The sequence below is a fragment of the Pseudorasbora parva genome, chromosome 3 (genome assembly GCF_024679245.1).
Source record: "Pseudorasbora parva isolate DD20220531a chromosome 3, ASM2467924v1, whole genome shotgun sequence".
Classification (NCBI taxonomy): domain Eukaryota; kingdom Metazoa; phylum Chordata; class Actinopteri; order Cypriniformes; family Gobionidae; genus Pseudorasbora; species Pseudorasbora parva.
The window spans coordinates 50,890,204-50,962,292 of record NC_090174.1 but is presented as its reverse complement, the minus strand read 5'-3'; the positions used below and the strand labels follow the sequence as shown (position 1 = coordinate 50,962,292).

Below are 72,089 nucleotides of genomic sequence, written 5' to 3'. Positions count from 1 at the left end.
TATAGTGTCTTACTATTCTAATTACATTTAGTCATTAAATAGAAGTGATTTCTCAGATAGTAGATATGGATCTTTTAGATGAATTTAACGAGTGCTGGTCTGGTCTTGACTCGGTCTTACCCTACCTTGGTCTCGACTCTCGACTTGGTCTTGGTTTAGGTGGTCTTGAATACAACCCTATCTGCCTGACTGTTATACCCTGTGCTTTATATCATACAACACAAAAATGGGTAGGTTTAGGGATGGGATGGGGTTGGGTTGCATGTTAAAACGTGTCTAACTAGCATAAATAAAATTAAATGTAAATAAATATACTCCAACATGTCATAATGGCAAAATTATAACCCAATATATAATGTCATTATGATGATATGCCCAACGCGTCTGTGTATGACGCCAAAGGTTTCTCATTGAAATGAATAAAGCACCCTGCTCGTTGAAAAAATTACGCTAAAGGGGTACCCTGTGCGCTAAAATGTGATGCAGAGGACTCTTGATCAAGCGTCAATAAGTGACGAGTTGGGAGTGAGACCGTGTTGTCTGAGATTGAGTGTTTTCTGGGCTTGGTATAAAAGCTTCTCTTTGACTAACAAGGACGTTTTTAGCTCTGCAACTTGCAGGATATTCTTATATTACGAGGAACTTGTATATATCAAAGGCTCAAGGGAAAGTTGATATCTCAATTCATCACCCCTTTAAACTACGTTTGAAAACCGTCTACGCCTTCCTGCCTGCACACCAGTGACAGCAATATGCATGTGAATAATCAAAAGAATCCCTTCAACATCGATTTTAATTATTTTAATTGTGTGATACATAATTTGTCTTCTTTATGATTTATTGAACAAGATCCCAAGAAAAGGATGTGACCAACAAATTACTTTTTTTGAGTGTGTGATTCATTTGCAATTGTATCTAATGTGTTTTGTGTTTTTTGTTTGGTTTGTTTTTCTATTGCATAATACTGTGCTTACTCATTGTTGAACTTGTTATTGGTTAATTACAGAATGAGCTCACAATTCTTTAGAAAATGTACCAAAAAAAAAACGAGTTCTGTATATATTTCTGTCACGGTGTGGACACTATAAATGAGCTCACAACAAAGGACAATTTAGAATCACAGTCTTTAATCAATTCACAAGGGAAACACATCTACTAACATTGACAAGACAGGACGACCTGAACCAAACAAGGAGTATATATACAAGACAAAGTGAGGAACTAATGAGCTAATTAACGAACAACAGGTGAATTACACAGACAGAGACTAGAAACTAGCCCTGCGTCCCAATTCGCATATCTATCCATACTAAATAGCAGGGGTGGTAAGTAATCAAGTAAAATACTTTGATACTTTACTTAAGTATTTTTTTCGGGGATCTGTACTTTACTTGAGTATATTTTATTTGCATCTACTTTTACTCTTACTCCACTACAATATTAAAGGCAAAGTTTACTTTTTACTCCAATACATTTCCCCATGCCCGCTCCAAGTATTAAGTATTTATTACACTTGATCTCCAAACCGGTCTGGTCGGTCATGGATGATCCAGTCGGGTATAGACTTGGAAAAGCTGACAAGTCAGGTTTGCCACACTAACGTTAGCTCAGTGTTTCCCAAACGTTTTTTTATTTTGCGGCACACTATTTACTATGAAAACATCGGTAACATTTTATAATACAGGTGCACTATTATAATTCATGCCTAACTAATGCACAGATAACCATGAGTTAATGTATTACTAATGAAGAACTAAACCATGTATTAATGATTACTGCATCAGCAACTAATGCACATTCTCTATGATTAATAGATTAAGTAATATATGAATTGCTATTAATTAAATATGACATCAATAATTCCCTAATAACATATTACATTAACTAATAATGTAAATTCATGTATTCAAAGCCATGCATTCCGACTCTCAGTTGTCTGTTTAATTAATCATTAATCATAACAATTGGCAAAATTATAGTATGACTTTACTTGTTGAGGCACATGACTATTAACTAATTGTTATGTAATATGTCATTGTGGTTATGGCTTTTGAATTGATTTTGAATTAGTTAATAGTATCTTGCTCCTCATCTGTTTGATGGAGCTAATGTTATGGAACATGTCTATTTTAAGTTTAACCCCTTTACTGCCTTAAGGTGCTTCATTGTCTCCTATTAATTGCAAATCTAACAAATTCTTAATTGCAGGATCTAATCTTATCATTTGTTCAATTAAAGCATTGCATATCAGTCCCAAAAGATTTTATCTGCTTAATTATTGATATTTACAGTTAATTTGAATATTTACTTTTTACTTTCGGTACTTGAGTACGTTTTAAATCTGATGCTTTTGTACTTTTACTCAAGTGATGTTTGAATGGAGGACTTTCTACTTTTACTGGAGTATTTTTTTATTTAGGTATATATACTTTCACTCGAGTATAACTTTTGAGTACTTTTACCACCTCTGCTAAATAGTGCTTGAAAATAGAATTAGTATGTCCCAAATTGTAGTATGTTGAAAAAAGCATTCCAAAGATGTCCGGATGGTTTACTATTTCCGGTCCGAATTCGAAATGCGGATCAATGCGCACTCTTAACGGCTCTTGCCCACAACCCATTGCAAGTTGGACGAGGATTCGATTAGAACTACAAATGCGGATAAAAAGCGTTAAAAAACTACAAACATGATGGATGTGCAGGTCCGACAGTTAAGTAGAGAGGTTCATATAAAGGGGTTTGAGTGACCAACTATCATTATTTCACCTGACAAAAATATGTTTATTTATTCAGTGTTGTCCACATTATATTTCACCTGAAGCAGCAATGTGAACTTTTGTAATGACACGTGTAGCCATTAAGTTTTAAATGCATCATTTTATTTAAACTGCAAACACATGAGGAGAGTCTCTGCATTAAAGACACACAAATGGCAGATCAACGAGCGGCTACATTTCTCACCGATATGGTAGGAAATTAAACTGAATGTGGAGGATTTGAACGCTGACGAATCTGACGATGATTGACAGGGCAGTTAAACGGTGATGGGATGCACGTAACTAAGTGACAGAGTCCGCGAAGTAGTATGTCCCGAAGCTGGCATACTTTTTTGCTACACACTCAAAAGTATGTACTTTTTCTTCACAAAAAGAGGACATACTTTTAGGACGTAGTATAAGTAGGCGAATTGGGACGCAGCATATGACACACAGGCAAGCAGGGATAAACACAATGAAACATAGCATACATGTTACAATATCTTCTATATATGAGTAAATAAGTTCATACACTACTTTTAGTCTATATCTAAATAATTATTAAAAAAATTAAAATAACTATTCTTAAAAAGCATCTTCTTCAATCCGACTGAAATCACGGCAGTCCACTTTTTAATGTTTGCTCCAAAAGACAGAAGTGAAGCACAACACTGAAATAATACTTTACATAGTCTATAAGTCTCCTCTGCTTCTCTCCATTTCTTATTACAAGCAGTATAATAAGATTAATTGTTAATTAGCTCATTAGTTCCTCATTTGGTCTTGTATATAGGCTACTCTACTCCCCGTGGGTTCAGTCTCAATGTACTGTGAGTACGTTTTTCTCATTTATACCCATAAGGTTTGACGCATTTAATCACGTATACATGGTCAAACAAATGAAAGCTGTAGCACATGTAAACATACTTATTGATTGTCATACAACAGGTAGGGGGTAGCTACTTGGAATATTTCGATTTTACTTTGGTAAAGCTGGATCAATACAATTCCTGGTGGGACATTTTCGAGAACATTTCTCTAATTCCACATAAATGTTTAACATTAAAGGAAGTGTATGTAAGATTGTGGCCAAAACTGGTACTGCAATCACTTTCCCCTCTCCCCCCTGACTCGAGGTTGCCAGATAGACTGCAGGATCAACAGAAACGTTTGCAGCTGTGGTAACTAGAGCAGATCTGGCAACCCAGATGCCGAAATACTACTGACTTTGTGATTGGTCGATAGGTGGAGGGTGGCGCTTCAGGCCAAAACACAACATGTCAACATCAACATCAGTTGAGGGCTGCAACAACAATTTTAAATGACAACATCCTGCCCAGACTACTGTTGTCAGTGATATAAGTATTTGAAATTATCATGATTTCATAATGTCTATAGTGACATCTCAGGGCTATTTTATGATTAATTGAAATACATTTCTTACAAACAGTTCCTTTAAATGGAGAACCTGCTTGGTGGGTGTTTATTATATTATTTATAGTTTTTTTTTGGACGGAAAAAAAAAGAAAAGAAAAAAGCTACTTAAAGCTAATAGGTGAAAATTCTAAAGTATAATAAAGGGAGCCTAACGTGCTGTAGTATAACGTTTCTAGTGCTGTAACCGCCATAGGCATTGAGGGGGGAGTCACCCCCAATAATTGGAAATACAAAAAAATTTGACATTTTTTAATGCTTCTCTCCATTTTGCACTGCTCTGTTTGTTGTTAGGTTTTTACATTTTTTAGGCTGGTCCGTCTAAGTAGTCTAACTGCACTCATCAATGAGTGTGTTTACATGCACTTTTTTTAAGCATATAAATAAATTATGTCCTTAAGCATAAACCGGTCGGGCCAGGTCATTTTTTGTCTCTTACTCCGATTTCACACGGCATTAACCTGCTTTCTGTCAGCTTTTTGAGGAGCGCATGTGTGATAGGTGGCAAAAAACACAAACTTAGAGCAGATATAACTGCATTCAGACAGAGCGAGCTTGCGTTTTGCATGAAATAAGGACATATATCACAAACGCAGACCCTTTTAAGATCCAGAAAAGTGTAAAGATGTGTTCTCATCTCAAGCAGCAAAAGTAGATGAGGTTTAGTCAAAACGCTGCATCTCTAACTGCATGAGGGATAATATGAGCCGTAAATCTCCCGCTGAAATGTTGCGAGCTTTATTTAACATCACAACTGACGTCACCTTTGGAATACTCCACGTCAGATACGAAAAGAAGGATTTTTTGACATCACTGCTTGAAAATAACCCGGTTTATTAATAAAGTCATGTAAACATGGTTTTCTTACAGTGTCAGTTTACTGGTGTGCATGTAAATGGGGAAAACTGGTTATTTCAATAAGATGACATTTGTGAGTTATCAGCTTACTGGTGAGCATGTAAACGCGCTCAATTGACAAAATAATGGCCAATTAGATCAAAGATGGTGGGGCTTAATGTTCAGTTTGAATCCCAATGTGACTCTTTTAGTATTTCCAGTGAAAGTGTGTTTGTGTGTGTGGTAAGATAAGGGTGCATTCACACATGTCATGTTTGGTTCGATTAAAACGAACTCTGGTGCGATTACTAGGTTAGTGCGTTTCATTTGAACATATGTGAACGCTGCCATCCGAACCCTTGTGCGCACCAAACAAATGACCAATCAGGTTGTGACCTTCTCCCTGTGCCTTTGTTTCAGTAACTTAAGGTTCGCTGTTAAAAATGCCGGTTTGAACGCAAAGCAGACCAAAACATGTGTTTTGTTTTTGTTTTTTGGTCTGGACCAAACGAACCAAACTACAAGTGTGAACGCACCCTAAGTCTCTAAACATTTAATCCCTATGAGTCCCTAGGTGGCATTGAGGGGATCCCCAACCTGTAGGAAAGCATGATGTCATCAGGGATATCAGACAAAGGGTCGTTGTCAGCGTCATGGCGTTCTCTCGTCTTCTCTGGTCATGGCCCATTGTCACCATGGCGGCCGCTCTCACTTCGCCTGTTTGGAACGTTTGTCATTATTAGATGAGCAGAGGCCCGGAAGATTCACTTGTCTTTGCGTAGGCAGGCGTTCTCTGTTATTTGAGCTACCCTACCAGTTTACTGTTTTGTATTTTTGTTTGTGTTTTCATTACAGTTAGTAGGTGTGTGTTAAGTATTTGTGAGTGTATAAAGTGTCCAATTCGGATGTATAAAAGAAGGCGTACATGACGTCTCAAAATGTTATCCATGTGTGTGTGTGTGTGTGTGTGTGTGATTAACAGTATTAGCGGGTTAGGGCCATAACAGATACGTTTAATGACCCACAGTAGCCTAACATACAGTAATGCAAAATACTTAACGTTTTTATGTAATTTCGCCATTTTTAATTGAAAATATGCAATAATTTAAATAATGTCTGTTATTTTTATTTTTTTTGTTTTAACATTTTCTACCTATTAGACAGAGGAAACAAGAGTGAATTGATGCATATTTTTAAATAAAATATTATTTGCAAAGAGTTTAAATAGTTTACTTCAAAACTATGGGCTATAATTAGACCCCAAACATCTTTATTCCGTTAAATTTCTTCAAACGAAAAGACCCCACCCCACCCCACCCCGCCTCTCCTCTCCTTAAAAAAATTAAATAAATAACGTTTGTCCCCCTAAATGTTAAAGGCATGGTTACAGCCTTCCCTGATGGTTATCAAGATAAAATATAAAATGTTGGAAAACACAGTGATGAATTGTAATATTTACTTATTTTCAGATCACACACATTTTTTTCCTCACTTGTAATTTTGAAACAACCTACATTAAAAAGGATTAAAAAACAAGGAGTGCTGCATGGGGCATTACTGAAATACAAATAGCTTAAAGAGCTGTTGTGGGTGAAACCTTTGAACTCCTTAAGCATGATTTGCATGATGCAGAGCTCTAGGTCTGAGTATTCCAGTTTCAAATGCATGCACTGAAATATATATGGCAACGGGCAAGTGATAAAACGTGTAAAAGCGCAGTTTTCTGTGACCCACTTAAGTAGTTTCACCTTTAAATGACAGGGCAGACTTGAGTGTGTGATGGGTTCTTATAACAAGAGATGGAGAGAAGCAGAGGACACACAGACACACACACAGCCCGGAGGAGAGAGAGCTGAAGCTCTGAGAGGGTCACAGCAGGACAGGAATTCAGTGTATATACTGGTGTTTAAAGATGAAAGTGGAAAAGTGCAGAAGAGGGTTAATTCTATTTTTAACATATCTAAACCGGAATTGAGACTCTTAGTTAGTCTCAGAGCCAGCATGCAGTTCCACACAGACTACAGGTCCTTCTTAAAAAATTAGCATATTGTGAAGTTCATTATTTTTCATAATGTAATGATAAAAATTTAACTTTCATATATTTTAGATTCATTGCACTCCAACTGAAATATTTCAGGTCTTTTATTGTTTTAATTCTGATGACTTTGATGATTTTTTTGATGATCTCAAAAAATTAGCATATCATGAAAAGGTTCTCTAAACGAGCTATTATCCTAATCATCTGAATCAACTAATTAACTCTAAACACCTGCAAAAGATTCCTGAGGCTTTTAAAAACTCCCAGCCTGGGTTATTACTCAAAACCGCAATCATGGGTAAGACTGCCGACCTGACTGCTGTCCAGAAGGCCATCATTGACACCCTCAAGCGAGAGGATAAGACACAGAAAGACATTTCTGAACGAATAGGCTGTTCCCAGAGTGCTGTATCAAGGCACCTCAGTGGGAAGTCTGGGGGAAGGAAAAAGTGTGGCAAAAAACACTGCACAATGAGAAGAGGTGACCGGACCCTGAGGAAGATAGTAGAGAAGGACCGATTCCAGACCTTGGGGGACCTGCGGAAGCAGTGGACTGAGTCTGGAGTAGAAACATCCAGAGCCACTGTGCACAGGCGTGTGAAGGAAATGGGCTACAGGTGCCGCATTCCCCAGGTCAAGCCACTTTGGGCTACAGAGAAGCAGCACTGGACTGTTGCTCAGTGGTCCAAAATACTTTTTTCGGATGAAAGCAAATTTTGCATGTCATTCGGAAATCAAGGTGCCAGAATCTGGAGGAAGATTGGGGAGAAGGAAATGCCAAAATGCCTGAAGTCCAGTGTCAAGTACCCACAGTCAGTGATGGTCTGGGGTGCCATGTCAGCTGCTGGTGTTGGTCCACTGTGTTTTATCAAGGGCAGGATCAACGCAGCTAGCTATCAGGAGATTTTGGAGCCCTTCATGCTTCCATCTGTTGAAAAGCTTTATGGAGATGAAGATTTCGTTGTTCAGCACGACCTGGCACCTGCTCACAGTGCCAAAACCACTGGTAAAATTGGCCTGCCAACTCTCCTGACCTGAACCCCATAGAGAATGGGATATTGTGAAGAGAAAGTTGAGAGACGCAAGACCCAACACTCTGGATGAGCTTAAGGCCGCTATCGAAGCATCCTGGGCCTCCACAACACCTCAGCAGTGCCACAGGCTGATCGCCTCCATGCCACGCCACATTGTCATTTCTGCAAAAGGATTCCCGACCAAGTATTGAGTGCATAACTGAACATAATTATTTGAAGGTTGACTTTTTTTGTATTAAAAACACTTTTCTTATATTGTTCGGATGAAATATGCTATTTTTTTGAGATTTTGGGTTTTCATGAGCTGTATGCCAAAATCATCAGTATTAAAACAATAAAAGACCTGAAATATTTCAGTTGGTTTGCAATGAATCTAAAATATATGAAAGTTTAATTTTTATCATTACATTATGGAAAATAATGAACTTTTATCACAATATGCTAATTTTTTTAGAAGGACCTGTACATGTGTTTGGTAGACATTAAAAGCTCAAGATACAAGTTATTTATCATTTGCAACGTAACAACCTACTTAAAATAAGAATCATATTCCAGTTAATTTTAAACACTGAAGTTTTACACTATTATCATGTTATAGATCTTATGAGAAAAGGTTATTGGCATATAAATATTCAGTTTGATCAAGGCAAATAAATAAACTAACTACTGTTAAAGAAGAGGATGCATTCAGCATTGACTACTCTGAAAGAGATCTCTTGTGGCTCATTGATCGTCCATGTGACCTCCATGCTGTGTCTGCCCACATGAGACCTTGTGGTACATCTATGTGTGCTGAAGCATAGAAAGATACATATATTTGTTTACTGAACACTACACATCACACTTTCATATCTGGGTTGACGACGCTGTCATTTGAGACTAGGGTCACTTATAGTGCAGTTATAAAAAGAGTTTGCACAGAAAAGCATTAGAATATAATTCATTTTCTTCTGGGAGGCAATCAGTATTAAAATGATTTTCTGGTCTCAAATAGTACTTAGTACAATACTCTTGGCTCTTCCAAGCACTATAATGGCAGTTAATGACAGCCTAAAATTTGAAGACCAAAAAAAGTGTTTCCATCTATTATCAAAAGTACTCCACACGACTCTTAATAAAGGCCTTTTGAAGTTAACCTTTTTGTAAGAAAAATATTCATATTTAACACATTATAAACGCTAAAATATCTAGCTCCCGGTGTACCGCCGTCTGTATTCAACTTACGAAAAGAGCGTAGCTGGCATGACAATGATGTTGGACATAGAGTAAGCATTTTGCAAGAACTACAAAAGGCCTTCTTCATAAGTTGAAAACAGAAGTCCAACCAGTTAAGAAACTGATTATGTTTTTTTTGTCCAGTATGACATTTTGCAATTAATGTGTTTTTTTGTTGTTGTTTTTTTGTTGCATTGTGACAATTTCACCCCAAGTCTGATTACTGTAACATGACTGATATTGTATTTTTAATTTTTTGGATCATAATGATGATAAAAATGATTTGCAACATTACAGTAAAGAAGCCTGTAAATTATTCATATTCATATTATTCAAACACTCAGTTTTAGTCAATCTCATGTCAATCTTGAGTACGTATAGAGTAGTACGGCATCCTTCTTATCTCAGGAAAGTCTTTAGTTTTATTATATTTATAAAAGAAAGATACGCTGTACTGAGTCTTTCCGAAAAAGAAAAAAAAAGAAAAAAAAGATTGGCTGCCGCTGGAGGCATATTGTGTGGGCGTAGCTAAAGAATCACGATCGCGTGCAGCTTGCGCTGAGAGCATCTGAAATCCTTAAACATGGAAAAGAAAACGGTGTCCTACATCAACCATGGAGATCAATCAGATTTAACCATAAAGTTACATAAATAAATAAATAAAAATAAATAGCACAGCGTTTGTCACTCTAAAATAATAGCTTCAGTCCTAGCAAAAAGATTAAAATATGTTTTGAACTCTATAATTGATGAAACAGTCTGGGTTTATGCAGAAAAGACATTTGATTTCTAATAATATCTGATTAGTAGATTAGTACTAGATATGTTAGACTATTCAGAATAAATTGACAGCGATGGCTTCATTTTCTTTTTAGATTACTACAAAGCCTTTGACACTCTGGAACACAATTTTTGTTTCAAGTTCTTCAAAAAATTGGCTTTGGCGACTCCTTTTGCAGGATGATCCAAACGCTATACATAAACGAAAACAGCTCAGTTAAATTAAGTAATGGTACGTCACCAAGATTCCTTTTAAAACAAGGAGCAAGACAAGGATGCCCAGTTTTCCCTTACCTAATTCTAACTGCAACACAGTTCCATAGCGCTCATATCAATAGTAGTCTCTTTAAGGGTATCACAATTGGCAACACTAAAATAAAAATGACTCAATTAGCAGACGATACAGATTTATTCTTGAATGATTCGACACAAATTCCAGTGGCTTTGGAAATTCTTTGGCCCTTTTCTAAAGCATCTGGATTCAATCTAAATCTGAATAAATGCGAATTGCAATTAAAACTTGCTCTCTTTCTTCAATTCAGAATATTACTATTAAAAATAGGGGTATTCAAATTACTAAAGACGAATGTAGGTATTCAACAAACTTCAAACCTATCATTACCAAAACACACACACACACAAAAACGTAACTGCTGGTTACAAAGAGATCTGTCTTTAAAAGGCAGAACACTGCTCTCTCTATGGCAGACGGTCTATCTCACTTGGCCTTGCAACTCAGTCTCTGTTTGTTGACAAGCCCACTTCTACATTAATTAATGAGATTTTAATAAAATTCTTATGGAAAAATAAGTCTCATTATGAGAAAATCAGTCATACTAAACTCTTATAATAATGGTGGTCTGAACTTTATTGATTTTGACTCCCTCAACAATACTTTTTAAAATTAATTGGCTGAATCAGTCCCTAACCAAACCATCTTCTATTTGGAATGTTTTTCCTCAACTTGTTTTTTCACTACTTGGTGGAATTCATTTTCTCTTAATGTGTAATTATGATATATCCAAACTCTCTATCAAACTATACAACTTCCATCGCCAGGTTCTCTTAGCTTGGGCTTTAATTTATAAACATAACTTTTCACCGCAGAAATGTTTTATCTGGAACAATAAGAACATTTTATTCAAGAATAAATCAGTATCGTATTTTAATTGTTTCAGTAATGGTTTATTTTTGGTGGAGCAGTTGTTTAATAAGCAAGGTCTTTTGTTCAGATACTCAGAATTTCTTTCCGAATACCAAATACAAATAACCCCAAAAGAATTTGCCACAGTTATGGGAGCTATTCCCTCTGGGTTATGTATGCTTTTTAAAAACTGTAATTACACCACCTCAGTATCTACTGCATCCCTTCCCAGACCTTGTGATACCCCTGTAGGTCAAATTTGTTTCTCTGAATGGAAAGCTAAAAACTATTTTAAAAAAAATAATTCCTTTAAGCTCATACACAGGTTCTATCCTGCTAAGAATTAACATGCTCTTTTTGTTTGAATTCTGATGAAACCGTGGTTCACTTATTTTGGTCATGTCATTATACCCAGAAGCTCTGGAACGATATTGCTGTATTTGTCAAGTGTAAAATTTTGCCAGGCTTCTCAATACATATGAGGAACATTATATTTGGGTATTTTGACTCAGACCCCACAAAAGAAAATATCTGTTTTGCTATTAATTTAATCTTTTTCCTGAGCAAATTTTACATTCACAAATGTAAATGTATAAACTGTAAGCCTGTCTTCTCTGTCTTCTTAAAGAAAATGGAAAATTATTTAAATGCGATTTTAGTATCTACCAATAAGAAAGCTATAACTGTTAGGACTGTTAGGATTTGCACTGCCTTTGATCTCTTCATGCGAACATTTGTATGTGATGTAATGACCTTTCCCTTCCTTTCCCTTTTTCATTTATTTATCCTTTCTATGGTTGCCTCAGTTATTGTCGTTGTGGTCGATGTTGTGTGTTGTATGCCTTCTTTTTTGTATGGTTCTATTATCAGCAATACAAATATATATATATATATATATATATATATATATATATATATATATATATATATATATATATATATATATATATATATATTTGTATTGCTGATAACGGAACCATACAAAAAAGAAGACGTAGTTTCTACGCCTATATATATATATATATAGATGTAGAATACAATCTTCATTTTAAATCATAAAAAAACAAAAAAAAAAACAAAAAAAACCTTTCCGAAACTGGAAGGAGTATTTTTGACACAGAAATACTCCATCAAACAACTCTTTTTTTTTTTTTTTTTTAACTTTGTCCATGACGTGTTTAGCATGGGTATCCAAGTCTTTAACACTGTAAACAAGTCAGTATGCATGAGCAGCCCCCCCCCCCCCCCCCCCAAATATTTTACAGATTTTTATTTATTTCTTATTTAACATTAAACGTGCACTATGGAACTTTCCGTCCACTGGAGGGCGCCTATTCAAAACAAATGCGTAGTTTGATGACGCAAAGTGGGAGCGCAGCATCTTGGGACATGTGGTCTTCTCATCACAGCCGGTGGAAAATAGGACTCGGGCAGAAATCACGTTCATGCATGCGGTTATTAACGTTACTGTAGTCTAAAGCAGAGCAGGACCGAGTGTTATGGACCTGAGCACAGCTGCTGGAGCGATTGTTAAACAAATATCCACCTCGCGAATACCGGGACTTTTATTATGACAGGACGGGACACAGTCGCCGGGCGCCTGCACTGATCCGCTCTTCCGGTTATGATTTTGAGGTAATGCTGCTCTGTTTATCATATTAGATACATTTAAGTGTGTTTAAAACGATGTTATGACGTTACTCCATGCGTTCACTTGTTCACACTGCTAAGAGTAAAGCGCTCCTGCCAAATAAAAGCCGAAACCCAGGGTAGCGCAGATATGACGCAATTGACAGGCGACTCCCTCAAATGCAATGCTGAAACGTCCCTGTCCTTAGTTAAAATAGCAATTTTCTCACAATTTACAAATAGTTGGAAACTTCTGGGATATTGTAGGTACTCAACTGAACAAAATATATAACACCGGCCTAGTGGTTTTTGGATATTTTACTGCAAAAATACTACATAGTTCACCTTTAAGTCAAAACAGTACAACACTACCTTGATGAACAAATAATTTAAATTTTTATATATTTTTTTCATACTACAGTAATAGGAATGAGACTCATTACTGAAGAAAAAATACAATGAGGGAAAAGCGTAAAGAAAAAAAGTATCAAGCATAGCAAGGGAGAAATGGGGGGAGGGGGGGTGACAGGACTTCAGATGAAAGCTCTGAATCAACATGCAGCAATGCTACATTTCTTTTTCTATATATCCTAATAATTTGCAATTTGTAAACAATATTAATTCTTAACTTCAATGAGCTCATTGTACATTGATAGCTAACTGTGTGTTTTGTACATGTACATTTCTGAAATCCATAACTAAGAAACGGTCACCTCTGATAACAAATCCCTCTGAATTATAATGCAGACGCATGCATTTTCAGCCCAGCGTAGTTATAATTTTTACATCCAGTGCCACGTTGTTTAAATAGTAAATGCACTTGCACCCATCTGCTCACCCATGATGGTCTGAAAACGAGGTGTGTTCAGGCACATTATTGGCGTGTTGCTATTTTAAAGCAACTGAAAACAACTGTGCTATATTGACCAACAAAAACCTGGTCTAAAGTCAATATTGCAGATTTTTTGTGTTATTTAAAAGGCGCGTTAGTAATATGCCGATACACAACGCAAGTACACTCTGCTTATTATACACACAGGGATGTGCAGCAGCAGCAGCACACAAAACATTTTAATTACTAAAAATAAAAGGATTCCTCATGGAGGAGCTTTCAGTCTTTCTGCTTGCAATTTCCGCCATGTAAACAAATGATTTTTAAAGGGAATGGGATATGAGACTCTGATTGGTTTATTGCACGTTAAAACACACCATTAAAGGACAACTCCGGTGAGAAATAAACCTACCGCCCCAGTGACAGAACTGTACCTTTTTTCTGAGAGTGTAGGGCACTGGGTAGTGAAATTAAATCGCTAGTTAATACCACTAACAAGGCTAAAAATAGCCTCACACTAACACGGTAGCATAATGAGGGTCCCTACATGCAAACCGAAGCATTGAGAACTTTGTACAAACAGTTTAATAAGAAGATACTTTATAAAGACAGTACATTACATGCTTACAGACAGGCGCCATCTTGGAAAACAGTCTCGACGAGTCGAGCCACGAGCGCTGTTCTAAGTGATGAACTGTGACGTGGAATATCATATGGTCCGTTGTTTCCGAAAGAAAACACTGAACGCGACAGAGAAAATAAATAAATAAAAATAAAAATGTCCATGTTATTACATTTCACAAACTTAATTCCTATCAACCAGCTCACTTAGAACAGCGCTCGTGGATCGATTCGTCGAGACTGTTTTCCAAGATGGCGCCTGCTGTGAACGCGTAATGCGCTCTGTTTATAAAGTATCTTCTTATTAAACTGTTTGTTCACTTATAAAGTTCTCAATGCTTCGGTTTGCATGTAGGGACCCTCATTATGCTACCGTGTTAGTGTGAGGCTATTTTGAGCCTTGTTAGTGGTATTTACTAGGGATTTAATTTTACTACCCTGTGTCTACCCTGTGCCCCATAGTCAAGTGTTATAAGCTCATCTGTTTTTAGAGATAAACCTCTTTACATTTGATTTTCATGAAAACGCATCCCAGAGAACGATGTACTCGGTAACCATCTTTTAATTACCCCTAGGTTCATTTCTCACCGGAGTTGTCCTTTAAGAGACTAGGTACAACCTATTGGACCATGAGCCTGGTGCACTGACAGTTTCTTCCATCGTTAAACTAGCAAAAGTGGATTCTGACCTAAGTGCACCTGCACCATACACTTCAGACCACGTGTTCAGATTGTTAAAATAGGGCTCTATAGGGTGCAGGCTGTTAGGTCCTTTTACATGCAATCTGCAAGTAGTCACAACATTCTGGTAACTTGTTTTATGTGAGCTACTCCTACAGCACGCTATTAGAGATCATCTGAAACCCTCCACCTCCCCCAGTTCCACCTGCCTACATCGGCATTACTTACATACTTACAACAGCGTGTCTGTGTATCTTAGCAATAGTGAGTCCAGCATTAATCTACAGCAGCAGCTTGTAGGAGATCTAGTCCGCCAAGACCAAATACATTAACATTGCCATATTCAATAACATGTTAAAAAACATTTTGAGGGTTGTCCTGAAAAAGTCCCCATGCAAAGAAAAAAAGGAAAAAAGCAAGCAAGTAATGCCACCTCTTGTAAAAGATTTGCACTAAGAGTGTAAATAACAATCATTTTACTGAATCCATTTAAAAATGGTAATGGTAAATGGTATTATAAAAATACAAACATGCCAGTACATTTGCTATTAAACCATCTGGTACACTTATCCCATATACTTTAATTTTAAGTGCATTATTATTATTATTATTATTATTATTATTATTATTATTATTATTATTGTACTGTATTTACAAACTAAGCAATGGGTCACAGGTAATCAACAGCATGCTACAGTTGCCAGTAGAGCTTAACGTGTATTGACCCTGGAATATTCTTATCAGCTACAGAGTGATTTTCATTAGTCCACATTATTATGACACATTGAAGCATCTGGCTTCCTATTCAATCTTGTTAAGTGAGCACAAAATTGATACAAATATATGAGACACATGACAGCGACTGTAATATCTCATGTACAATTTGATGGCACAGTGTATATACATGATTATATAATGTAATTGTCCATATACATATTCATGCCCAAAAGATTTATCATCTTGTCTTTATCGACATGCTTAAGTGTTGACAGCAGTCAATAAACAAATAAATCTTCCCACATGTTTTATCAGTTATTTTTTTTAACCGCAAGCATCGTACTCAGACATACACAGGATCATTTCTATAAATACAACCTTTGATTAGTATGGAATAATCCCATTTTCTCACTGCAACCTAAAATGTCAAGGTCCTCCCACCAGCACTGGTTTTGGCGCAGAAACAGTCTCCAGTCTCCAAACTGATATTGACGCCCGCTTGTGAGTCACAAGCTAAGTGCTACCAAATTCGGGCAAACTGGAGTCGATCATGGCCAATGACGTGATTCAGGTCACGTTTGAACAAAATAAATTCCTATTCACTTAAAATGTATAGGAGCTGAACTGTGGTATTTTGCTTGTACAGTGCACAGTGGTATGGATACCAAATGCATAGCCAAAAATAATAATAATTCAATACTCTGATAAACATCATGGTACTGAATGCAGTGGCGTAGCACCAAATTTTGGGCCCTGGGTACAAACCATCTTGCTGGGCCCCCGTACCATGTATGTGTATGTATAGAAAACGGACTTCCCTGCCTCGGGCCCTGGTTACTCAGTACCCTTTATCCCCCCCAGTCCCACGCCCCTGACGGAATGATTAATAAATTGATTAACGCAGCCTTGGTGAGTATAAGACTTTGCTGAAAAATGGAGAGAGATCTGGTTTTGATGCCATTTGGCTTAGCTCATGAATATTAATTAGATAATTTCTCAAATATTATTATTTTACTGTTTTGAAATAACAAAAAAGTCTATGTAATGTGCATAGGGCTAGTTTATTTCATGTATATTTCCAATTCTGTTCCATTTTTTTCATTTTCCATTTCCACTTAATTTCCAAGTCAAAACCATTTCCAATCCTTTTCATGCAATTTTCATGTAAATCATAGAAATAAAATAGGCTACACAAAATAATTTAATATATCTTAATAGCACACCGCCCGAGTGGCTATTTTTTGACATAAAAGGTCTCGTTAAAAAGTGATTTGAGGGAGCAATCACTGCCATCGACCACTTTTCACTTTACATATATGAATGGTTTGAAATTCAAATCCCCTAAAATACGTTTTTTGTTTTAATGAACCAAAAAATTGAATCTGCACATTTGCGGATGTATATCAGTAACAGAAAACACATTTTTTTTTTATATTTGTCATTTCACTGAAACAGAAAGCGAGTTCAAAGAAAAGCAGAGAAGTGGAGCACGTCTGACAGAGCTGTCTGCATGAGAGAACACTGCTGTTGTCGGCCTCCGTCACTGATGACAACTGCAACGACTACTCAGCAAAGCAATAAAAAAATAACACATTCCAGCGCAAGCCTCTCATTACACACACTTAATGGAAACTTGTGCTCAAGAAATGGGGGTGCTTTCTTTACTTCTCTTGTAAGCCGTTTCAACGACACAATCGTTCATAGGAAACGAGGCAGAAAAAAGTCCCCAGTTTTGACCATAAACTTTGTTAAACCAGTAGAGGAAAGGATCTTGTGCTCACGTTCTTTTCTCACATCAGTTTTATGGGCAGGATGGATCCACCTACTCTCATTGCTCTCTCTGTGTGTGAAGTATTCCAGATGGTGAGTTCTCAACACATCCATGAGATTTTGAAGCATAAATGCACCTACAGGCATAAATGACATCAGCCGCCTGTGACATTAAGATAAGTGTGAGAAATACTTAGCAGTGAAAAAAACATATACAAAGCACTGCACAGCAGAACATATCATTTAAATGTCCACAGGTTCAATGTATTTTTAAAGACGATTACCTGTTACCATATCCGTTAGTGTGTATACGTCATTGCTTGCGTTATATGATTGTCAGACAATAAAATGAGACACCTAAAAATGACTTGGGTAAATATATACTAAATAATAGCAACATGTGAGTGTAATTTCAGTTATACTGCATTGGATAATTTAAAGTTATATACTAAAAAAAACAAAAAAAAAACAAGATTAAAACCTTCAATAAACTGAACTACATCACATGATGATTAATCCATCAAATAATAAATTATAAATCTTTATAAAGCCTCTAAATGAGGATTATTCAGTTATGTATGCAATCACCGATGCACAAACTTGGAGACATCATCAGTGTTGTTTCCTATTCGGGGTCTTTCAACAGACACCCTCTTCTAGACGACCCAACCGAGGTTGATCAAGCCTCTGCCTGTATCCAAGTGGAATTTTGCGTTCCTGTCTTGATGCCCGCTTTGTAGCCTCCATGCTGTTGCTGATGACTCTTGACTCAGCTTGTACCCAACATTCCCTTGCTTAGGGGATAACCTGCAAATCTTCTGCAATCCACCTACACTGGCATGCACTTTGTTTTCCAGGTAGCTGTTCCAGGACAAGCTGTTTCGTAGAGTCTGAAACCAGGATGCTGTCCGCTCTAAGTGTGGACTGAAATTTTCAGCTGCTTATCCAGGTCAACTGTCATAACCCAGTCTCGTGCTGTGCAGAGCTAGCTAACAGGGTTGTTTTTCCTCATGAGTTGCCCTCCCTCCTTGTGAATGCAATCATCCTGGCTGTAGTTTTGGCTCTTCTGCTCTCGCTGATCCCTTTGCTGATTGCTTCAGCAACGGTCTTGTCTCCAGTGATAACGGCCATCGCCCAGTGCCTAGGAGCAGCTGCTCGAGAGAGCCTGTTTTGGAACAAAGGGAGCATGCTGGAGTTTCTACCTTGTCCCAAACAAACAGGTTGGCTGGGCTATGGAGGATGCTGTACACCTCTTTTGGTACCAGCCTCAACCTTCCCTCTTGCTGGCAGGCACTGTTGCAATGGGTTAGTGTGAACGTTTGGGTCCAGCCCTGTGCCACAGTCCAACCTTGTGCTTCAGCCTAGCTGCCAATTGAATTTTAGTCAGCTAACCTCCACTTCTTCCCTGTCCTCATGATACCTATACCAGATGCTTTAGCATCCTTTGTCCCTGAATACTGCAGATGTTCTCATGCCCGTACAACAAAAAATTTATCCCTAATGAAGCTGAATGGAAGCCTGAGCTTGTCGCTGTTTCCATACAACCCGATACTACTCAAGCTGTGTGGCACGCCCAACCATCTGTGCAGATAACTGCTCACTCTACACTCAAAGTCTTCCACTACCATCATAGCGAATTTGTAGATAAGTCGGGGTTCCTTGGGAAAACTCCATCCTGGTAGATCAAGGCCTTTCATTTCCCAGTAAGCCCAGACTTGTCCACAGTTCTGAGCCACCTCTCCAGATTGGATGAAGTGGGCTTGATGGAGTCTTTCAGGCTGCAGCTGAAGACCTTCCCGACTCCTTAGGCCGGCGACACACTGCAAGCATGGCGTGAGCGTGCCGTTTCTGTTGCGTGGCGTTTTATATGTCTTTGCACACCAGAAGCGTGTCTGACATGGCGCTGCTGCTAGTGACTCCAGGGAAGGCCTATACTTCATGTTTACTTCATGTACTGATACAGCAAAGACAACGTCTGCATTATTGACCATACATATCTATGGTATTGACGGCAAAATAGGCTGCATAATATTTCTGTATTGACGTGCAATATTTGAAAATCGATAATTATTATTATTAATTTAAATTACCACAAAAACCTACAGACTTTCAAACATCAAAATGTCATTTATTAATATGTATTTGTGTCAAAATGACATCTAAACATATTTTCCTATTCTATTTTGCCTGGAAATGCTTCCAACATGCTTGTGTGTCGTGTGAAAAAATAGCCGTCGGTTCTATTCCTAGCATGCACACGTTTTCGGCATGGCTCGAGGTGTGTGTCATCCAGGCAGTGTGCAACCTCTAACCTGTAACCTTGGAGGCGAAATAAAAAATGGACACGCCACGCAGCCGAGACGCTCATGCCATGCTTGCAGTGTGTCGCCGGCCTTACTGTTTTTTTCTGACAGACGGGATCAGGTCTTCCTCCATCCTGAAGTGGAACTTGTCCTTCACTACACCTTTCTTCAACACTAAAGACCAAGATTTTAGGGATTTAAAGCTAATATGCGCTCATGACATGAGCTTTTTCTAGAGGATTTACCTGGCTCTGGGCACTGTTGGCGTTGTAACCGTGAGGTCATCCATGAAGGCTCTAATAGGTGGCTGGCTCACTGCAGACTTGCTGAGGGCTTCAGACTTTACATTTATGACCAGCATATGTATTGGCAGCATGAAGGGGGTCACTGAGATAGCACACACAGTGATACTTCCCGCTGGTGCCAGTCAGAATACATCAGGCCAGCAGAGACTCTCAGAGTGTATTTGCTGTAGTAGTCCAGGATTAGATATTTCTCCTTCTGGGTTACATGGTGTCTCTCCAGCATCACTTAAACTAGCTTATGAGGTATTGTTGGTGAGATCCAACCAAATTCCCACCAGGCACACCAAATGTGCCTACCTTCTTTACAACAGATGTTTCTGTTGACCAGTAGGATGTTGGAGTCTCTTTGCCGCAACCCTGAAGATCTTTCTTCCACACTGAGTAAGGATATAACCTGAAACTGATCAATGTTTTCAGAGTTCTCCTTTTTAGGTATAAATATCCCCTCAGACTGTGCAACCTTTCCTCTCCTCTATGCCTTCAGAGACCTCCAAAGCCGTTGGAATAGCTTCAGGCAGTTCTTATAGACTCTTGTCAGACACTGGAACTGCTCCTGACAACTTTCTGACAATTTATCTCAGACTTGGATTTTCAGACTGAATATTCTATTCGAATTATCCTCATTTAGAGACTCATAATTTATTATGTGATGGCTTAATTGTAATGCAATGTAGTTAATTTTATTATTATAGAATAATTATTAGAATAATAATGTTACTTGTTAATGATTATATATATATATATATATATATATATATATATATATATATATATATATATATATATATATATATATATATATATAGTTATTACAAATGATAATTTAATTTAAATATGAGCATTGCTTCTTTAAAATGATCATATTTACATATAAAACATAAAAGTGAAGATTATCTCTCTCTATACAATTCATTATATAATTGTATACATTTAAAATAAAATGCACACAATTTAAATAAAATAAAATTTTAATAATATAATAAAGAATAAAACTTTTTTCAAAAGATTTTTCAGAATGTACATATGCCAACTGCATTTGCAAAAACAACATTTAATATGACAAAGGTGGCAGCTACTACACTGTAAAAAAATTCAATGTTCTGAAATCAAAATGTTTAAGTTGGCCGAATTGAATTTCAGTGAATTCAATTGCATAAATTCACAGAATTCGAACACAATAAATTCGCCCAACTGAAAAATGTATCAATTCACAGAATTTCAATTCGGCCAAGTGAAAAATTTAGATGTGATCAGTCACTAGAACATTTTCAATTGGAGACTTTTTTTCTTTTTCTTTTTTTTTTACAGTGTATTTCGGACACATAAATCAAAACATGTCTATCTGTCTGGAGAATAAATCAATCAACTCACAAGGACTGAGATAAATGTCTTTCAGAAGAAGATAATGTAGAGTGTCCCATGTACCCATGAACCCAGGAGGTATAGCGCTGAAGGAGGAGTCTGTAGTAAATGTGATTTCCTCTCGTCGATGAAGCATGCTGGCACAGTAGCTGCAAGTAGAAAGCTCTGTGTCAGAACCCTTCAGGGACACAGTCACTCTGAGCTGCACTGATGTCAGGGTACATTGGTTCACCAGACATAAGTCTGACTACCCTAACGTTGGGCCATCCTCCTCAGCTCTGTGTAATCAGAACTGAAGCCATTGGATGAGCGGTCACATACTGCGTAACTGAATGCTCAGAGATGTAAGTGTGTTAACATCTCAGAAACTATTTATTTTATAAGCAGCGGGCCTGGAAAGTATGTGGACGCTAAAGCCACACTTCATGAATGACACTTAACCTATCAAACCAAATGGCATCTGCAAATACCATAAACCAGAACATAGATTCATTGGAAAATGATGTGCTTGTATTTGTTATCAGTTTCCTGGTATTATCATTTTATAGATGTTTTTATAATTTAAAAACTATATAAAAGATGAATTTATTTTTTGGAAAATGCAATTATTTTCCACTAATTTATTATTAATATAGTTGCAATTATTTTCCACTAATAGCACAGCTATAGTTCCAGGCAGGTCTTGACCACATTGCAGTTCCATATCACTTTCCAAATGATTTCAGTTATTTCAAACGTTCTTACAGCCCACAACAGCAAATGAACCAAAACCCACAAAGACAAGCAAATAAATGGACTATACAAACAATAGGATAAAAATGACGAACTATTTTGTTAGATTTGATGGAATCCCCACGTCAGTAGTGGTGGATTTAGTAGGCTGTGTGGCCTGTCATTTCGTCCCTTACTGTAAGAGAAACAGAAGAATACAGTTTATCTGTTATTCTATCCTGCCAACTACACTAAAAAATCATAAAGACACTGTGTTCGTTAGTTGGCCCCCTGATTGAGCCTGGTTTCCCCTAGGGGCGCGCACGAATATTCGATCTGTAATTAATATTTGAAAACTAAAAATACTATTAGAATTATTATTATTATTTTTATTATTACTTTTCTTATTTGTCTATTCAAAACTACAAATCTCAAAACATTATTTAATCCAGTGTAAATTATTAATTTGCTTTGTAACAGCCCTCATAGTGTCTTATTTTAATGTAATGTATTGATCAAATGTAACCATATAAAATGAAACCTAAAGCATAGCCTATTTTTAAGAAGTTTAGGGAAAAATGTGATAAAAATATCACAAAAATGCAGATTTAAATATGTCAAAGCTGACTGAATACTGGTGAGAATATTGCTTCAGAATAAATTATATTTACAACACACACACACATCCGGTCTCCAATTGAAAATTTTGTAGTGACTAATCACATTTAAATTTTTCAGTTGGCCAAATTTAATTTATGTGAATTATCAATTGGAGACTTTTTTTTTTCTTTTTTTTTACAGTATATATATATATATATATATATATATATATATATATATATATATATATATATATATGTTTACACATACTGTTTAATGTTTTAAAACCTTATAACATTAGCATGTTGTGTAAATTGCCTAATCGTAAGCTTGTTCAGAAATGGTGACGCATGAATTAAAAAAAAATATATGAAAAAAACCCTCTCATTTTCTCAAATATTTTTTCTGTTATCACTGTAAAGCTACATTGAAACAATCTTCATTGTATAAAGTGCTATATGACAAGTCAAGGTGAGGTTCAGGAGAAGGTTTTTCTGTATGACATTTTAGCAGCTGCGCTATACTGTGGGATCCAAGCACAGAAGGTGAATTGGACTCGTAATGAATTTATCATGCTAACTGCAAATTTTAACTCTAATGCCTGCTATAGAGACTAATGCTGGTGATTTTGACAATCCTTTAAGCTCATTTCAAATCACACTGTAAATTATGATCTAATAAACTGTATGACATGTATGTAGACAATGATGACACCCTATTGAATAGGGCTAGAAGAATATAGAAGAATAAAACATCATTAGCTTGTTCTAGTGGTAAACAAATAAAGCAAGATGAAACGCACTTTGGCAATTGTGGTTTTTAAGTGCGCTGAAAAAGAGGAAGTGAAAGAGGAGAATATGGATGCGGTCATAGATAAGGAAAAGATGCCAACTTGGCATGCCAATTCTGCAAATGGAGTTTGCAGGGTGGTTCCGTGTTTTTTTTCTTCTCTAGGCTTGATTGTGTTTATGAAATTGTGATTGCATTGAAACATTTTTATGATTTAATGTGGACCATGTGCTGTCACTTTAAAGGGTTACTTCAGCAATTAGGATATGGCTTTCAGAAACCCTGGAGTATATTCGAATGATCATGCTTCAGAGGGAGCTATTTCCACACGTTTTCAATCCGTGCATGGGGGGTGGGAGATCACACTCACAGCTCAGCTCGCAGCTGCGGGCATTCATGTAAACGGAGTGGCCGGTGAAGTAAAGTGAGCGTTTCAACTTCTCAAATGAATTCCTATTAAAAGTTAAGCTTCCAAAAGCATGAATTGAAAACGCGCCAGAATAAAAAAGTGCATTGGAATGTATATGCCGTGAGAGCAGACACGTTTATCGCAGCTCTCAACACAAGAGCTCATTCAGCTCATTCATCACGGTGAATGTTATCTGACTCCTGCAGCGTTAGTGCTGTGACACTCCCTCAGCAGCTAAATCACATTATATTGAACAGACACGTTCAGTTTTAATTGTAGCGTCTGTCTCTAACTAAACTGATTTTGTATAAAAAAATGAACGCGGTGGGAAAGTGATCCAGTCAGTCACAGTGATTCAGTAGCGGTGGCTTTGGGAGTGGCCTCACAGGGCAGCGAAGCATTCTGGGAATAGTAGTCTTTCATCCCCATGAGACAAAAATACATTTTCTGTCTTATATCAGTCTAGAAGGCACCAAATTCAAAAATAATTTGACATTTCTACTACATCATTAACCCAGTTTAAATACAGTTTCATCTTCCCAGTGCTGAAGTACCCCTTTAATTCAGCGCGTCCAGTACAGCAAAAAACAGACTCAGTGCGGAAACGTTCGCCGCACTTCACACTAATGGACCGAAACTGCCTGGAGTGTGAAAACTGTAATCTGTTAACATAAAATGGGTAGGGAAAAAAATATGCACCGCAAACAGAGTACGTGTGAAACTGGTGTCAGCAGGTGTCGCTTCAGATAGATATGCTTGATGTATTGCCACTTTCATACGGCTTTCTCGTGCCACAGTATCGTTACCTATAAACTATTATAGTTTTGTCCACCACCCTTATTCCGTCATCATTATATTTTACGGGGGAAGCCAAAATGTTCTCATACATGCGATTTGAATGATGCGGGAGGCTTTTCAAGTTCTCCTGCTCCTCCACTAGCCATTGTTGACTGATTATGCCTTGTTCACTGAACGACAGCTGTGTGTAGTTTCACTGAAACTTGACATTGATTTTAAAAGAAAAAAATTGCTTAAAAAGCTATATCTGTATTTCAAACCAGTATTTTACTCTGGGCCCACTAAACAATTAAGATTAATCCGCAAGTAAAAAAAAAAAAGTGCAATAAATCTGCGGGTTATGAGCGTACCGAACCGTGGGTTGTGATACGAACTGCAATCCGTTACACTCCTATTTATCAGCTGTATTAAATCGTTCTGAAAGTGATTCCAACGTTATCATTTCTCTGAGCCGTTATCATTATAGCTGTGGTGTGAACTCTTCTATTCTTTAATACTGAGAAATATTTTTTAGAAAAATATCTTCAGGGCCGGCCAGTGGCATAGGCGGAATAGGCAAATGCTAGGGGCGCCACTCGTCCATAGGGGCGCCAAAATGAGTGATTTTTCTGGTTTTATTACTGTTACTTTTTATTAATATTAATTAGAAATATTACCAAACAAACCTTAAACAAATCCCCAGACTCTTCCCAGACCACCGCATCAATCTCCTCCTGCCCAGCGAGTGCTTTAGTGTGTCCGATATTGAATGCGTGATCAGTTTAACGTTGGGAAGCTGGTCCCCACTTTTCAAAATGCTTATAAATCATACAGGATACTTTTATTTGAGAAAGTAAAAATGCAGAATATTTCCTGTGATGGGTAGGTTTAGGGGCAGGGGCAGTGTAGGGGGATAGAAAATACGGTTTGTACAGTATAAAAACCATTACGTCTATGGAGAGTCCCCACAAAGATAGTGAACCAGACGTGTGTGTGTGTGTGTGTGTGTGTGTGTGTGTGTGTGTGTGTGTGTGTGTGTGTGTGTGTGTGTGTGTTTGTTTATTTTTATTAAAAAAATTATAAAAGCACAATCAACATATAAAAACCTTGATACAAGGGGCACCAAGTAAAATCTTGCCTAGGGCAGCAAATTGGTCAGGGCCCTGTATATCATTATCAGTATCTTTATAGTTATCATCCTTGGTGTAATAATAATAATAAAGATAGTCATCCAACGGGCCTTTAGTCTGCACATCAGTGGCTCAAACTTCTGTTACTAGCTCTAAAATTACATTTTGGAATTATGAGATGTGATGCGTAAGAAACAAGTCATACACAGGACAAAAAGGACAAAAAGCTGACAAATTACTTCAAATAAAGCATCTGAATAATGTCTTGAGGCGTGGAAACCATAAGCAGAATTATTGACTTAATATGCGTCGTGACCACTGTTTGTCACCTTGGGTGTGCATTATTTCTCTAATAATTCAAAGGCCCATCATTAATTATTCTTTACTTATATTAAAACAATGTCAGTTGGTTCAGTGTTGTGTTATCAAATGCAGTGCATTCAGAGGTTTAAGTCGGGTTTGATTCTTATTGATCCCCAGTAAAGAATACATGAGAAGTTACTGCAATATCCTTGTGAGAAAAACCTGTTGTCACTCTGTAAAGCTGCTACTACTGCATCACATGTGGATCCGCTTGCTATTCAATCTGAGCTAATCATAATTAAACTTGAAATCATGTGCTACACTTGTCAAATCAATGTGATTCACTGAAGCAGCGAGTAAAGCTGTCAAGATCTGCAACTGAAGCAAATGTTCACACCACATAGTGTGTATATGGATGGGTTTTTTAACCTGTGATTGACGATGGTGAGAAACGAGTGAGCTTGAAAGGAAGTGACGGGGCACCACTATTCCATCTTTTGAAAACTTTTAAAGGTGATATTCACTGTGGCATTTCTGCGTGGCTGGTTTTAACATCTTTGTGGTTTTGGGAGCTAAGTGTCAGACGCTGTAGGCAGGTCATATTCAACACTATGCTGACCTTCAAGAAATGTACCCGATCAGAGGAAGTGACAACTTCTGAAGTTTAAAAGGATGCTAAAACATTTCTGCTGCCCTTGCTGTCAGCATGTGCACTTCAAAGAACGGATCTTGCCTCAAGAATGAACTGTGTATGAGCAAAATGAGTGAGAGTCTTGTGAGGCCATTATAGAGTTTAGTAGATTCACTTATACTGCTTTTATGATGAAGTGGAGTATTCAGGCACTTTAACTATAACATGCTGCTGTGCTGATTAGCATATATTTGTTAGTATGCTTCTATTTAATCATGGTTCTGGTCCTTTTTTTGTGGAACACAAAATATATTTTGAGGAAAGCTGATGTCTGAACAACACTGACTTCTATTGTTTGGAGAAAAATAGCATAATAGATTTTTGTTAAATGTACATCTTAAGTTTTACGTAAACGTTAAATGTAAGCCTACGTTCGTTACACGTGCAAATATCCAACCTTCATTCTCCAATATTTAACATGCACATGCAGTCTCAATAGACTTGAACAGAGGATGATTGGTTGGTTTGGCATGGAGGACATCCAACCCCCAGGGTGATCTATACAAGTATGCTGACATGGGCTTGTGTCCGAATTGTTTTCATAAATTGATTTAAAATGAACAAGCATGCAGTCCATCAAGGTGACTCATCTGAGGCAAGTTTTCCTCTTGAGACGAGCAAACAATTACTAACGTCCTCCTCTGCAGAAGATACTGGACCAACTCCATCTACAACCCAGATGAATGTCTGTAGTATCAGCTAGATAGTTAAGTAAACCCACTATTTATACACAAAGTGACATACAGCTCCAGCTTTACAGCATGTGTCAGTTTAATGTACCGTTTAATATAAAAAGGTCCTTAATGGTAAAACAACGGAAACGGTAAAGGTATTCAAACTGTCCCGGTCGAGACAGATGGATTGACTGTAAAAGGGCATGGAGCTGGAATCTGCTGCTTTGTACAATAAAAGCGCTATCATTATACCAACCATCTGCAGAGGGAGGGAAATTGCCTGAGGCATTAAACGAACATCTCTGCTGCTAATCGAAGTGTCATTTTCATTTGCAGGAACCAGTGTGAATTCTCACGCCTCGTCACATGGGGAACCGAGTTCAAAAATGTGGTGACCACCCGTGTCACTTGCCAAATTTGAAGTGTATTCTTTTGGGTAATGAATCGTGTTTTTTTTATTCTGGCCTGATGCTCTTGCTCCATTCATGTATTTATGCGTTCTTTCGGTTTCATTTGCGAGAGTGTGGCCCGATGCCACATCTGGGAAGCCGAAAATGGGAAGAAAAAGGGTTTTTCTCGACCTGTGACAGTTGCCGCTATTTTAGCCAAGGTTATTAGTAATCTTAAAGTGAGAGACTGGCTGAATATATTCCGGATGGAGTCGTTTCTATTTGTGGCCTTGTCTGTATGCAGCACAGGGAAACAAGGGATAGATTTAGCGAGGCTCGATCTGTTCTGCTGATAGCGTAATCCCTCCCTAGACCGGTGAAGATGAAACTCAGACCTCTATTTAGTAAAGTCAAGCTGCTTTCAAGATGATGCATATATAAATCTGGAGTGCATTCATTTTTTTTTTTCTTAAAAGGAGACCATGTCCTTATCTAATACAAAGTTGTAGTATAAAAGATATGAATATTTTATTTATTCTTGAATTTTGCACTTATCTGACTACCAAGCTTAAGATTTATACACCTTACATAATGAGCTAGATGGAACACTTGACATGGTGTTAAATAAATACAGTCCTAATCCCAGGGACACCAAGAAGTTATACGGATGGTTTAAAAGTGCATTAACGCATGCTCCTTTATATGCTTTCCAAGGGCAACCTCCTCCAATTTTCGATATTGTAATGTGCAGATACTTTGACTGTAGAGATCTGCACAATATCACACATTTATACCCACGCCCACAAATACAGTGCATTTCAGGCTCACTTATTCCCACATCCTCTGCAGCTGACGCATCAAAACAGATCATTGAGAGGAAAGATGACTTCCAGCACAATGTGTGCCGCATAATCGACTTCTCAACCAATCAGAACGGATCGTGAAAGGGGCTTTTATCCATTGAGGCCATGAGGAAGCATTTGTGAAAGGACTGTGGCAAAATACATAAAGGCAGATGAGCTACCAGTCATTATAGTTAAATCCACAGGAAGGAAAAAAATCACAAATTAGATTTTTAATATTTTAATTGGTTCACCAACACAGAAATGATATTGCTAAGCCATGCATCACTGTTTGTTAATACTGCTTTTATTTGTCTGAACAAACAAACCCTAACTTAACACCTTAAAAGCTGCACAAAATTATAGCCACCACTTACATTTTTGAAGAAATTGTAAACATCTACACTATACTGTTCGAAAGTTGGTAATATATTTCAGTGTGGTTGAAAAATGTCTTGTATGCTCACAAAATACAGTAAATTAATAATATTGTGAAATATTATTAGAATGTGAAATATACATCTTAATATACACTATCTTGCCAAAGGTATTGGGACACCCATCCTATCATTAAATTCAGGTGTTCCAATCACTTCCATTGCAACAGGTGAATAAAATCAAGCACCTAGGCCTGCAGCCTGCTTCTACAAACATTGGTGAAAGAAAGGGTCGCTCTCAGGAGCTCAGCGAGTTCAAGCGTGGTACTGTATGAGTTGCCGCCTGTACAATAAGTCCATTTCTGAAATTTCCTCACTACTAAACATACCACAGTAAACTATTTATATTTTAAAAAAAAGTGGAAGAAATTGGGAATAACAGTAATGCAGCCACAGAGTGTTAGGCCACGTAAAATCACAGAGAGGGGTCAGCACATGCTGAGGTGCAAAGCTTGCAGATGTCGCCAACTTTATGCACAGTCAAAAATCCAGCGTTGGATGCGGTGGTGTAAAGCACGCCGCCACTGGTCTCTAGAGGAGTGGGGACGTGTTCTCTGGAGTGACAAATCATGCTTCTCTCTCTGGCAATCTGATGGACAATTCTGGGTTTGGTGGTTGCGCTACTTGCCTGACTGCATTGTGTCACGTGTAAAGTTTGGTGGAGGGGGGTAATGGTGTGGGATTGTTTTTTAGGGGTTGGGCTTGGCCCCTTTATTTCAGTGAATGGAACTTTAATTAATTTTATGTAAAGCACTTTGAATTGCCATTGGGTATGAAATGTGCTATACAAATAAACTTGCCTTTCATTGTTTTGCCTTGCCTTCAGCATTCCAAGACATTTGGGACAATTTCATGCTCCCAACTTTGTGTGAACAGTTTGGGGATGGACCCTTCCTGTTCCAACATGACTGTGCTAATATTTGTAACATAATTGTCTTTACTGTAATTAAAAAAAAATCAAATTAATGTGTCCTTTCTGAATAAATTTATTAATTTGTGTAATCAATTTTACCTATACAGGTGTTTATATGAACTCAATATAAAACATTTACAGAGCAAAGGATTTGCATGGCATTTTGTTTGTAGGAAGATGGCATTTGGTTATGATTTGTATATAACACTGAATATATTCTGCAGATTTAGGAATTACAAAAAAATGACAAAGCAAAACATTACCGCACTTGCCAGGTCTAAATGATGAGATTACTCAGTCTGTGATGACGCATTGACCAACTAATACACAAATGATACCTCAAACAAGTGCTACTTCTAGATATAAAAAAAAAGTCAGCTCATCCCTATCGTTTATTTATTTAACATATCGTATAAATACCAACTGAAATCCAACATTAGTCATCACCTTATAGAGAAAGAAAGACCTGCCCAAGGAAAATCTTAATTATGTGACCATTTTAAGGCTGGTGTGAGATCCGAGCAACTGTTAGTGTGAACAACATGACGTGAATCCGCCTTCTTTTTTCACACCTTTGCCACAGAGTTTGGTCCAAAAATACATAACTCAGTGGATCATTCATATTTCGCAGTGTCCTCAGAGGTGTTGCATTTTTCAGCCCTGGCTTTGTGTTCTCTCCTCCTACCCTGTTTTGATTAATGCTAATTGTATTATATGGAAATAAGGGGACGAGGATGAATCAAAGCAATGTTAATGGTTAAAGAGGAGGTTCTGCGCCAGCTGCTGCCTACTCCTAATGGATATTTAATACAGCTGTCAATCCGGCTGTCAGTCTACTGTATACATGCACACGGCAGCGGCACATTCAATAAACCTAATTGGGAGATTAAAACTGATGGATAAACAATGAACAACAAACAAATTGAAAATGAATGATTTACTGTATCACATGATTGACAAAAGAAGCTATATTGAGTTAAAAAGATAATGAGAGAAATAATAAAGTCATAAGCTATGAGAAGCCATTTGGCTAATTGCATTTTTGCAACAGATGTGGTGGAGATTTAGTTTCTCCGTACAGTGCTGTTTGTATTGGAACCCACAGGGTAGCCATTTGTAATGCCAGATTCAAAGAAAAACTAAAATATAAATTATAATGTAAAAAAGTATATTTGTACATAACTGTCACAGTCAGCTTTAGTAGCGCACGAAGATGAATGACTTAAAAGGAAACAATTTAGTAATAAATCCAAACCAGCGCAACGCAACCACATGAATTAGATGACATGGTACACAGAACTGAGGCCCTGTCCACACGGACACACATTTTGTACCCTATCAGCGTTTTGTCCTCACGGATCCGGCGTTTTGGAAGCATGAATCTGATATTTTCTGAAACCGGGTCCCAGAGTGGATAAATCTGAAAACAACATTCTTACGTTTTCGTGTGTACAGCCAATTCGTATATTTTGTGAAACGTGAGGTCATCACACAACGTCCAGCACGGTGAAAGACTAAAGGGATACAGCTACGGGCTCTGGGCATGCGCATATCAATATTGCATCATTTAATTACCGTATTTGCATTATTGTAAAGGTAGGTTTAGGGTTGGGGTAGGTGTAGGTGTAGGCGTTAATGTAACATCAGTTAAGTAGCAAATGTATTTACTGTTATTTTATTGTGAGATTTTGCCTCACCTCCTACCTATACCCTTTCAAGCCACAACTCTTCTTCTCCGTATTTAGTGTATTTCACAGAATTACAGCGCCACACACTCGCCTGCAGGGTATATACAGCAATCCTTAAGTTAAATTTACTACTTTTTAATACTTTTTTACCACCTTCAGAATATTTTTTAAAACCACCACGACACTGAATTGGAAGTGTTAATCAGCGACCTTTCTATTATTCACACATATTTTTACATACATAACATACAAAAAAAAGAATAGATTTAGAATCGACACAAGGAGGAAATCTGTTATAAGTTATCATTCAGACACAGTAAAATACATCTCAACATTCACAAAGGTTGGTTAAGGAGAAGCATTAATGCATACACATTTGATTTCAATTAATAATTGGTAATTCAGCAATTTAATTATTTAGTGTTTTTTTCCAACAACAAAACCTGAGCCGAATACTACATTTCTATAACTGTGATAAGTTGTTGAATTTAACAAAATACTAAAAACTAGTGCTGTCAATCGATTCAAAACAATATTTTTCTGTGATTAATCGCAATAAAAAAAGAAATGTTTTTGTACGTTTTTAATATATGTTTTAATATAATAATTTCACAGTTAATCAAATTACTGTAGAAACAACATAAAGACAGTATATTTTAAACACTTGTTTAAATGGCATCTTTTTATGAATGAAGGCTAGTATTGCTGATATTAATACAAATGGACTGGTAAATGGTAAATGGACTGCATTTATATAGCGCTTTTATCCAAAGCGCTTTACATTTTTGCCTCACATTCCCCCATTCATACACCGACGGCGATGTCAGCCATGTAAGGCGCCATCTAGCTCGTCGGGAGCAGCTGGGGTTAGGTGTCTTGCTCATGGACACTTCGACACTTGGTCAGGTGGAACCGGGGATTGAACCACCAACCTTCTGGTTTGTAGACAACCTACATGAACCACTGAGCCACTGCCGCCCCATAATACAGCTACTGATTTTTTTATTTTTTACATTTATTATTAGGCTTCAAACATATAACAGTTTTTAATTTAGGTAAACTTAAAACAATAATAACATAAACCCATAATAAATGTCATTTTACTCCTGCCCTTCCTGTCTTAACAGTTAGGAAATATACAGAAATTGAATAAAGTTATCAAAGTTATATGCAGTCTGCACTGCACAAACTATAAATTAAATATTTAATCCTTATATAGGCTACAAAAGTTATTTAGTCTAGAGCAGCGAGTCATTTTCTCCGTTCCCTGACAGGAAGCTTTATTGGCTGCTGTCCCTTTAAGAGCAGACAGACACGCGGATCTCACTGTTTATACTGTCTATGGATCGCGCCTCGTTCTCTCACAACTCTTTTTGTTCATTTTAGACTTTATATAAATCATTTGAGATTGCTCTTATGAGGATAGTCGTTGAAGATATGCCTTAAAGCAAGTCTAAAAGAAAACGTAAGCCAGTCACTTCTGTTGAGCGCGCTGTGCTCTGAGATGATGCCGAACGACCACTGAATATGACGTCAGCCTCAAACATACGTTGAGACGGAGACGAAAGGATCTTTGATTGTGTGCCCAGATAAGCTAAAGCCCATATTTAAACGAACTAACGCGAACGCAGATAGAATTTCAATTAGAATAGGACACCTGATAGTCTGAAAAAATAATACCTAATTTGGAAAAAAATAATACCTCTGAGACCACATTTAACACTTTTAATGGCCTTAAATTTGACAATTTTGATTTATCACTTTTTAATACTTTTTAAAACCCCGCGGACACCCTGGCCTGGCATATATACTACATTGTTTTGAGTCAGTTTCAGTGATCTCGTGTGTACTAAGATATTTCTTGAAATGAGGGGGAAAAAAGATCGGATTTGGAAAGCTCTGGCTTCATGTGGACGGGGCCTGAGTAAACGGAAAATACACACAGAGATCGTTAACGTAACACATAACACCTGGGTTAACTCAATTAATGACTATGACAACAGACAAGCCAATCAGAAATGGAAAACAATGAAACAATATTTTTAAGAGTGTAGTCAAAGTGGTTTACATATGGAAGACAGGAATCTCCTCAACCACCACCAATGTGCAGCATCCATCTGGATGATGTCATGGCAGCGATATTGCGCCAGAATGCTCACCACACACTGGCTTATTGGTGGAGATGAAGCTGAGTAAAGAAGTCAATCATTCACTATATATGGGGATGACAAATTTGGCCAGGATGCCGAGGTTACACACATAGAGTTTGTTAATGCAAGACAACAACCCATGGGTAACTCAATTAATGACTATGACAACAGACAAGGGAAGGAGAAACTGGCAACCAAAAAACAATGAGGACTCAAAAGTTAACTAGACAGTGTATAACCCTGACAAGAACAACGTGGAATTATTATTATTATTATTTATGTATTTTAAATGAATTGAAAATTATGTTGTTTTGACAAAATGGGAATATATATATATTTTTTTCCAAGAAATTAATACTCTCAAAAGTCAAAATCAATTTTACTGTAATCTTTAGCACACGGCATGACAAAAACAAGAAACAGAAAACAACAGTGACATCTAGTAGTCACAAGGACTAAAAAGACAACAGTAAATGCTGAAAATAAGTACAGAAAATATTACCACATGGTGAACTAAGAAGTAAACTTGACATCTCTGTCCCTCTCACTATTGAAATGAAAACCTTTTACTAATTGACAGGTTTGTTTTTTTCTTATCTCTTGCTTTTAATGAAAGAAGAAAAAAGAAAAAGAAAAACTTCAAACACACTGCTGAACAATAATTAATCATTTGTATTCTATAATAGTTTTCCCTATTGTGTTGACGAATTTTATGAATGGTTTATGTACTACAAACACTTGCGCATTAAGTCATCGTGGATTTTATACCATGTACAATTGTTTTTCTATCACAGGCAGAAAATAAGGCAGAAAAATATTTTATAGTTTCTATTCTATTTCTATTGACATAATTCATCTCAATGAGCACTGCATTATTACTTTTTAATTTATTTTTATTTTAACGAGATGACTTGAAAAACACAAACATAAACATGATCACAATCGTGTGTTTATTGTCTTCATTCCAGATATTCCACATATTCCAATGTTCTCATTTTGAATAAAAATACAATGTCAAGTCATGCATAGACTATCTTGTCTCTTCGAATTTAAATCTAGATTATTCACATTGGCCCATGAAAACCCAGTGGTTCTCAAACCTGTCCTGAGGACCCCTCACCACTGCACATATACATATACAAATACATTATCAATTATCTAATGAACCAATCACATAGCAGTTGCTTCAATGCATTTAGGGTTGTGGTCCTGGTCAAGAGACAATCTCCAGAACTCCAAAATGATTGTCAGAATGGGAAAGAAAGGTGATCTAGGCAATTATTAGCGTGTCATGGTTGTTGGTGCCAGACGGGCTGGTCTGAGAATTTCACAATCTGCTCAGTTACTGGGATTTTCACACATAACCATTTCTAGGGTTTACAAAGAATGCTGTGAAAAGGGAAAAACATCCAGTATGCCGCAGTCCTGTGGGCGAAAATGCCTTGTTGATGCTAGAGGTCAGAGGAGAATGGGCCAACTGATTTAAGCTGATAGAAGAGCAACTTTGACTGAAATAACCACTCGTTACAACCGAGGTATGCAGCAAAGCATTTGTGAAGCCACAACACAAACAACCTTGAGGCGGATGGGCTACAACAGCAGAAGACCCCACCGGGTACCACTCATCTCCACTACAAATAAGAAAAAAGGCTACAATTTGCACAAGCTCACAAAAATCAGACAGTTGAACACCCAGTTGAAGAAAAATGTTGCTGGTCTGATGAGTCTCGATTTCTGTTGAGAAATTCAGATGGTAGAGTCAGAATTTGGTGTAAACAGAATGAGAACATGGGTCCATCACGCCTTGTTACCACTGTGCAGGCTGCTGCTGGTGGTGGTGTAATGGTGTGGGGGATGTTTTCACACTTAGTGCCAATTGGGCATCATTTAAATGCCACGGCCTACCTGAGCATTGTTTCTGACCATGTCCATCCCCTTATGACCACCATGTCTAAAATGCATAAGGAATCTCTTACTTAAATATTGTCTTCTTTTGTTAAAGGTGGGGTAAGTGCTTTCTGGTAACCAATGTTGATTTCAAATCATCAAAACAAACACGTCCCTATTTTGATAGTTCCATCCCACACATAACCCAGGCAACGCCTATGGCAGAACCTGTGGTGCCAGCCGGCTGAGGGTATGATGTCATCACTAAGTGAAAGGAATGTGTGTTACTAAGGTAATCCAGGTCAAATGTTCAGTAAAAAAGTCATCCCTTACATTCCAAAAACACAAACACAGTTCTCTTGACACTCCAACTAACAAACATATTACAATTATGACAAGATTAGAGGGTTATATCGATCACTAAAAGAGGAAACAAACGTATTTCAGGAGTGCTATCTTACTTTTCAGACACACTTTGGGAGCTAATGCTTGAAACAGACAGTGAGGAGGTTTAGATGCTCCGGGTTTAAACAGTGTGGAAATTAATGGGCAATTATCACCGCTGAAGTGAACCACAATATGTATGTACAAGCAAGCGAACATGACACACGGCATATTCAAGCAAAAGCCAGCATATATTAGTTCTGTAATAAAACAAAACTCAATTAATGTTACTCGTCTATCGAGAAGAAATAAAGCAACCTCGACCATCCCGCTCCTTGAGTTGTCTCCAGCGCTGGAAAGCCGATACTTATTGCCTGATCGTAAGCTTTTTTTTTGTTCCACAGACATTTTCCATTTTTGTTTTTTCATCTGCCTTCTCGTTTTCTGTCGTTGCTCGGCTAATGTCTGTCCTGTCTCGTGTCTTTTTAATAATGGCGTGCTCTGAGCGCTCTCTTCGCCCCGTCATTATTAGACACACACCCTTACTGCTGATTGGCTACAAGTTTGTTTTGGTACTCGGCCCGAGACACTTTTCTAAAGTAGTTTTGAAATACAACTTACCCCTTTAATGACAGGATTCGTGAAAGCGAGCAGAAGAAAAACTGGCTTTTCTAACTTAAATACCTGTAATTGGCCATTGCATTCAAGAGATCAACAAACATGTCTGTGATTGGCCACATTTCTCACCACATTTGACTGTTGCCAAATCTCTTTAGCCAATTATGTTATATTATTTCAGTATCAACTGAGAGTGGTCATTCTTTCATTTCAGGGTGCATATATCTAAATTTGAATTTGTAATATTTTAATTTAACAAAAATTATTTGTGATCAAACACTAATTTGTGGACCCCCGGTTGAAGAGCTTTGTTCTACACCCATGAAGTAGAATGAGGTTATTGTTGCGTTTAGGTTGGTAAGTCAGTCTTAGTCCGTCGTAGTGTTCTATAAGTGAAGATGGGTGTAGCAAGCAGGACGAGACCGGTGCAGCGCGCAGATGGCGCTCATTATCACTCACCACTGGCCTCGCCCCGTTCACACAGTCCCTCAGCCTTGTCCTGCTTGCCACAATGGCGTTAAAATATATTTTTAAAATATATGAAAATAGAAAACAATTATTTTAAATTGTAACAATGTTTACAATATTACTGTTTTTAATGTATTTTTGATCAAATAAATGCTGAATAAAAACTGAGTAACCTTTTTCAAATTTGAATGGTTTTACATGCAATACATTCATTACACATACTGTAAAAAAGCAAAACATTAATGGTCATTTAATACTTCTGACAACATTTTCAGGCATCAAAAACATTTTAGCCAATGGAGGGTCCTAGGTGAACTCAACTCAAGGGTTGGACTAAAGCTGTTGAACAATTAGCTTGTTCAGTTGGGGACACTAAAATTATGATCCAAGTTATTCAACTAAATATACAAATAAAATTAATTTATTAGGTCTTATTTAATTCTATAAACTATAATACTGATCTGCCAACATTGTCGCTATATGATAAATTAAAATAAGCTGATAACATTTGTTCTGTTTTCTCCTGAGTCTGGTAAATGTTTTATCCAGAACGACTGTACAGCCGAATCAAATTTTGTTGAAAAATTGTCTTGTTTAACGCTGTGAAGCTGCTTTGGAAACAATTGTTAATGTAAAAGCACTATATAAATAAATTTGATTGATTGATTTATTTATTGATTCTAAATCATGGCCCATTCAGCTATTTTAGTGCCGGAATGATTTGTTATATAATAAAGTATTTTATTCTAACCATAAGTCCATTCCACAAAGCACTGCAGACACTTTTACTTTTTGGGGAAGAAGAAAACAAGCTAATATCATGACCCAAGAATGCCTCTTTCATCAAAGAACATTCACCCACCACCTATCCTTGTTTTTTCATTCTGGTCACAGCCCTCAGCATTCACCCCGGTCCTTTGGCTCTGACATAAATCCAGGGAGCTGATCCCTGACAGGCACCCCGCTGCACTGCATCAGCCATTTGAGAAATAACAAGAGGTACATTATGAGCAATTCAAATATGGAAACCAGTTTATGCTAATATTGATCTAACTATTGATTTGAATAATAAGGCAACTGGAAATGATAGGATGTTCAGGGAGGGCAGCATTACTCATTTGTGTGGAAAAATATTGTCTTGCCATTTGTAGAGCATAAACTTAATTTAGATGAAATCTAGAGAATCACCATAAAGGTCATTCACTAGACAGGCAGCCAAAAAAAGCATTCATGAAAATCATTTGAAAGAGACGCAAGCAAGAGTTGAACAAAGGCAGGAAAACAAAAAATAAGGAATAAATTAGATTTCAGGTTGAATACGGGTGATGATGTTTTTAATGCTCTTCAATACAAGTGATATAATAGAAATAATTACTAAAGTAACAATGAGCTCAGGTTATTAAATTTTTCTTTCTTGCATAAATCTTTGTCCAAGGTGGAGATTACAAAGGTATATGAAAAAAACAAAATCATAAAAGTACATTTTTCATGCTGATCTTATTGGGAAGCCGACACACCCACATACAAACACGCACACGCACGCGCACGCACGCACACACACAGTTTACTTTCAAAGTTTACTTTGTGAGGACTCTACATAGACGTAATAGTTTTTATACTGTACAAACTCTATCCTCTTACACTAACCCTACCCATAAACCTACCATCACACAAATCGTTCAGCATGTTTACATAAAAAAACAAAAAAATAAAATAAAATAAAAACTCATTGTGTATGACTTAAAAAAAAAAAAAGCTTGTTTCATCATGGGGCCCTCAATTTAGGTCCCACGGTTACATGAGTCCCCATGAGTCAGTGTGCATTCTGATTTAAGTCCCCGCCGGGATAGTAAAAACATAAACATACACGTGGTGCACACACACACACGCACACACAAAACAATAACAACAAGAAAAAACCATAGGAGGTACAAGATAATATAACACATTGCAAAAGGTACAAAAACTCTCACTGCTACCTTAATTGCAAAGCCTTTTAGCTTGTTTTTCGACAACGTACACCTGCACCACGGCACAGCAGGAGAGAAGAATCATTACAGACACAGACATCCTTTTAAAACTGTCACGTGTTAGAGCACAAATCAGCCATGCAAGATCTTGCCAGACATAATGCGACTGGCATGGGTCACGTCTGCACGTCGGCCTCCTTTTTTAATGCCGCTTTCTATGGTCATATCAAACCGCTGCTCATTCCTGTTTTCAGCTCTCTTCTTATTGAGCACAGAGGTAGCTGTAATTAAGTCTGGTGCAGAGACAAAGCTGCACAGAATTGACTGGATTCCTGCTGACACCCGGCTTTTTTAACACCAGCTTGAACAAACACGTGCTTGCTCTCACTGGTGAGAAAGAAATGGCAAGGACGGAAAGAGGCACAAATTAGACTATGGTACATAATGCTCCCTGAATGCCATCCAATATGGCAGTCTAAAAATGCATGCTGTATAAAATGTGAAATTACAGAGGGGGTGTGAGAAAATAATTTTACACCTGCTGATTCTAAGATTTTTTTTTTAAACAAGCGTGATGTAAAGAAAATGAGACAAACCAGAGAGCAAGAGAAGTTCACGTTTCACTCAAATGCCCGTTGAAACCTATTGACTTCCACAATGTTAAAGCAGCACTAGGTAACTTTTTAACCTTCATAATATATTTTTTAAGACTCTTGTGATGATACATCGACTTACAATAGGTTGATTGACACGTCTGCCATAGCTTGATGGGGTCTGTATCGTTTTTAATCGTACTTTTAAACTTCGAGTTTCGGGTAGTAACCCGAGAACAAAAAGAACTACAAAATTCGACTGCTTTACAGCATATACGTCACTTCCACCAACACCCACACTTCCTTAAATTCAGACGTGCAAGCCCAACTTTGTTCGTCGGATAATATAGTCATGTCCGAAGCAGCACAGACAAATAAGAAAGAAAAGGTTTTGTTGGAGGAAAGCAATAAAAGGAAACAAAAAGCGTTTGCTCGTTGGCGTGAGCTGAAGGAGGCGTGCCCAACCGATGCTGTCCTGCTTGTTACGGTGAGCTACCACTCAAACATTGAATTGAAGTATCATATAGATTCTGTAAAACGGTAACCAATAAACTACTATAATGACGCTGGCTTGTAAACGTGAGCATTGCGATTATTTGGCGTTTGAAAAAAATAAACCCATGAAATTATATTCATATGACATGCTGAATATGCCACATATGCCACTGACATATGCCACTGACTGTACCTGGGATGAAGACATTTCACACGCGACGCCAGAAGAACACCTGCATGTGAACTCCTCCTGCAGTGTTCAGGTTAACTGTTAGTGCTGCACCAACCCGCGAGGCCGCTTTTATGAAGTTATTTGGCCCGCCCCGCACCACTGTATATATTTTTATATATACAGCGAGTACCGGGACGTTTATTATTACGGGACACAGTAGCCGGGCGCCTGCAGTATTTCCGTGTTTCCGGTTATGATTATAAGGTAAAGCAGCTCTGTTTATCATATTAGATACATGTAAGTGTGTTTAAAATGATGTTATGACGTTCCTCTATGCGTTCGCTCGGCGCTGCTGTGACATGTTCACACTGCTAAGAGAAAAGCGTTTCTGCAGAATAAAACCGAGGCTAACGCAGATATGACACAATTGACAGGCGACTTCCTCAGACGCTATGCTGAAACATCCCGGTTTCAGCAATTTAAATACATTTCTAATTTACAAATAGTTGGAAACATTTGGGATATTGTAAGTACTCAACTGAACAAAATATATAACACTGGCCTAGTGGTTTTTGGATATTTTACTGCAAAAATACTACATAGAGGACCTTTAAGTCGAAGGGAAAAAAAACAGCTTGTACAACCTAATTTTCATCAGCAGAAAAAGTTGACAAGCGCAATGTATTACATTTTGATTAAAAATTAATTGTTTTTTTTGTTTTGTTTTTTTATAACATGCACCAATCAAATGTTCACAATAAGACCAGAAACATGCAATAGGAAAATTAGCCTCTACTTTTTAAATAGCAATGTTTTTTTGTTCCAAATCAAAACTGAAATGTAAAGAAACAGATACAAAAATATAGTCAAAATATTATAATTTAGTTCACCTCAAAATTAAGATTTCTTGATATTTTACTCGCCCCAAACGTCTCATCCAAGATGTTTGTATCTTTCTTTCTTCAGTTGAAAATATATATATATATTTTTTTTTTTAAGGAAAACATTCCAGGATTTTTAATTTTCAAAAAAAAAAAAAAAGTATATACTTTTTAACCTAAATTGCTTACTTCTGCCTACGTCTAGCGTGACCTTTAAGATAACGTAATCAGAGCTGCACAAGATTGTAGACTTTAGGTTAAAAAGTATATTTTTTTATTTTAGAAAATGGCCGATGGTTTCACTAGATAAGACCAGAAGTATTCAGACTATAATATAATATAATATAATATAATATAATATAATATAATATAATATAATATAATATAATATAATTAATATAATATAATATAATATAATATAATATAATATAATATAATATAATATAAATATAATACTTATGTCAATTATTCTGACACAAATAATACAACTGATTGTGCTTTCTATTGAGAATCTAAATCATTCACTTATCAAGAAAGGTGAATTATGAATCAAATCATGTAAGCAGCCCAGCAAACAAAACCAAGCCATATAAAAAAACAAATTCAGTGGAGACAAAAGTAGCCTAGCACAAAGCATTTCAAAGGATTTGGAGGTAAAGATCACTTGAGAAAGCACAGTGAATCTGGATGCTTTGCATGTTGTTTATAAGTGGACACAAAACATAAAATGGGTCAGATAATACCTCTCATCCAACCAAGATTTCCATGGTCTGCCCTTCAGGAAAAGAAGGTGGGAGGTGGTTGCAGACAGAGCATGTTTGTCAGGGAGCGTGTGCTGGAACAAGCACCGGGGCAGAATGACTCAGGGGAGCTAGTTTTTCATTAGCCTTTACCAAATTATAATACTATGAATATTAGTTAATACTAGTTCAGGTTGTTTTCTTTTCTTTTCGTTTTAGGTCATAAAAGGGATTATATAACCAGTTCTGAATGGAGAGCTATCTTAAAATGAATTAATTTAAGTATAAAGATATAAAAACCCTAAAAAGTACTTGGATTGTCATCCCAAAAATGAAAACTCATCATTTACTCACCCTAATGTTCCAAATTTGTATGCATTTTTTCTTCTTCTGCTGAACACAAAAGAAGATATTTCAACCCGAAGAATGTTGATAACCAAACAGTTTTCCAGTTAACTCTCATAATATTGTTTTGCACAAACAATGGAAGTTAATGGGATCTGAAAGTGTTAATCTACCAACATTTGTATATTATAAAAATGTATAATGTCTTGTTTAAAATAATAGCAGTACAATGTGACTAACCAGAATAATCAAGGTTTTTAGTATATTTTTTATTGCTACGTGGCAAACAAGTTACCAGTAGGTTCAGTAGATTGTCAGAAAACAAACAAGACCCAGCATTCATGATATGGTCATTGTCTTAAGGCTGTGCAATTGGGCAATTAGTTGAAAGGGGTGTGTTCAAAAAAATAGCAGTGTCTACCTTTGACTGTACAAACTCAAAACTATTTTGTACAAACATTTTTTTTTCTGGGATTTAGCAATCCTGTGAATCACTAAACTAATATTTAGTTGTATGACCACAGTTTTTTAAAACTGCTTGACATCTGTGTGGCATGGAGTCAACCAACTTGTAGCACCTCTCAGCTGTTATTCCACCCCATGATTCTTTAACAACATTCCACAATTCATTCACATTTCTTGGTTTTGCTTCAGAAACAGCATTTTTGATATCACCCCACAAGTTCTCAATTGGATTAAGGTCTGGAGATTGGGCTGGCCACTCCATAACATTAATTTTGTTGGTTTGGAACCAAGACTTTGCCCGTTTACTAGTGTGTTTTGGGTCATTGTCTTGTTGAAACAACCGTTTCAAGGGCATGTCCTCTTCAGCATAGGGCAACATGACCTCTTCAAGTATTTTAACATATGCAAACTGATCCATGATCCCTGGTATGCGATAAATAGGCCCAACACCATAGTAGGAGAAACATGCCCATATCATGATGCTTGCACCTCCATGCTTCACTGTCTTCACTGTGTACTGTGGCTTGAATTCAGAGTTTGGGGGTCGTCTCACAAACTGCCTGTGGCCCTTGGACCCAAAAAGAACAATTTTACTCTCATCAGTCCACAAAATGTTCCTCCATTTCTCTTTAGGCCAGTTGATGTGTTCTTTGGCAAATTGTAACCTCTTCTGCACATGCCTTTTTTTTAACAGAGGGACTTTGCGGGGGATTCTTGAAAATAGATTAGCTTCACACAGACGTCTTCTAACTGTCACAGTACTTACAGGTAACTCCAGACTGTCTTTGATCATCCTGGAGGTGATCATTGGCTGAGCTTTTGCCATTCTGGTTATTTTTCTATCCATTTTGATGGTTGTCTTCCGTTTTCTTCCACGTCTCTCTGGTTTTGCTCTCCATTTTAAGGCATTGGAGATCATTTTAGCTGAACAGCCTGTCATTTTTTACACTTCTTTATAGGTTTTCCCCTCTCTAATCAACTTTTTAATTAAAGTACGCTGTTCTTCTGAACAATGTCTTGAACGACCCATTTTCCTCAGCTTTCAAATGCATGTTCAACAAGTGTTGGCTTCATCCTTTAATAGGGGCCACCTGATTCACACCTGTTTCTTCACAAAATTGATGACCTCAGTGATTGAATGCCACACTGCTATTTTTTTGAACACACCCCTTTCAACTAATTCAACTAATTGCCCAATTGCACAGCCTTAAGAGCGTGCATATCATGAATGCTGGGTCTCATTTGTTTTCTGAGAATCTACTGAACCTACTAGTAACTTGTTTGCCAAGTAGCAATAAAAAAATATACGAAAAACCTTGATTATTCTGGTTAGTCACATTGTACTGCTATTATTTTGAACAAGACTGTATATATTTATATAATATTTTAAATATATATTTAAAAAATGTGTGTGTGTGGGGGGGGGGGGGGGGGGGGGGGTTGACTATTTGTTGTTGACTATCCCTATTGCCAGGTACATAGTTTTGGTTCTGTTTACTGTATTACACATCTGTGTTGTTTTTTGTTGATTACTCCTTGTCAGTAAGCCCACTTCTTTCAGTTCCCTTGTCCGGTATGTTTCTGCAAAATAAATATACTTTAAGCCATACATACAGTTGAGAGGTTTCAAATAAAAGTTGCATAAAATTATTTGCAATATGACTATAAAATCTGTTGGAAAGGTTATTCCTGAGAAAGGGTCTAATATAGTTTGTTTGCAAATATTGTTATCTAATGCAATACAATTCTGATGTGTCCAAAAAAACTATCCACTATATATACGATTTGGCAAATTAGATAAATTAAATAGCTTTAATCTTCTCGTGGAATGCTTTTAAAATAATTGATCTAAAGTGCAGCTGGAAAGGGGCTCTAAAGAGCATACATGTTCATAAATCACTGGATAACAATGTAGGATTGACTCTAATCCCAACAATTCCAACCTCGCATTGTCCTAACCAATCCCTTCTATCCCCTGCTTTTTAAAACTTGCAGCTCATATATTGGCGCTCCAATTCTTGGATTCCTCTTTCAGTCATGCTGGTCCACAGCAAGATTTCTAATTTGCCACAAATCTGCTCCCATTTCCTGCGATGACCCCCACAGAGCCTGGAGCCGACTACACAGTGAAGCCCAATAATGGCAGAAGTGAGCTAAAGCGTCCGACTGACGAGGTAACGTAGCAAGCTTTTCTGCCGGCGCTCAACGGGCTCCAGTGAAGAATGTCAAGCTTTGAGCCACAGGGCGAGAGTAATGTCACAGCAAGAGGAGACTGCATGCAGTTTAGATTCAAGACAAGGAACATGGCAGGAGTTTGCAGTCACATGTATTTTATGATGGGTACTATCTCCCTAAAATGGCACATATCTTTTCTTTTTTTTGCCAAAATGATGTCAGTTTATCTTTGTCAACATCTTCAGCTAGGCCAGCACTGCTATAATCTGTCATCTGATCGATGATCTGTCATCTTGTCTGATATCAGGAATACACAATACTGTAGGTTTATATGAACAGAAAAAATGGTCCTTTTATGAATAGGCAAGCAGTGCTGTTACTATTTATCATATTTAAGGAGATCAAAAAACAAACAAAAAACTGTAATCCTTGATGTTGTTTTCAAACCACAACACATTGTTGCCATGAAATACAAAAGTACACAGCTCTTACTATACCATGACAATTCGTAGTGACATCTGTCAGATCCATAGAGGACAGAAAACAACTATAATAAATTTATCAAATATGGCTTGTGCTCTATATTCATAGGCATTCATAAAGGATTGTGCCACCAATTATGGTCAACTTTTCAACTAAGGAAAACACCCATATCAATGTATTAATTAAAAATAAATTTAAATGCACTTTAAAAGTGCACTATGTAACATTTTTACAGTAAAATATCCAAAAACATCTAGGCCAGTGTTATATATTTTATTCAGTTGAGTACTTACAATATCCCAAATGTTTCCAAATGCTTGCAAAAATTGCTATTTTAACCAAGGAGCCGGGACATGTCAGAGAGTTGCCTGTCAATTGCGTCATATGTGCGTTACCCTATAGGTTTCCGAGGAAAATCTTGCAGAAACGCTTTATTCTTACTGCAGTGTGTAGCCGCAGAGTGAAAGCACAAAAAAACGTCATAACATTATTTTCAACAAACTCAAATTTATCTAATATAATAAACAGAGCTGTGTTACCTCATAATCATAACCGGAAAAGCGGAAATGGCGCCGGCGATTAAAGGGGTTAATGAACTGTGTTTTTTATGATTTTTCCTGGGGTGCACTTATAATGCTTTTTATGTAAAAATTGTCATAATTTATAATTATACAAGGCATTTTTCCTTCCCTGATATTAGCCCTCTGCTCTGAATGCTCTGTTTTAAGGGTCGTGTCTGTTGGGAGACTTCAGTGTAAACACCCACCACTGTGATTGGCTAACGTATTTGCATTTGAAATAGTATTACTCCCTCTTTTAGCTTGCTTTTACAATAACAGCTCTCATGGTTAGCTAATCGTAAAAAGTGTTGCATTATATTTAGATTTATATTACATTTTATATTTAGATCTATGGCTATATATTGAGATGGTGGCATGAAAGATTGCAGTGATGATCATTATAGCTGATCACAGACACATATTGAGCTCATGATAGCAGTGAGCTTGTCATTGCTACTCAGTTTCTGTACACTAAAGAATACTTTCATCTACACTAACATTGCAAACGTGATGAAGTTAAGAGATTAGTTGAGTAAAACGAGTCTCTGTTAAACGCGTCACTGATAAACTCTCACTGTTTGATTGACAGCTGCAGCGTGCACTGCTCCATCGGGAGCTTTCTTTGATCACTTTCTTTATAGAACTGAATCACTGTTAAATGACAGATTATTTTCATCCTAAGAGAAACAACACAAGTTGACGTTTAGTCACTGGTTTGATTTACTGACACACACAGACAAAGAATATCTGACTACATGAATCATCACAATTCAGATAAGCCATTAGAATGAACACAGTTACTTACATGTTGCATTACTGTCGAGCCCAGGCACGGCACAATATTTCACAATCCTCAACGGCATGTTTATTGCTTGTTAGCTGGACTAGGCCTATGTTACTTGTGCAAATCAGTGGGCAGGGGCTAAAGAGTGATGAAGTAAGGCAGTGATGAAGTAGGCGTTGTTCATCTTCTGCAGAGGCGGTGTTTCACCACATTCTGACGTCAAGATGAGGCACATTCTGAGATCGAGCGTTTGCTGGGCCAAAGCTTTTCTTTGACTAACAAGGAAGTCTTCAGCTCTGAAACTTACAGGATATTCTTATATTACCATGAACTTTTTCTATCAAAAGCTCAAGGAAAAGTTGATTTCTCAATTCATCACCCCTTTAACAATCGCTCCAGCTGCCTTGCTCAGCTCCCACAACACTCAGTCCTGCTCTGCTTCATACATAAAAAAAAAAAAAAAAAAATCGCAACCATGAACTTGATTTCTGCCCGAGTCCTGTCCAGATTCTTTTTCACTGGCTTTGAAGACCACATGTCCAAAGATTCTGCGCTCAAACTTGGCGTCATCAAACTATATGCCTTTGTTATGAATCGGCAACCTCTAGCAGACGGAAAAGTTACATAGTGCTCCTTTAAATAATGCTTAAAATGGCAGGTAAATGCAACACATACTGTACTGTAATTTTTGAAGCAAACTATTTGCTTTTTTGAATCCATTTGCCAAACAATTTAACCAAACACGAAAGTGAGCACACTGTTAAAAATTGCTGTAAAAATACGGGCGATTTCCAACAGTAAAATACTGTTATTTTAATAAACAGTTTAATCCTGTAATTTAACAGTCTAGGTTCCATAAATTAATTACTTGCAGTAAATTTACAGCATTTATGTGTAAATCCATGTGTTCCTGGAAAAAACAGTATTGGCCTGTAAAAAATATCACGTAGGGGCGGGGCATCTTCAACGCGGTTTTTTTTCAAACAGAAAGCAGACGCAGTCAAAGAACAGCAACACTCCTCTGTCTAGGCTATTTTAAAGAAGGACAATGTTCAAGGTGAGTTTATTTCTTTGCAGTTATTCTATTATGTTGCTCCCAACCTATAAAATCGCCTTTTTCACAAGGTATTTTTGACTGTGCTGCTAGCCCTAATCGCATTTTGCAGACAGAGCTCTCAACGGCATGAGGCCTTTCGCCTGCTAATGAATATTCTCTGAGCTCCGATTTAAAGTATTACTGCGAATTTGCTTGGTTGAAGTTAAGTTACCATTTAGAAATTATTTTGGCTTGCTTTTGTAGTAACATTAACCTTTATCTCGATTCACATGAATTTCTGGTTTAGTAAGTTAATGTTACATGATGCTAACGTTAATCTAACCAGATGCATTAATGTTATTCGCATAACGTTAATATCATGCACATAAGATGGAGAATAATTACAAAACTACTCGAAATATCCAGAACCATGATAGCAATTAAAATGTTGTGGTCAATTTGATTAGTTTCCATGCAAATAATGTAAAGCTGTTAAAATTCCCAATGCAAAATAGATATTTAACGTTTATATATATATATGTGTGTGTGTGTATGTTATATTTTCAATTTAGTGGTCCGAGTACTTGCTTTTTTGTGAGATTCGCATGTAACGTTATATAGTATTAAAAGTCAAAGAGGTTGTTTTTGAAAGAGGAGGCAGATATTCTTGACTGCACTCGTTTTAGCAGACAGTTTTCAACAGCTTAAGTTTCACTATGCAATGTTCTCCATGCTCTGACGTCGAATTTCTTTGCTTGGTTAAAGATTAAATATTTATTAAATAATAATTGTATTCTTTTTTTCTAGGAATCAATCACTTGTTTTACTGAGTTTTACTGACATCGTATGCATCCCTAATCATTGGTGAGTTTCACGTCATGTAAATTATCAGAAAATGTATATTTTTGTGTAAACTGTTGTTTTAAGTGTTGTGTATAATTTGAAGAAAAAAATAATTTCAGGGAGGGCAGATAACTGTACTGAACACTGGATGATTACCCTAGACTAGAGGGTCGTGTTGTTTGTAAGGGCATACAATCACGATTTCTGAATGCAATTGGAATAATGTTTACAATGTTCTGTCTTCAATTGTCAGTATCCAGAGGAGGCATGTGGCACATTGGAATTCATTCAAAGGTATGTTGTGACCTTTTATAGTACCCTTTAAATTTGTTTATTTTCTTTTATTGTCCCGTAATTTAGCAAATGTATATTTAATCCAATATTTAAATTGATAAAAGGTAGATTTTTGTAAGTTTTCTATTTTAAAGTGTGTGTGTGTGTGTGTGTGTGTGTGTGTGTGTGTGTGTGTGTGTGTGTGTGTGTGTGTGTGTGTGTGTGTGTGTGTGTGTTTGGATAAACCCCGAAAGAGGTTCTAAGACCTGCAGAGGCAAGGTGGTTTCAAAGAAGACTGGAAAACTTGTCAGCAAGAAGTCTGCCACTGTCAATCCCAAAGTTGCTTCTCTCTCTATGGAACCTCATCGATTTCGAATGGAATTTCGTCTAGGTAACTAAACTTTATGCCTACTGACACTCCCATTTGTGCAGCTTCCTAAAAGAATCAACACCGCTTAAAGGATAAGTTCATCCCAAAATGAAAATTTCCTGATAATTTACTCACCCCAATGCCATCCAAGTTGTTCATGTCTTTCTTTATTCAGTGGGAAAAAAAATAAGTTTTTTTAGGAAAAAATTTCAGAAATTTGCTCCACACAATGGATTTCAATGGCAACCAGAATGTTGAAGTCCAAATAAATATGTTTCAAAGGATTTTTAAGTGCTTCAAATGACTCCCAGCTAAGGAATCCATCTGTCATTTTCTAAAAAAATAAATAAATAGTATATACTTATTAACCACAGTTGTTCATATTGTGCTGGTCTCCGTGCCAGGCATGACATCCTCACATTGGAAAGGTCTCGCATGACATTATTAGACATCCAGGATATACACACGAAATGACCATTTTAAACAATAAACTGACACAAAACCATAAATATGTAATTCAACATACAATACAATGAGAACGATAATCCTTCTCCATACTAGTAAACAATGGGGTGGTGATTACTTTTGACCTTTCCAATGGGATGACGTAATGCCTGTCACATTGCAGACCAGCACAAGATGAACAATTGTGGTTAAAAAGTATATACATTTAAATTTTCTTAGAAAATGACAGATTGAGTCACTAGATAAGACTCTATTCCTCAGCTGGGATTGAGGAGAGCCCTTTGAAGCACTTTGAAACAGCATTTATTTGGACTTCAACATTCTGATTGTCATTGAAGTCCATTGTGTGGAGAAAAATCCTGAAATGTTTACCTTAAAACACTTAATTTCTTTTCCACTGAAGAAAGAAAGACATGAACATCTTGGATGGCATTGGGGTGAGTAAATTATCAGGAAATTTTCATTTTGGGATGAACTAATCCTTTACCTGCATTCATATTCAGTGGTAAGAAAGTATCTGAACCCTTTGGAATGATTGTCTGCATTAATTGTTCTTAACATTTCATGTGATCTTCATTAGTCACATAGACAAAAAAAAAAGTGTTTAAGCTAGCTACACAAACAATTATAATCTTTAATGACTTTACTCAACACTTCCCACACTCTCAGGGCTGTGTAATAAAAATGTTAATTTGGTAAGTGACTACCTTGTTGTTATCTCTATGAACCACAAATGTTGTTTTTGTGTCGTAATGGTTGTACATGAGTGCCTTGTTTGATCTGAGCAGTTAACCTGCTCAATGTTCTTCAGAAAAATCTACCATGTCCTGCACAGTTTTGGTTTTCCAGCATATTCTGCACAATTGAACCCTTTACAATAGTGACTGCATGATTTAAAGACCCATTTTTTCACAATGAGAACTACTGATGGACTCAACTATTATAAAGGGTGCCAGTGGGAGGATTTTATTCTGAAGAACAGTGGACAGTTTAACTGCTCAGAACAAACAAGGGAATCATGAACAATTATTACCAAAACAAAATTAGATTTTTAGGAAACAAATCCATCTCTGAGTCCATATAATGTCATTGATTGGCTGTCGCATGTCTGACACTTAAAAAAGAACAGCGATCGTGATGGTAATTCATATGAACCCAGTGGATAAATCAATGCCTTTTAAAGCCAAATGATAGGTTTGTGCAATAAAATAAAAAAACCTAAAAATGCTAAATTAAATAACTCATTGCTTCCAGTCTACTGTCATATGAGCACTTATCAGAGGGACATTGTGACGTGATGTAAGTGCATTGTGAAAGCTTGTTCGAGAAGTAACACAGAAGCAAAGATAACCGACATTTCGCATGAGCTTCACTTACTTATGACAGTAGATTGGAAGTAATGATTTATAGTTTAGTTAGCATTTCATTTTTTGTTTGTTTTTCTAACACAAAAATAAAGTGAGTTAAAAATATTAATATTTTTATTACACACATCTACGGTTTGGTTTCAGAAGACATTGATTCATCCACTTCAAGATTGTTGTGTTTAAGTGTCAAAAGAATGGCAGCCAATCAATGCGATTGTCATGTGTTATATATAGCATGGGGGTTAGAAATTTTGGATTTTTGGGGTGAACTATCCCTCTAAGGACATTGTGTTTGTCTATACTTGTGACTGGTAAAAATCAGATGAAATTTTATGATCAACTAATGCAGAGAACCAACCAATTCCAAAGGTTGAGGGTTTACAGCTTTTTTTCCCACTGTACTCTCAAATGTACTTCTTCTGCTGTAAAAAAAATGTTTTACATTTAACTTAGCTCTCTTTACATATACACAATTATAATATACTCCTAAATCTACTAAATAAATGTACTCCTATCCGGCCAACTGGAAAAAACACAATCACTTTCTTTTACACACAGCTAAACTTTCTGGTCTTGTCTTGACCCCATAATCTTTCTGTTAAGATTGTTTTTTATGTTTTTCCTCTATGCTGTAACAAACATTCAAAACAAACTGCACACTCAATTGCTGTTTAAGATTAGTTTAGTTCATTAACATGATCATTTTATGTCTCTTGAAAGTTTTCACAGAGTATGTGATCACTAGTTTTTGCCATGTGCTTTATTTTACCACTAAGATTTTCTTGATTTTCTTTCCTTTCAGACCTGGATTTCCTCTAAGACCAGATCTGTCAAAAGCTGATGTGGCACGTGTTGGCTGTTTTTTTGCCTCTTCCTACGTTTTTTTCGCCCATTGGTTCTCTTGATTATGTCCTCTCAGATCTGGACTTCCTCCCAGGCCAGCTCTTTTAAAAGCAGGTTTGGGATGTTTTGACAGTATTTTTTGCCCTATCAAGGATTTTTGATCCATTGGTTCTCAATGATTTCTAAAACAGTATTTAAGGAAAGAAAGTCAGAGAAAATACATTTTAAAATGCATTGAATGTATTGTTAAAACCTGTTTTAAATAAATGGCAAACAATGTACACCATAATCTATTTCTTTATTTTTTCCATTGAGTAAAAAGTCTGTTTGGAATGTCTGTAAACATTATGGTACACAGGGATGTTAATAGATATCAGACAATAGAGTAATTAGAAAACAGTATTTATATTAACTTTTTTTATACTGTAGAATTGTAGTTGGAACCATTGCTGCCAGTACTTTGTGAAATTACAGAACAGCCATACAAATTAAAAACTGTAAAATTACGGTAAAGGGCTGGAACCACAGCTGCCAGTACTTTGCTGTGAAATTACAGCATTATTGAAACCGTAAAATTACGGTAAAGGGCTGGAACCACAGCTGCCAGTACTTTACTGTGAAATTACAGCATTATGGAAACCGTAAAATTACGGTAAATGACTGGAACTAGCTTGCCAGTACTTTACTGTGAAATTACAGCATTGTTGAAACTGTAAAATTGCGGTAATGGGCTGGAACCACAGCTGCCAGTACTTTACCGTAAAAATACGGGTGAATTTTTTACAGTGCATACATTAATATGGAATTCTATTAATTAATTCCATAATTCTATGGAATACAAAATTAAAAAGGTAACTATAACTTTTTATCTCACAATTGCCCCCCCCCCCCCAGAACTGCATAATATAAAGTCGAAATTGTGAGTTATAGTCAGAATTGTGTGACAATTGTGAAACATAGTCACAATTGCAAGTTATAAAGTTAGAATTATTAGATATAAAGTGGCACTTGCAAGGTATAAAGTCACAATTGTGAGACATAGTCGCAATTGTGAGACATAGTCGCAATTGTGAGTTATAAAGTCACAATTGTGACATATAAACTTGCAATTCTGACTTTATCCCAAAATTCTGGAAAATAAGTCTGAATTTCAAGATAAACACTCACAATTGTGAGATAAAAAGCCACAATTATCTTTCAAAATGTTTTATTCTGTGGTGGAAACAAGCTTCCATATATGGTATACATACAGCACCTTTAATGCATTTAATAACAATAACTATTCAGAGAGCTGTCCTGATATTTAAGCATGTTATTGAATATGGCAGTGTTAATGTATTTGGTCTTGGCGGACTAGATCTCCTGGCGCTGCTGCTGTTAATTATTTCTGGACTTGCTACTGCTGAAAGATACACAGACACGCTGCTGTGAGCATGTAAGATATGCTGCTGCTGCTGCATAAATATACATTATATAGCAGATCTAGGTAGGTGGAGCTGGGGATGGTGGAGGAACTCTGACAGCATGCTGCAGGACTAGGCCAATCAGTACGTGCCTTGTAATGATATAATTGCTCGCAGATTGCATGTAAAGGACCAGCCTGCGCCCCCTTAGAGTTCCATGACTGGTTTAAGCAACACTCACATGTAAAAAATCTAATATACATTTTGGTTTCATTGCTTTCTTTTTCTTTAGCTTGCTTTATAGTTAATTTGACATGTTTCTCATTGTAGAGATGTTCTGTATCCACAAATTGCTCTGTGCTCTTGTATAAGCACATCGGTCTCACAAACTGCCAAAAAGACAGCAATTTACATTCAATAGTCCCACAGGAGGTTTAACATGCAAGGTTTTCGAAACACCTGGGATGAAAGACTGTAAGTAAAAAGAAACTGTGTGTGAGTCATAATCTTGTGAACAATTCTCTGTCAATGTGCTTCTCTCTGCCTTTACCTTAATTGTTTTTTACCCCATACAGGAATAAAAAACAAGCATTGAAGGGCATTCTGATTGACTGGTGTAAAACACTGAAACAATAGAGACATTCACTTATAATTGCATATGTAAGTGTACTTATACACACAGAAAATGTCTATCAGCTTCACAACAGGTGCCCACATGAATGCTTACCCTTGTCCTAATGTTGAAGAATTACTAACAGTGTACTGTAGCATAATACATGCTTAAAGTACATCAAATAGTGTCTGCTAAATGATAAATGTTCCTATGATTAAGAAGATTCACAACAGGTGCCCATATGCATGCTTTCCCTTGTTCTAATGTTGAAGAATTACTAACAGTGTACTCTAGCATAATATATGCCTAAAATACATCAAAAAGTGTCTGCTATATGTTCCTATGATTAAGTAGAATCCCAAGTAATGTTATCCTAAATTGAAAAACTGTATTTTAAACTTTATTTTATGGTGACATACTTAAACTCTACTACGCACATTACACGCTTGACTAAGTATAATGTAACCACGGTAACTTAAAATAATGTGTAACCAAATATGTAAATGCAAACATTGATGAATTATGATTTTTCTTATTTTGCCTGATGTCATAAATATCTTCTTTGATAAGTGTGCGTATTTATAATTCAATGTTAAATTCGAATGTATAAGACAATACTGATTGAATGATCTAGCATTCAAGGGTTTCTAAAATAGTCACATAAGGACGCGCCACTGAATTATTGATTTTCAGTTAATATCTGAAGGTTTTTCAGGGAAGACATCTACCGAGAGTGAAGCTTTCAAGCATAAAATCTTGCAATCATATAGCTAATGTTAGCACAAAATTGGATGTTTTCCATAATAAGAGAGAGATCAGAAGGTCCCAGAATTCATCAATCCATCAGACCATTCAAACCTTCAACAGACGAGTCCCTGCAGTCAGAGAGAACGAGAGAATAGAAATACTGGATGAAATTTTCAGAGTGCAGGGAGTTAGTTTACTTGGCTCTGGAATACATTTAAGAAAGGGTGAGGATTTGCATAACATTTGTGCCCTTGGGCCAGAAAATACTGAAATGACATTCTGACTATAAGCACATTTCCATTTCCCAATAGCAGTCCAGCACTATACTAATCTGCACTATGTATTTAGTAGTTCAGTAAAACGCCAATATCAAGATATTTATTTGTATAGGCCAAAGAAATTTCAGAATTAGCTTAACTCAAATAAACAAATGTGATGTATTAATGCACTATCTGCGGGATACATTCAGGAGATTAGTTCCTCACTCCAACCACAAACACAGTGACGAAAGCTACACAATCTCTAGTACGAGGGTGGAATAATTGTGACTTGCTCTATAGTGCGACCCTGTAACAAAACAGTGCCTAATCCAATTTAAGCCCCATAAATCACACCACAAACATAGCAGTAGGGAGGAAAAGCAAGACTTTGGATGGAAATGGATGGACATTCTAAAAAAGTCTGCAAGTTTGCAGCAAGTAAATATGGGCGAAAAGCAGTCATAATCAAAGCCACAGAAGCTATGGTAACCGATGGTAACACTTTACAAAAAGTCTCATTTATTAACATTAGTTCATGTATTAAGAACCAACAATGTGCAATACATTTGTTACATTTATTAAACTTTCTTAATATTAGTTAATAAACAGTCATTCACTGTTTGTTCACAGTGCATTAACTAATGTTAACAAATAAAACTAACATTAACTACGATTAATAAATGCTGTAGCGTAGAAGTATTGTTTAGTCTTATTCTCATGTTAACTGAAGTAACTAATGTTAAAGGTGCCCTAGAATTATTTGAAACAATATTTTCAATTGTTCTCTGATATCTAAATAGAGGGTATGTGGCTTATTTAAGGTAAAACATTGTCCAGATACAGTTTTACAGGTCCATTTACAACCCTAGAAATTGTCCCCAGGATGTAATCCTCTGTTCTTGCCTTATTTGGAAGGGTCATAAATATTAATGCAGAGTTCTGCTCTTATTCGCTTTTTCACTGTACGGCTAAATGACAGCTAACACATTTATACCACTCTTCCTGGCAAGGATTTTACAATGATAGCTTCTTAACTTTGAATCACGAACTGAACTGGGTAGCGCGTAAATATGTTGTTTACAGTAAATTTACAGTTTGACAGTAGAGTACTGATTTAAAAGTCGATTTATTTAGCCAAACAAAGTAATGTAGAAGCCACTCAAAATACTCATTGTCATGTTTACTACTCACCTGCTGCAAAATAATCATACTTCAGTTCTCAAAAATGTATATTTATTTAACAAATTGACTAGAAGCCTTGTCAAATGACTATCGTTTGGTGAAGAAGACGTTAGCTATAGGAATGTCCCGATCAGGTTTTTTTGCCCTCGAGTCCGAGTCATTTGATTTTGAGTATCTGCCGATACCGAGTCCCGATCCGATACTTCTATAATACATTAAAAAAGAATAAAGAAGAGCTAAAAAAAGATCCAGGATGTTCCTTATTTTTTATTTAATTCACCTTATTTTAACATTCAACAACTCTATTAGTTGTTAGAAAACAGGTTTTTTCTAACAGGTTAGAAAAAACTGTCCGTGGTGAAATGGGCCGAGCAAACTAAAAACTTTGAATCAAATTGTTGCATTATCCGATTGTAAATAAACATCAACCATGACTGTTGACATTTATTTCCATGATCTGCTGTTTTCGCTATCTTCGCGTGATGCTTATTTATCTGCAGAACTCCCGATGATTCAGCTACGCAGTTCCACCTGACAATGAACATTGGCTTACATGCAAATATTGGGGGCGTACATTTTAATGATCCCAGCGATTGCGTCACGTGGCGTTATGTTGAAAATAGCCTGTTTTTCACAAACAAGATTTGCATATGAAAGAGGAGGCAATGGTGTTTGAGACTCACTGTATGGGATGTCCATGTACTGAACTCTTGTTATTCAACTATGCCATGGTTAATTTAATTTTTCATTCTAGGGCACTTTTAACTATTGAACCCTTATTGTAAAGTGTAACCCATGATAATACCATCTTCCAATGTTTACTCCACGGCTCCCCTGCTTCTACTATTACCATCGCTGGTGAATGTTCAGCGTATCATATACCCAAGTTGTGAAAATTAGTTTGCATTGCAGTCTGTATTGAATGTGATTTAATAAAAAATATAGTGTATCACAAAAAATATCTACCTATTGCGTCCTTGAATGCACACCAAAAACAAACTTGCTTTATTTCCATATGGACATCACTGTAGCTAAATGGCACGCAGTTCACTGAGTCAGATGATTCAGCAACCGCTCTGTTGAATTCAATTTAATGAAGAATTCAACCATGGCCGCGTCTGAAATCTTAAAAATGCTGTCTTTAGAGGATGCTTTTCAAGGTAGGACTATTATTATTGTAGTAGGCTAATTAAATATTTGCTTTGTAATTATCACCAAAGCTATATTTAGCTGTAGGTCATTAAAGGTGCCCTAGAATGATTTGAAACAATATGTTAAATTGTTCTCTGATATCTAAATAGAGGGTATGTGGCTTATTTAAGAGAAAAAATTGCCCAGATACAGTTTTACAGGTCCATTTACAACCCTATAGTTATAAATTGTCCCTAGGATGCAATGCTCTGTTTTTGCCTTATTTGGAAGGGTCATGAATATTAACAGAGCTCTGCTCTGATTGGCTTATTTCAGCAGCTCACAGCAGGTTAGCTGTTCAGCTTGTGAGTCCTGATCTTCCTGACAGAACACAGACAGACTAAATGACACACTTTAAGCAAAACATCTCAAATGGAGACTGAGATATTGCAGCTTACATGTTTACTGGCGTTTTCAGATCATCCGCGCACAAGAAAGAGCTCGCGTTGATGCGGTTGCCAGATTTCAGTAATTAAATCCCCCAAACAGATTTGATCATGTGTTTTTTTTTTGTTATGTTATATAACTATGACTGATTGTCCATAAAAAAACAATGAAGATAAGCATTTGCAACAGAGTTTTGTTCGTAACTAACAACTTATTAATAATAAGGAAATATTTAGCATAGGCTACTGCACAATAGTGTCAGGAGATGGACAGGGAAATGATCGAGAAGAAAGGAATGCAGAGAATGAAAAGAGCTCTTGCCATTGGTATTCTTGTTAAAGGCTATACGTGTCACATTAAAAGCTGCTACAGTGAGGAAACAGAAATGTCGGACAGCTACAACTCACCCAGGGCGGGATCTACTAATGGGGTAGATTGTTACCAGTCATGGGCGGGGCTTCCCCCTACTCTTACATAAGAGGATCTGGAACCGCTCGTTTGGAGAGACTATGATTTATGGTGATTATAAAAAATGTGTGGTTGGATTTTTATCATTATAGGCTGGTTGTTTACACACACTGCGGACACACATCTGTGTTTAAACACCTTACAAAAAGTGAATTTTAAAATAATAAAAAGTGAAATAATAAGTCCCCTTTAGTGAACAGCCCATCTGCTAATTTTCAATGTTTGCTCTTAAACATTTGTTTTGGATTCTTTTTTTAAGAGTTTACACCGGGAAAAAAGTGCCGGGTATGATTCAGTTTATGGCACTTCTCAGTGATTCAATGACGTCCAGGATGTAATGTGACTGGTTATCCAAATTAGCCATTATGCTTTTTCCAATTGTACAGCCACGGACCCTTGTATCTCCTAATAAAAATACCATCTGTGGAACTTCCCCAAAGTGAAAATGCCTCCAGTAATCTAAACCGCAATAGATGCATTAGGAAAAGTGGATAAGAGACACAAGGCACAAATGCTACGGAAGCTTATTTCTGCCAATTACAAGTTTATATCTTGCAATTCGGACTTTATATCTCAATTATAAGTGGGAAAAAGACTATATTTGCCTCTAGGTATAACTGTCAGACATCAAACGCCACATCAAGGAAAGAGCAACCTCCACACTTTTTCATTTTCAAGAATTAGAATACTCAAATACACCACCTCTACAATTTCAAGTAGTCAACACTGGGCTCTGTGTTTTCACTGTGTGCAAATGTGGTGAGTCATTCGCTCAGATCTCAGATTAAGCCAAGATTTTAATTTCCAAGGAGGAATTGCTGATCTTTGCTAGGGATCACTGTATGAGCAGGTGGTCAACAGTGCTGTGAGTCATATTTTCTTCCCAGTAAAGGAGAAAGGGGAGAGGACCCCGTGAGTTAATTAGGCATCATTACCCCATCTCCTGCTTCCTGAGTGGGTGCTGTGCTTTTGTGCTGTTCTATTAGCATCTCTAATAGAGCTGTCACCGTGACTCATGCCCATCAAACTGACACATGGCTTGGTCCGCACTGCCCCGCTTTATGTGCATGAACGACGCTGGGCTGTCATCCGTACATAGATCTAAAACAGGAAGTCAGGAGTGATTATCACAGTATACACTCAATATAATTAGAGCTGCATGGTATACTTTTTCAGAATTATTTATTATTATTATTTATTAAAAGTTCTTCACTAGGGTGTTTCACATGGTTGCTAGGGGTGGTATCAGTAATTTCATACCGGCCAAGTCAAAAGAGCCTTGATAACTGTTTTCTATTCTATTCTATTCTATTCTATTCTATTCTATTCTATTCTATTCTATTATAATAATAGACTCATTAAAAAAAACTCACCTTTAGTGTATAGATCTCTGCAATCATTTAACAAATACAGTCCTATTATTAACCAGTGAAAATATTCATCCCCTAGGACAACTTTCTTTGCTCCTTTAAAAAGGTCAATGGAAATAATGTAATGGAAAATAAAATCAATAACAAAATTCTTAAATGCAATGAAGAAAAAACAATCCAATACAATTTTGTAATTTGTAACTATTTTAACGAATTGACGGCTTATATTAATTTGTACAATCTCATTTATATGTTTTTATTAATTTTAATGTCCATTGTATTAAATGGATGGCACCTTAAAGGGAGAATAAAAGCCCTCTCTACACCTGCCCCTAACCCTACCCAATAAATTGCTTCTATTCTATTATTGCTTCTATTATGATTAAACATTTCATTAGGAACATTTTCTTAATTTTTATTGAAAGTAAATGCCTTTCCGCTGTCATATGTGATGGGAAAAGGGATAAGAGCAAGCTCTGCAAAAGGCGGATTCAAACCTAGGTCGATCACGTCAAAATCAAGATCCATAAGCCTTATGCTTTACTGGCTATTATGCACATTATTTATTCATTTATTTATTTATTTGATCTTGTTTGACCCAAACAGGCATTGTTAGGCGGAGCTAGGGCAAATAGCACTTGCCAACAAAGCATGCTATTTGCACTTGGTGTGAATAGACAATCTAATGTGCTCATTTATTAACCTAGCCTGACAAGCCAGACCCACATCAAGATGTTTGGTCTGGAAACTCACCATTGACAGGGCTCAATCCGAGGGGCGGGATAAACGGCTGTCTTTCAAACTCCCAGTTTCTGTGTTTACTAGAAGCACGCAAACGCAACTCGGCCGGCATCATTATGGCCCCGCCCGCCGACTCTATACACGATGTGATTGGCCCGTCCAGATTGAGAGGAACACAGCTCAGAAGGGTATTGAGAGTTCCTAGACGACACTTGCGGGCAGATTAAATTTGCTGCCGCTAGGGTGCGTCTAGATTTCTAGGCTAGTATTAACCATAAGCACATTAGTTTTTACCGCAAATATTTTTACTGTTTAATGCACTTTTGTTATTTTTCTATCTAGGCCTACCTAGTGTCTAATGAATAAAAATCTTGCACATTCAAAGAAAATAGCTTAGGCTACTTCTGCGTTGCTAAATAAATATCTGCTTATGCTTGTCAGGCAGTTAGGTTTAGGGGTGGGTGTAGTAGAGGAACTTCATATTTATGTTTTTTTCTCTCTCCTAAGAATCATATGGTTTCATACGAATCACATTCCAATCAAATCCCCTAATTTATTTGTGAATTTATGTTATTATATAATTTGGCTGTAATTTACACTTTAAAAATGCTGGGTTGTTTCAACCCACATATGTTAGGTCTAATATTGACAAGACCCAACCATTGGGTTTAAAAAAGTAAATATTCACTGGATGGTCATATACCTTTTCACCACTAGATGGGGGAAAATATCACACAGTGTAACTTTAAGAAAGTTCCACTTTATTTGTGTTTATGGCTTACATGTTACCTTAGTAAAACACCTTAATAGATGTTCACATTATCAAAAAAGGTATTTTTTTGATCAGTATTTGACTCCCCGACACAAAAACACACACAGGAAGCTGGGTTTAGATCTATGGCTCTTTTACTTTGATTTGGTGGATTAAAGAGGTTTTAGATCAAGGATAGTGTGCTCTCTCTCTCTCTCTCTCTCTCTCTCTCTCTCTCTCTCTCTCTCTCCCCCACCACACACACACACACACACACACACACACACACACACACACACACACACACACACACACACACACACACACACACACACACACACACACACACACACACACACACACACACACACACACACACACACACACACACACACACACACACACACACACACACACTTCAAGTTGGGGCTGGTATCTGAAACAAACACTCACCAAAGGCCCACACATAAAGTTCTATAGACACTAATACCTACCTTTATCTGACGCCTGAAAGGGTCTTTCAAATCCCTCTTTTACACCATCTTTGTACACACTACTTTCATCTGAAAACCTCTCAAAACGCCCCTAGACTCAATCAGCAGTGGTAATGGAACAGTGCCCTTTATATCCCGATTCCAGCTCTGCTCAGCAGAAGAGAGAAAGACAGATAGAGAGAGAACGGTGAACATCCTAATCATTTTCATATTAAGATCTAAAGCTGTGATATAACCAAGACACAAATATAGAGCTACATCCTGTCAGAAAGAAAGGTCATCACTACTAGAGAATTCTCCTTTCATAGCAAAAATGGTTTCATGGGAAGCCCTTTATGGTTTTTTAAGTCATCCATTAACCAACATGATTTATTAATCATTTCTAGGCTGTGCACAAGCAAAAACGTGTTTTGCTTAAAGTGTACCCTACTGTGCACATTTTTATCAACATACCTCAATATTCATTCTTTTATTCAGTAAGGATGGATTAAATTGATCAAAACTGACAGTAAACACTTTTATATTATATTATTTTAAAAACTTTAGAATTTTTATTTTATATTTGTTCTAACAAACATTCAGCAAGCAGCTCGTGTAGGGGAGATAAGTATATCTTAGAGCAGCGAAAATGTAGGCTATTTGATTTAATTTATGTTTCTCACAGTATTACAATTTTTATAAAATGAATACTATGCTATCACAAATTGTTAAATATATGACCTTTTGTTGAATAAATGCTTTGAAATGGAAATTTTTAAAAGTCAATAACGGGTGATGACCGCTTGGCGCCACTCCCGGGCTGAGACAGGCAGAGTTTTGAAGTTTACACATTGGTTTATTATTAATTTGTTTAAATCGATGCAACTTTTGTGCATTTCTTTGTCTTCAGAAATATATTCCCCAATGTTTCACATGGTTCATGTATAACTCACATGTTAATATCACAACACAATCATGCCTATCTCGCATGGTCCGCATGGTCCAAAAAAATGTCCATTTTCACAGTTGAAATGCGCTCAGAACATCATAAGCCTGTACGGAACACCATTAACAACACTGATCATCTTCCTTACACCTGCGGAGGAGGTACTTTCCCCCACTTTTCTTAAAAACTATTGGTCCAAAAGACATCAATCAGATTGTGGACTGTCCAATGGGCAGGGGCGTGGGACTGGGGGGATAAAGGGTACTGAGTAACCAGGGCCCGAAGCAGGGGGGGGGGCCTTAGAAGTCAGTTTTCTATACATACACATACATGGTACGGGGGCCCAGCAAGATGGTTTGTACCCAGGGCCCAAAATTTGGTGCTACGCCCCTGCCAATGGGTATTGACCCAGGGAATGATCATACTAATGTTGCCTTCACGTGCTATCGGAATTATCGTAAATATGAGTTTTCAAGGTAAAAATTGCACATGAACGCCCTCTGGTGTCGTGGCATAAGCGTTAAAAATTGCAAATGGGACAAATGGGTTTTATTAGTTATTTTTTCCACATACAATTTAATTGTCTTGGTGTTAAAGTATTACATATTTACATAAATTAATAATCATTTGAAGCATATTGTGTATTATAAACACATCGAAAATCGCATCTAGTTGACCTAGCCTGCATGCCAGCCGAACTTAGCCCCGTCCACTATTTTTATTGGTCGGGCGGTTCGGTCTGGCCTCGCTCCATAGAGGAGTAATTTTCTCCAAACAGAAACTGTTCGGATCAATGAAATCATCAGGGCTTTAGACGATGACGGACAGATGCAGGGTTTTTCCTACATTGAAATTTTTTTTTGTCCCGCCAAAGCCTATAAATTGATGTAGATTACTAATGCACGTGACAGGGCGCACGTTAAATGAGTGACAGAGCACGAGCAGAGAGCCCGCGCGCACTCTCTGTCTTCAAAACGATCACCATCTGAGCTCTTTCTCACTCGCAGATATCAATCAAAATCAACAGAACTGACACAATGGTAAAAGTTTGGAAGACTGACTACATGGTCCGTGTGGCGCGGTCGCACAATATTTTCGCTGAATTAGCCTACTGCTGGATGTGAATTGTGTTAAAAAAAAACGCATTTCTTTTAACAGACGTTTTGCACATGCAGCTGACATAAACCATACTTTCAAATAAACGGAAAAATATCCTTATGTAATGTTTTCTGTGTTGACAAATCTTCACATATAACACGTAAGCTTTTGCCCGATTCGCAAATTCATGACTCATTTGGAACGATTAATTTGAATGAACTAATCTGTCCAACACTGAACTCACGAATCAATGTGTAATAATTTACTCACAACACCTCTGAAATGAGAATGCAAGAGTGCTTAACCCATTAAACAAGAGGGGTTAGTAAGAATTAGTTTTAATAATCCACAGTATTTTCATGTATTTATTTTGAGCATTTATATTGATAATGTGTAGTAAATTACCAAAACAACGCAAGTTGTTGATAGCCAATAGTTTTATTAAATTGTATATGGTAGAGAATTAGACTATTTGTTATTACATTTTTTATGTAATACTTTTTAATAATTAAAAAGCTACTTTTTAATAATTGTTGCCAAAATAATTAATTGGTAAACCATGCAAACTTTGTAAAAAGAGGAACTAAAGAAACAAACATCATAATGAGATATCAAAATTAGATGAGGTCAGCATCTAATTCAGCAAAATGAAAAAAATTGCATTTATTTTACATTTATTGTCAGTATTGTGCTCACAGATCACACGGGTATATTTGTACTGTTGGTGTGTGTGTGCGCATATATGCATGTGTGTAGATGACCATGTCTGGTCAGCCACCACTGAAGACCATTTCTGACCCAGGAAAAACCCTGAGATGATCAACAGTCATCAAGGGGGCTTGGATTATATTTGTTCAAATCTTAAACGGAGAGCTTGTTTATATATGCATTCACCGTCACAATTTCTCTCAAAAATGATGATCATGTTGGGTAAGTACTCTGTGTATCATTAAATTCTTTTATTTTTTTACAGCAATGCAAAGATCGTTTATCCCAGCACATGCAGACAGGGTTGCCAAGTTTTTACAACAAAACCTGACAACTACTAACGTTAGCCCTAAACAATAGCTTCTCGAGGGTTCTCTGAAAAACGATGGTGTTTGGGGGGTAAAATGTGTGTTATTTTGGCAAGGTTGCCTGCTAAAATTCGCACTCATTTACTAGATACTAGAATCGAGTATGACCACGTCAGGCTATAGTTGACCACCATAGCATGACGAAATGTAAGTGTAAGGAACATGGTCTACGTCGTATTGCCAATAAATGGGAAGCTAAAATTATTTTGGCTTTAATAAGATTTAACCAATTAATAGGCAAGAGTAAACCAGGGATTTAAACCATGGCTGTTCTTTCCAACGCTAAAGCTTGAATGCGACAAGCTTGTAATCACGACTTCAGAAGTAGGAAGCAGACAATTTCCAATAGCACGTCAAGGCAGCACAAAAATCGCATTTTTGTCAATCAGATTCCAAATAGACGCAGAAGATACATACCCGTTTACACATGGTGTTTTAATCCATGTCTTTTGTCGATGGTGCCGAAGACGGTGAGAGTGTTATAATTGAGAAATGGCGGGACACACCAACCTGACGTCAACTAGAGGTGAAAAAAGCCTTTCGTCGGCAGCGTCTCGGCCTTCACGTGCTATCGGAAGTTTGATAATTCCCACTTCTTAAGTAATTTCACGCTCACCCCATTAAAATTTTGAAATGGAAGGGCGTTAATGTGCAATTTTTACCTAGGAAACTGGTATGTACAATAATTCCGAGAGCACATGAATTCGGCATTAGCTGCTTGAACACGTGATAAAGTTGTTATAAATATGGCAAATAGAGAGAGAAAAGCATTTGTCAAAAGCTTTTTTTAAAAGCGATGTAAAATGATTGATTAATGCTCCTTTTGTTCTTTTATTAATATACGTTTTAAATCATTAATTAAATAAACAGTTTTAAATGTGTCTATTTATTTATACATTTAATATGTTTTTGTAAATGTATTGTTTTATTAAACTTTATTTAAAAACACAAATTCAGTAAACAACTTTAAATGTCTATTAATTTGTTCATTTAAAAGTGATTTATTTATATAGATTTTTATGTTTGAATTCATAAATTGAGTTTTCATTTTTTCACTTTCTGGTCCTCCATATTTCTACACTGGTTTTAATGGGCGTGCCTCACTGGAGACTTGGAAGTAATCGCCCACGGCTAGGATTGGATAATATTTGCATATTTAATGAGCTTAAGATCCGCTGTCAGTCCACATGGTGGAGAGGAGAGAATGAGGGAGAAGCGACAACCAGAATGATTTTCTCGATCACACGGCTTGTAAACATCTTTATTCAACAAACACAATATTTTATTTCTCATCGACACGCGATTGATTGGACTATTATTTTTATATTACACATAGCCCGCAAGATTGGACGATTTAAGCGCAAACAGCGCGCGCACACATACACGTTCGGCGCGCCGCCCTTCAAATGTCAACTTGAGAGAGAGAATAGCAGAATGGAATATAATGAGATTCATCGGCCTGCCGACATGTCTGAGTCCACCAAATCCAGCATCGACCGAAGATTTGTTTATAAACGATCCGGCAGTGAACTGAAGTGAACAGAACACCACTGTCTTCCCCATGTGAGCTGGAACTTCATTAAAAATAAAGTTCAACCACTCATTCCTAATATTAGGATCAGAAGGAAGCTTATGCAGCGACTGTGTTTTTCCACAACCAGGAATAGTGCAATATCTTAATCTTCCTCGGCATGAAATTGTTGTTGACCAGTTAACACGAGCCCTCCATGAGTTGGCAGGCAGGGCTACTGGATTAGACGTGCTATAGATAGACACACGCAGAGTCGTGTGTTTCGCCGCGCACTGACGTCAATATGAAGCACAGGACCGTTTGCTGAGCCTGCCGTGTATAAAAGCTTTTCTTTGACTAACAAGTTTCAGCTCTGAAACTTACAGGATATTCTTATATTACCATGACTTTTTATATATCAAAAGCTCAAGGAAATGTTGATTCCTCAATTCATCACCCCTTTAACAAAACTGCTAACGTGGTTTACATGTTTCTTGTGCCGTATTATACATTTGTGTAATTGGGAACATGATAAAAGGGTTACGTAATCGGCAAGGGCTTAATTTCAGCTGAATACATATACATTTAAGTTTAGCTCTATCTGAGATGGAAGAAAGCAGAATTCTTAAGAGGTGATGCCTCCTTGGAATATTAAGGCTGATGAGGGATATGAACCACATGCTACTGAACGTTAAGCAGTAATTCCCCTGAGCTTTTTTCTAAGATCTTTCACACTCCAGAAGTCGTCTTTTTTTTAAATATCAAAGGAATATTAATATACCAAACTTCATATACAAACAGAAAATTCAAACATGCCCTTCAGAACTGCAGGAGGGTGAAACATGACACTCCATTAAAAGAAGCACATAGAAAAAGCTTGGGCACATCCTGAGTTAAAGAAAGAAAAATAAACTATTTATAGAGCAAACACATAAAAATAAATAAAAAAAATCCATCAAATAAATGCACCGGGGGAATAAATGCTGCATTGACATTTTAAAAATTGATTCCTCCATTAGAATGCTGAGGTAGTAAAATGTCTGCCATTTAAGTTCACTCAAGTTCTCTTTAAGGGTTAACATTTTCTTTCCATCACACATACACCTGTGCAGTGAAAGGCTTGGTACATTTCCTGAAGACAACCAGAATGGATTCCTCTCCAGGATTCAGCACCCAGTGCTGTGCTTACTCCCCGAGGCCTGTGAGAAATGCCTTCGCTTCATTATTCTGTTCTCTGCTCCCTGTAGTAGACAGCAGGTGCCAACACTCAAGGCAGATATCTCCATTCTGAATGTATCATTAGCAGTTGGGTTCAGTGAAATGACAACGCGTTCATTCAGGCGCTTAAAATGAATAAAATAACTCATGAACGCATCAATTAAATCACAGTGGGGCACTGAATAATACTTGGAAAACAGTAAGTGCAATGCAGTTCTCGTCAGCTCTGTTTTTCTTTATTGATGCAGATCAGGGTCCAGAGAAAAGAAACAGAGGGTCAGATGAAGATAAACAGTGCTCCTTCCTGCACACACGTGGTCAAATGACGATTAAAAAAACCAAACCTTAATTGGAAGCCAGCATGATGTATTCTGATCTTCAAGCAGAAGGACCTGGATGAAATATCCTGAATGATATCAATCCACATTCTGACTTGTGATGCAGCCTGAATCATAATCACACCATTCGTTCATTTGGCCAGAACTGGCCTCCTGACTGAGCCTGGTTTCTCAAGGTTTTTGCCCATTTCTGACACCTGAACGAGTCTAGGTTTCTTGCCAATGCCACCTCTGGCTTGCTTAGTTGGGCACACAGATTAGTTGGGCACACAGATCACACAGATGCGTCACCGCGCATCAGAGAGATTAAGTGCACGCACTCAGACGAGAGAGGTATGTATCAACTTGTTTTAGTTAAGGGAATAACATAGTTTAATATGAAAAAGCGGTGACATATCGCTTTAAATAGGGCACTATAGAGTGCCGAAGTCATGACGTCACTTTGTAGGCCAACCCGGAAGTTAGCGGTGCATGGGTTCCATCGATCAAAAGCCTATGCATTTTCCCCATAGACTTTTGGACAATCGCAAAAAATAAGATCTGTGTTCAACAAAGAGTTATGACCCTTACACGTTTTGTCTATCAAGATAATCTTTACAAGTGAATCCAAAATGTATACCGTTTGAAGCCTAAATAAAGCCGTCAGATATAAAATGCTAACTGTAGGCTATAAACGGACTACAGCACACAGTCGCGGATCTACGTCATCATCAAGCTTCCTCAAACTTTATTTAAAAAACACGTTCGCTTATTATGATTAATAATAATGTATGAACACTTATCCACTTTTTCATGAGAAATATTGCCCATTAGTTTTTTTCCAAAAATGTTAGAAACGAATTGGGTTTATGCGTGCCTCTGAGATTTATTGTTTTCTCGTTTGTTAATGTTTTTTTTATTCATTTATTATTTTGTTAGTTTATATAAACCTTAATATTATTTTCTTTGTAAAAGAGATTAGGCTATTATGCCTGATCCTTGTGCCCCAAATAGACTTTAAAGATTATCTTTCACTGTATTATGTTTGATTGTATGTTTGCCTACCATTTGCTAATTTGCCAGAAAAAAAAAACAAAACTTTTTACCACCTCAGAAGCACTAACGACGCAAGCTATAGCCGTATCAATTTACAATCTTATGTAATTTTCCTTAGATTATATATCGAGGAGAGAACCACTATAAATCTGGACATGTAGAACAGCGCAGCTTTCATTAAACGACTTGTGGTTCCATCTCGGGACAAAACAAAACACTACAGTCTCTCCACAGAAATGAACAACTGGTAATCGCTATACGTTACCTTAATATCACAGATTTCTGTGTACAACAATATTTGGAAACACTACCATTTGAAAGGACTAAATATATCACTTTATGTATATTAACTGAAAGGTTAACTTCTAAGAACGTGAGGCTGAAACGCAGGCTAGTTTTATTTTATTTTTATTAAACATTTACTTACAGAATTCAAAAGTGAATGAAACGCGGGCTGGTGAGATTTCCTGTTTGTCACGTTTGTTACGATGACGTCTAAAGTCCCGGCCAAAGGATGTAGTCCCTTTTAGCAACTTGTTAGCAACCGCCGTTTTTAAGACACAATAAAGTAAAAAAAAAAAATCACAAGCAGGTTAGAACTAGTGTGTTTTATGTCATAGATCAAAACGTGAAAATATTTAGAGGCTTTGTTAACCACAGACCTTATTTCAGGCAATTTAGCAAAAACCCATTAAAAAAACCATACTTTAGAGTGAGGGAACCGGAAGTGCTAAAATGCTAACTCACTTCCGCGTTTTGGCCTACAACGTGACGTCATAACTTCGGCTCTCTATTAGTGCATGCTATTGAGTGCATTCATTCAATCGCACAATGCACCGCAATAAGGAGTGTAAAACTGGGGCACGTTCAAAGCTCAAACCGATGCGAAAAGTTTTGCTACAGTTTCTGGTTGAACGTCATGTTTCCTGGAAACAACCAAGCCTGAACCACTCTTGTAAATAACCGAACCCTCCGCTCCTCAATCGCCACCAGGTGACCGATCCCACACTGTAAAAAAATATTTAGAAAAAAAGTTACCTGGTTGCCTTAACATTTTGAGTTCATTGAAATTAAAATTTTGAGTTAATACAATTAATTTTTTTTTAGATTCGACAACCTTTATTAAAAGACTATTAAAAGATTTTGTAAGCATATTGGGTAATAATGTATGTGTTATTTCTGATGACGCAGTGAAACATGCCAAATAGTGCTATTTTCATGATTTATCACATTTTTTATGTGGTTCAGATACAAAAATATTTTAAGTTTCTATTTATTATACAAATTTCCTTCATTGTATCAACTCAAATTTTTAATTTCAATAAACTCAAAATTTTAAGGCAACCAGGTTACTTACTTTTTTAAGTTAAATCAACAAAAACCACCACCATTTTTTTACAGTGCAGTATAGCCGCCCCTCCGTTGATTCTAATGTACACGAGACAAACTAAACAATCAAATTACACTTCATGTCATTTTTTCCCCCAAAGTTGGTTTGTGTCATTTTAGGCAGTTTTTATCACGATGGTTTCATTTCAAGTGTTCGTTTTTTTAAATAAGTTTAGTTTTAGTTGATGCTATAAAAACAGTCACGATTGATAGCTGAGATTCTCTGAGTAAAGCCTAGTTCAGACTGCACGATTTTCAAACTTGTCGGGTCAATACTCTTTTCACACTTCATGACTATCTGAGGTATCATTCAGTCACTGCTGTGGTTTGACGACAGAGGAGTTCACACTGCATGACTGAACAAGAGGAAGAATCGCCGACAACTCTCTCTCTCCGGTGCGCAACTTCGTTCCCAACTACACGTGCGATATCACAAGTAAACAACGCGAGATCACACGTGCATTTAACCGGAGTCCGATGTGCGCTGATTTGTGGAGAAAAAGAAAAAAGGTAGAAATTGTTAGAGAGACAGAGGGAGCCAGGAATGTGTTCTGCAATGAGAGTTTTAGTTAAATAAACAATTTTGTAATGTGCTGCTGCTGTGGCTGGATGTGCAAATGTTTGGCCTTTGTTTCTGTTTGATAGAATTATAAATATATCTATTAAAATACTGATATTCTGCTCTATAACTCCTCCCTGAACCTCCTGCGGCCCTGTATGGCTGTCGGTCATCGCCAAAGTAATTTTCAGTCAGAACGCAGTTCACACAGCAGGAGTTTCAATCGCCGACAGGTCCAGATATTTAGCATGCCAAATATCTCACCGCGTCGGCGATTCTCTTTGATTGCGTCTTTGATTATTCACACTGCGTGATTGTCACTCGCGTGCACGAGCACCGATTTGCCTATGATCTCGGGCATTTGTCGCCGATTTCACAAAACCTGTCGGCGACTCAAAATCGGGGCAAAAATCGGGCAGTGTGAATTAGGCTTAAAGTGGGCACTAAATGATTTTTCGCAGGATTTTTGGGAGGAGACTGAGCTTTAGCTTTCAAAGGAAGTTTATGCAAGATTGTGGCCAAAACTGGTACAGCAATCACTTTCAAATTATTGTAGAGTGGTGTATCCCCTCTCCTCCTCCCCTGACCCGAGGTTGCCAGATAGGCTGCAGGATCAGCAGGAATGTTTGGAGCTGCAGCTGTGGTAACTAGAGCAAATCTGGCAACCCGGATGCCGAAACGCTACTGTGATTTATAGATAGGTGGAGGGTGGAGCTTCAGGCCAAAACACAACATGTCAACATCAACATCAGTTGAGGGCTGCAACAACAACTTTTAAATGACAATATCCTGGCCGGATTACTGTTATCAGTGATATAAGTATTTGAAATTAACATGATTTCGTAATGTCTAGTGACATATCAGGACTATTTTATGAATGTATGTAAGAAATGTATTTCAATTAATCATAAAATGGTGGCCCTTAAATGTCATTAGACGTTAAGAAATCATGTTCATTTCAAATACTTATATCACTGACAACAGTAGTCCACCCAGGATATTGTCATTTAAAAATTGTTGTTGCAGCCCTCAACTGATGTTGATGTTGACATGTTGTGTATTGTCCTGAAGCTCCACCCTCCACCTATCTACCAATCACAAAGTCAGTAGTGTTTCTGCATCCGGGTTGCCAGATCTGCTCTAGTGAGTAGTGATTG

General features: G+C 37.0%; 2 long non-coding RNA genes across 3 annotated transcripts; one reads left to right on the top strand and one right to left on the bottom strand.

Moving 5' to 3' along the window:
- Nucleotides 1-22,318: 22,318 nt before the first annotated feature.
- Nucleotides 22,319-65,570, bottom strand: LOC137071405 (uncharacterized). 2 transcript variants are annotated; one of them, XR_010904425.1, is made up of 4 exons: nt 65,301-65,570; nt 61,785-61,931; nt 59,364-59,529; nt 22,319-22,364 (listed from the first exon to the last, which is right to left on the bottom strand). It is a non-coding gene; the product is annotated as an uncharacterized lncRNA (long non-coding RNA). The 2 variants fall into 2 exon arrangements; XR_010904424.1 differs by lacking the exon at nt 22,319-22,364 and having other exon boundaries at nt 59,092-59,529.
- On the top strand, nt 47,953-52,444 carry LOC137072035 (uncharacterized). The gene is made up of 5 exons (XR_010904594.1): nt 47,953-48,037; nt 48,824-48,880; nt 49,113-49,153; nt 49,387-49,523; nt 52,137-52,444. It is a non-coding gene; the product is annotated as an uncharacterized lncRNA (long non-coding RNA).
- Nucleotides 65,571-72,089: the final 6,519 nt, after the last annotated feature.